At 38.9% G+C, this 72,089-nt stretch overlaps 5 gene segments (V, D, J or C); all 5 read right to left on the reverse strand.

Moving 5' to 3' along the window:
• Window positions 1-494: 494 nt before the first annotated feature.
• On the reverse strand, window positions 495-1,039 carry LOC119089076. The segment is given in 2 exon segments: window positions 495-874; window positions 952-1,039. Coding segments are annotated over 2 exon segments (426 nt in total).
• Window positions 1,040-15,803: 14,764 nt separating this feature from the next.
• LOC114685212 lies at window positions 15,804-16,345 on the reverse strand. The segment is given in 2 exon segments: window positions 15,804-16,183; window positions 16,262-16,345. Coding segments are annotated over 2 exon segments (426 nt in total).
• A 6,551-nt stretch (window positions 16,346-22,896) lies between these two features.
• Window positions 22,897-23,617, reverse strand: LOC114685213. The segment is given in 2 exon segments: window positions 22,897-23,402; window positions 23,512-23,617. Coding segments are annotated over 2 exon segments (552 nt in total).
• Window positions 23,618-42,797: 19,180 nt separating this feature from the next.
• On the reverse strand, window positions 42,798-43,350 carry LOC114685230. The segment is given in 2 exon segments: window positions 42,798-43,138; window positions 43,243-43,350. Coding segments are annotated over 2 exon segments (414 nt in total).
• A 17,940-nt stretch (window positions 43,351-61,290) lies between these two features.
• Window positions 61,291-61,797, reverse strand: LOC114685214. The segment is given in 2 exon segments: window positions 61,291-61,622; window positions 61,702-61,797. Coding segments are annotated over 2 exon segments (363 nt in total).
• Window positions 61,798-72,089: the final 10,292 nt, after the last annotated feature.

Consider the following 72,089-nt stretch of genomic DNA (forward strand, 5'->3'; position numbering starts at 1 on the left):
AAAGTATTTGGTATGGTGTTTGGTACATCAAACTGAATTTTAAAAGGGTTTTTTTTTTTGTTCTGATATTGCTGATTAGTATTTCCCAGCCAAATTTACATTATAATGTATTCTCAGCTACTCCAACAACAGTTCTAGTCTCTTAGATTTAAAGATTATATGTGTGTGTGTGTGTGTGTGTGTGTGTGTGTGTGTAGAGAGAGAGAGAGAGAGAGAGAGAGTGAGAGAGAGAGAGAGAGAGAGAGAGAGAGTATTGTTACAGCTTGTTATTTTTTTGTTTCATTAAAGAACAGCCATATCAATGGAGGTGGTCACTGATAAGCATCTGGTCAAGGTATGTTGTACTGTAGGGAGCATCCAGAATCAGCATCACTTCATTCTCTGATGTCCTTTTGAAACGTTGACAAAGACCCTATAGGGCTGTAAGGATGAGACTGACAATTGAACACTCAGAATGATTATTTATGAGCAAGGTTCCAGGCTAATCATCTCTGTCATGTCAGTCCGGGGGCAGTTTCCTGCTCCTCCGGGGTTTCTGACACACTCAGGATGTGGTTTGCAACACTGTGTCTTGCACAGTAATAGACTGCGGAGTCCTCAGCTGTCAGGCTGCTGAGCTCCATGTAGGCTGTGCTGGAGGATGTGTCTGCAGTCAGTGTGGCCTTGTCCTGGAACTTCTGAGCATACTTAGTTTCACCATCTTCAGGATCAATCCTTCCAATCCACTCCAGGCCCTGTCCAGGCTTCTGCTTCACCCAGTGCATATAGTAGTCAGTGAAGGTGTAGCCTGAAGCCTTGCAGGACATCTTCACTGAGGTCCCAGGCTTCCTCAGCTCAGCCCCAGACTGCTGCAGCTGGACCTGGGAGTAGACACCTGTGGAGACAGAGTGAATGTCACTGTCACCAGAGTACGTGGACCCTCCTCAAGTCGTGATCTTCGGTGCCCCTTACCTGTAGCTGCTGCCACCACCAAGAGGATGATGCAGCTCCACTCCATGGTGAGGACCTTGTGTGCTCAGTGACAGTGAAGAGGAAACTGAGCATATGTTGTTGTGGGGGGTGGGCATCCCTGTATTTACCACCATAGACTCACATGATTTGCATATTCATGGAGGCAGGGTACTGTTTATATAAGGACCTAGTCCAGCTGAAGAAGCTGGTAGAGGGTAACTGGGTCTGGCAGCAGGATGCTGAGGTCCAAACCCTAATCCTCTCTGAGGAAGTATCCTTCCCTGAGACATGTGCAGGCTCTGTGGATATAACACCAAGACCTAATGTCTCAATTTGAAAATAGAATCCCAACCTGAAACATTGGTCCTCTTAGTGACAGGTGATGGTAGTTATGAGGATAACTGTGAGCAGAAATTTCAAAAACTCCTAAATTTGGAGAATTTGCAATTATCTTTCATATATAAGCTGTTAAAATTTTCTTTTTCAACATGTTGCAGGTGTATTTCTTGTGCTTCTTTTTTCTTCTTTAAATTCATTTTTTTTGTCTATTTGCTTGCTTTCTATAGAGAGAAAGAAATGTTGTACAGTGGAGGTGTGGAGGTGGAGAGGGTTAGTCAGGGAAACTGTGATCACAATATAGTGTATGCAAAAATGTGCTTTCCAAAATCAAAAATAAATAAATAAATCTTAATAATATAAATGGTAAAATAAAAATCTGTGCAATATTTAGCAAAGAATTTTTACTATATTGGAAAATTGGAGACTTCACATGTTAACTGAGGCAGGTGTTATTCAGTTAATAGACTTTAAGAAGGTAGACTGCAGAGGCTGTGGAGTCCCCTCCAGCCCTCATTTCTGTCTTGTTGATTATTTGCTCCACTGTGCCCCCTGCTGGTCCTAAGCTCCCCTGAATGTTGGCATGCCATGGCTTAAACTCAAGATTCACTATCTCACTTGAGCAATAACAGGTTCATGCTACTTCAATGCTCACAGAGCTCAGCTACAGGGAAAAATTGCTCTTGTTTTTTCTGATAGTGAAAGGATGTGCCAGTGACTGATTTTAAATTATGCCTCTATTATTATTAATTTTTCTCTCAATGCCAGGGTCTTCTCTGGTTGCAGTTGGACCCATTGCCAGGACTACCCACTGATACTATGGAGTCGTTACAGAGAATTTCAGCTTGCTGAATCCTTGTGCCTAGGAAAAGAAAGCATCTTGTTTTTGCTAAACCCATTAAGTTTTGCAGAGAATCAAAGAATTGGTCTGGTCTAGCTTCCTTCAGAGGAATGCATCATAGCTTTTTCCGGTTAGAATCCAGGAGTCCTGGGACACTGTGTAGCTTTCAGTTCCTGAGAAACCAAGGCTCTTCACTTTCCTCAGGCATTGAAGCTATCAGGCCCATCTCTGTTTCTCTATGTTTCCTAGAAGTCTACAAAGCATATAGAAGCTTGACAAGACAATTGTCCCTGGACATTAATCTTTCATGCACTGTATAATTTACAAATGCACTGTCTTTTGGCAACTATCATTGTATTGATCCTGGCAACTGATGTTATATTTTTAAGAGTATAAAAAGTCTACTTGCTTGCAATAAATTTGTCACAGCATCAGTCTTGCTGTGGTCCCTGCATCCTGGCCTGGTTAAGATTCAGTTCCCACTGACCATAATCAGGCAATCATGGTTTGTTAGGTAAATGCTGGCACTTACATGGTTTGTATCAACTGGACTCATATCTTTATTAAAGACTTGTTTGCCTATAACCTAGCAGAACAAGTTTATTCCATATTTATTAAATATTGATCATACACTTATGTCTTTTCTTCAATATATTTGGGAGATACTGAGAAGTTAATGCACAGATTCTTGGTGTCCAGAGTATGCCCAACCTGTTGATTCACTGTGGTCATTATCAGTCACTGGCAGCATGTGGGCTGACCCTCAGACTGGAATTAGTTAACTAAGGTCCCTTGGTTTTCAACATCACACTATACTATTTGATAAATTGTGTTTGTCTTGATCTCACTAATATTATACTGTATATAGTCACTTAGTTCTCTAAAATATCTTCACACCTAGCTGAGGTCAGTATAGTAGTATCCAGAGAAGGCTTAGGCCTGGACCAGTAGATTCTTTTTTCCTTTTACAGATGCCTGAAATTGGTGATCACTAACATTGAACGAACATCAAACATTACTTCTCCCAATGATGCTTCTCTAACTCACAGGTAAAATATTCAAGCTTCTTATCTTCAACAGCAATAGAGAGTTCATTTGCAGTGAGCAGTGACCCAATTTAAAACAAGAAAATACCCACAAAAAGCAGAAAACAGTGATGAAGAAACTCTGATGCCAGTGGGAATGGAGTTAGAACAGAGAGTATAGATGACATCAACTGGACTCTCCAAGTTCTCCATGTACTGGGGGTATAAGAAACACCTTCAAAGGAATCATTACATGGGACATTGGGGCAGAAACTAATCTTTGCATGGATGCAAATATCCAACATATATTGTGTGAAAAATGATAACCATCTGTACCTGATTATAGACATTCACACATTGGAAGTCTGAAACTGTAGACAACATATTTTCCTAACATCTGTGGGAAACAGTATTAATTCATGAAAATCTGGCTTCATGTGAGAATATAAAGAGAATGGTTTTCAGATGGCTTAGAATTCCCTGAGATTTCCAATTGAACTAATAATTATCACCAACATTAGATTACAGACATTGTTTGAAAAGCATGGAAAAGTTTATTGCTGTTTATTACATTGGATAGAAAGTAGCAATTGGATATCTTAAATTCACCATAGTGAAATAATGGCATGATTATTAGATACTAAACAAATAGTAATTATAAAGGAATATGACATAGCAAAGTTCTCTAGTGGATTGCTTGAAAAGGAAGGGGATATATATATATATATATATATATATATATATATATTCATATATATATGTATACATATATGAAGTCTGAAACTTATTTTGTCTGACAACATATTTTCCTAACATCTGTGGGAAACAGTATTAATTCATGAAAATCTGGCTTCATGTGAGAATGTAAAGAGAATCTATCTATCTATCTATCTATCTATCTATCTATGATATAGATATAGATAGATAGGTATAGATATAGATATACATATAGATATCCCACATATTCTAACATCTTATTTTTCCAGAGCTGAGGACCGAACCCAGGGCCTTGTGCTTGCTAAGCAACCTCCTATGATCTAAGGAATGTCTACTTGTTCTGAGCAGCCTCAGGATTTCTTTATTAGCTCTGTTTGTCCTAATCTTCTGTGCAGGGAGGTTTGTATGTGAGTTGGAATTGACATCTCCTTCTCATGTCTCTGGCATAGTAAGACATGACAGGTAGTTTTGATGTTTAAAAAAATGGCTATTGGAGATATCCCTCTTAATACTGACTCAAGATTTGAGATTCCAATAAGAAGCTGTGTCTCCATCAATTAATACTATAACACCAGCATATTCTCATTATTTCTTGGATGCTTTTGAATCCAGTTGATATGATAATTGGTTAGAGAGAATCTAGAGACAGTACATTTGAGGGACAGGACCTGTGAGAATTTCACCAGGACAAACCAGACTTGTGTAGCTACACCTAGGACAGGAAACCTGAGAATAGTGAGTGAACATCATCATCAGTCACACAGACTATGACCAACATGCCCAGTTCCCTTTCCATAAATCCTGTGACTCTCACTTCATAGAACAGCATTCAGGCTTAGAAACAGTCCCAGGACATGCAAACTTTAATGGAGACTCGTATGAGAAGGAGGCTGAGACTCATCAGTCAGAGATGGGATTTCAACCTGGGACTCGGGACTCCTCTGAATGGTTGAGTCTTTACAGGATATAAGAGGGGAGCACAGTGCATATTAATTGTCCCCCATAGATGGGGTGATTTGCCTTGAGTTTCCTAGCCAAACTAGAGGCACAAACCTCAGAGATATTTCTTGATCTCTATCCTGTTTATCTACTCCTAGCAAATGAGAAATGACATGGATCATGCCATGCAGACATTGCTCTGTGAACAAGCAGTTGGCTTCCTCTCCTCTGTTCATCCCAGAGCTGTGACTTCCTCCCATTCCCACATTGCACTGTTGAATCTGAGGTATGGCTGCCATCAGATAATCTTTACAAAATTGTGACATTCTGTGGGTCTTGCCTGGCCTGCTTGGATGTCCATACACTTCTTTGTCACTGGAAATCTTATATTTGTTTCCTTATTTATTTATGTCTGATTTTTAGCCTATGGATGGCCATTGTGGAAACATGTCTTAACAATGGGGAGGCAGTTGTTCAGTGCCAGTTCTGAGGGACTACCACCAAATGCATGCTGAGTCACCTAGCTCGTGACACTATGAGAGTTTCAAGGAAAATTCCCAGCCATTATGTCTCAACTTGGGTTTGTCTCAAATTTTCCCAATGATCACAGAGAATTTCGCAAAACATCACAGAAATGAATGTCAGTCTGATTACACTGGATCAGAGGACCATGCCTTGAAAGCACTTACTCTCCTTATTTTTTTAACTATGTGGGTGAGGCACTGTGTTTTGGAATCTTTACATGGGTTAGATTTTCATTCCTATGACACTCTGTAGGAGTAGATGCAAAATATAGATCAAACTCTAGTGATGCAGGTCCAGGTGTATCTGCACACATGATTATCAGTTCTCTTTTAAGTCATGGTGGATTCTTATCTGATACATTTAAAAAAAATAATTATCAGTTCAAACACTTGAGTACTTATTTAATATAATGCTTTTAATTCTAATACCAAAGTGATATGTTTCCTTCGCAAAAATACAGCAACTTTGGGAAGCAGTAATCATCTCACAGCAGAGTCCTTATACCTCAGAGATACACACTTGACTCCAGGAAATCTCTTGTACTGCATGATGGGTAGGTAATTCAGCTACAGTGGTATGTGGAACTCATGTCACTCTATGTTTCATTCTCTAGGAATCACAGCAATTACTTTGTGTGAACAGGCTAGGATGTGATCCAACACACAGGTGTCTCTGAGGTAGAAAATCAAAAGGGGAAATTGTATTTTAATGTGACTACTACTGCCATACTGAGGTCAGGCGAGTTCCAAAAGGCCTTTTATATACATATTCCTAAAACTGGATAGATGGCTATACTTAGTAACTGACGGAAGCAGATTCAGAGATCCACAGCCAAGCACCAGGCTGAGCTCCTGGAGTCCACTTGAAGAGAGGAAGGAGGGATTGTATGGCAAGGTGGGTCAAGATCATGATGGGGAAATCTACAGAGACAACTGAACCAAGCTTGTGGGAACTCACATACTCTAGACTGACAACTATGGAGTCTGCATGGGACAGAATTAGGCCCTCGGCATGTGGGAGACAGTTGTTTAGCTTGGTCTGTTTGAGAGGCCCCTTGCAGTGGGACCAGAATCTATCCCTGGTGCATGAACTGGCTTTTTGGAGCTCATTCCCTATGGTGGGATGCCTTGCTCAACCTTGATGCAGGAGGGAGGGGCTTGGTACTGCCTCAACTTAATGTACCAGGCTTTGTTGACACCCCATGGGAGGATTTACCCTTGTGCAATGGGGGGATTGAGGGGGAAGTGGATGGAGGAGCTATATGGGGTGTGGGGGAGAACTGTGGTTGGTATGCAAAATGAATAAAAATAAATAAAGAAAAATTAATTAAATTAAATTTTTTCTCTATATCATCAAGGTCATGAGCCTCAACATTAACCGTGTCTCTAATCCAGTCTTCCAAGGGTGCAGATCTTGCCTTTAATGGCCTGATTATTCTCTTGCACACTGCATTTGCATTTTCAAAAGCCAAAGATTGATTATTATCTGACTGGCTTTTTAAATCGGGACCATTCTCTTACTGCTGAAGTCAATCTTTGTAAGAAATCTGTGAAAGATTCTTTTGGGACCTGTATTAGCTTTGTAAATGACTCAGTTTTTTCCTAGTTCCTCAACTCTGTCCCATGCATTCAAGGCTACTGTTTGACATAGAATTAGGGTTTGGACATTATATAAACATTGTGTTTGTACTGAAGCATATTGGCCTTCTCCAATAAGCTGATCCTGGCAGACTTGTGTTCCTTTATCCCTCCATTGTTTTTTATATATTTTTAGCCTCATCCTTAAACCACATTTGCCACTGGAGCCTTTGACTGGGTTCCAGAACAGTCTCTGCCAGCTCCCACCAGTCCTGTGGTATAATCCTATTATATGTTGACCAAGAGTTTAACATTTGCTTTACATATGGGGAATGCATGCCATAAGATACTATTGCCTCCTTAAACCTTCGTAAATCTAACATTTCAATTGGAGCCCAAATATTTTGTATAGTCATTTGTTTAGGCAACTGCTCTATGGTTACTGGATAAATTAAGGGTGACTGTGTGAAAACAGGCTTTCTTTCTGTAGCCTTATGTTCCAATCTTGTAACAACTTCATTGTTAACTTCTTCTGTCTGAATTTGAATTTCTCTATAATTCATTTTAACAGGTTTAACAGGCTTTTCTAAAACTTTTATCCCTGGCAATTAAATTGACTATCATTTTAAATATCAAAATGAGGATAAGAAAAGTAATAAAGTGCATAATTCGATCAACAGTAAACTTCTCATATACTTGTTCCATTGTCAGACTGACTAAAATTTCAAACAAAGCACAATTTTCTTCCAATGTACACATAAAACCCATTTTTTAATATGGATAAAAATTCTCTTTTAAATAGTTTCCTTTAAAATATTTGATACCTTAACTGACTTACCAAGTCTGCGTAGAACAGTGGAAATTTCAAAACATCTACCTAGTGTCCGAGGTGTGAATTGAGAGAGAGAGAAAGACAGACAGACAGACAGACAGAGTGAAAGAGGAAGAAAGCATAGCCACAAGTTCTCGCTAAATGCTTAAATCCAGGCACATGTTCCCGCTTGAGCCAAGTCAAACCTGGGTTCTGGCTTCCTTAAGCTCTGACTATGTGTGTTAGCTTTACAGGCATGGGCCCTATTAGGCAGGGCAGGCCTGAGTTGTTTGTAGCACCTGCTTTAAGCGTGTAGCAACAGCTGTGTGTAACCGCTTGGGGCTATGGTCATTTCGGCCTGAGAAAGAACTGATCTGGCCCCAAGCTAGGGAGCTGGGCTGCACAGATGTGAAACCAGACCTGCTGCCAAGCCAAGCCAAGTGGTTTTTAATGGATTCTTGTCATGTTGGGCGTCAAATGTAGATGTAACCAACCATCTTATTAAATAAGAAACACCGAACCAATACAAAGAAGAAAGCCAAGAGATCAGAGCTAAGAGCCTTACCCATATGCTGAAGCTAGCCTCTTCAGCCAAGAGACCTACTTCCTGTAGTTTTGTCTTTATATAGACTTTCTGTTCTGCCTTCTCATTGGTTGTAAACCCAACCACATGACTGCCTCATCACTGCCTGTCTGGACAGATCTCTAGGTCTTCTATGGTTGGTATTGAGATTAAAGGTGTGTGTCTCCAATGCTAGCTGTATCTTTGAACACACAGAAATCTCCCTAGCTCTGCCTACCAAGTTCTGGAATTAAAGGCATGCACCACCAATGCCCAGCTTCTTTGATGGCTTGCTAGTAGCTCTGACCCCTGGGCAACTTTATTTATTAACATACAAATCATATTTTAGTTCAAATAAAATATCACTATAATTATGAAACTCCCCAACTTGGAAAAAACCCAATATAGAAACATCAATCTCTAATAAAACAATGAAGCAAAATGAATTGCAGTAGAAAACTTTAAAACACGTTAAAAAAGTATAGTGACCCACATAACATTTCATCAGCATCAACAGCCACAGAAAACAATGGAATAGAATATAAACTAGAATTTCACCCACATAAGGGCAGCCCATTTGTCTTCAAAATATATTAACATTGCCAACTGGGTAAGTCTAAACTTTATAATTGTGGGGTTCAAAATTTCCTATCTTCATGTAGCTGAATTAAACTTTCTATTTCTCAAATATGAAGAAATCATCTTGAAAGGGTTTCATCACTGAAATATAATTATGAAACTTTTACAATAGGTCATTAGAAAAACATATCATTACATTAGGTCAAGTTTTATTAATCAAAACCTATAAAATAAGGACCCAGAGCAAAATTGACAGTATTATATCAAATCAAAAATTTCCTGCACAACAAATAAACTAACACATTACAGAGACATTCTAAAACTGGGAGGATATATTTAAAATGCACAGCATGATAATGACTTATAATTGATGATAGATACGTAGATAAATATTCAGTAACTAAAGAATAATCAGGCCATGAATGAAAAAGTAGATGTGTGTCAGAGGAAGACAGAAATACTCATTCAGGGGCATAAGAGGTATTTTTCATCACACATTATCAGAGATGTGATATAATCACTCTGAAATGTCCCCTCAAATTTTATATGGATGTCACCCAAAGCATTGATGGAAAGAAATGCTGGTGGAGATGTGGATAACATGGAAATCTCATGCTTTGTTGTAGGGATGTATACTAGTTCAGCCCACAATAGTGTCATAACAGGAGTTCTCAAAATGTGAACAGCAGACCGTTTCCAGATAAACAGCCCCCAACTCCAGTAGGCACTCCTAGAAAACCCACAGGCTACTCTGACCAGGGAAGTCATTGCCACACCTATCAGGACCCAAGAACAATTTCCTACCAAGAACACACAGCCATCACACTCTCCTAAAATCATGACAGGAAGCAGAAGACAAGGAATAAACACCCACCCAACAAAGACAAAACCAGATGTCAGCACCTAAAATTGCAGTCTTTGCAATCCTAGATGGCAGGAAACATTGTAAAACAACAATCAATAACAGCCAGGAGAGCATGTGTCCACAAGAGTCCTGCAGTTCCACCACAGCAGGTCCTGTGTGTGACAGCATAGCTGAAACACCAGAAAAGTACCTAAAAACAGCCTTTGTGAATAGGATACTGCTCCATAAAGAGGAATGAATGAATCCCTTAAAGAAATCCATGAAAACACAAACAACATTATAGGGAAATGAATTAAATCATTTACGACCTGGGAGTGGAATTAGAATCAATTAAGGAAACTCAAGTTGAAGAATTCTGGATGTGAAAAAAATTATGAACATGAACAGGAACCAGAGGCAAGCTTCACCAACAGAGGAATACAAGCGATAGAAGAGAGAATCTCAGGTACCGAAGGTAGGACAGAAGAAATAGACACTTCTGTCAAACAAAATGTTAAATATGAGAAAACAACTGAAACAACCACCCAGAAAATCTAAGACACATTGACTTAACACCTCATATCCACATATTAGCAAATGCATGCCATATTTATCTTCCTGAATCTGGGATACGTCACACAAGAAGATTTTTTCCTAGTTCCATCCATTTGCCTGCATATTTCATGATATCAGGGTTTTTTTTGTTTGTTTGTTTTTGTTTTTTGTTTTTCGAGACAAGGTTTCTCTGTGTAGCTTTGCACCTTTCCTGGGACTCACTTGGTAGCCCAGGCTGGCCTTGAACTCACAGAGATCCACCTGGCTTTGCCTCCTGAGTGCTGGGATTAAAGGCGTGAGCCACCACCACCCAGCCTGTGATATCAGTTTTTAAAGGCAGAGTAACATTCCCATTTATAAATATACACATGGTTGATATTTGTAGCTGAAGTTTCCTGGTCCTGCCTGGCTCCTGAGGCCTCACTGTCCTGTACCTGCTCAGACCAAAGTAAACACACAGAGGCTTATATTAGTTAAAACTGCTTGGCCATTAGCTCAGGCCTACCACTAAGTAGCTCTTACATTTAAACTCAGCCCATTTCTGTTCACCTATATGCCACCACATTATCTGTGGCTTTGTTTGTGTGCCATTACTTGATGTTCCCTGGACTGTGGGCTAGAGTCTCCCCGACTCAGCCTTCCTGCCTTCCCATAATTTTTCTTGTGTGCTTATCCCACCTATACTTCCTGCCTGGCTACTGGCCAATCAGCATTTTATTTATCAACCAATTAGAGCAACACATTCGCAGTATACAGAATGATATTTACAGCACATATTTTGTTGTAATTTGTACATATTTATCAATACCAACAAGGCAGATACTCAAGAGTGGATTACAGTAGTGTTTTAATAATTGATCATATATATTTATATTTACTTTGAAAAGTAATGTGGTTTTGTTCTCTATTGATTCTGAGGATATAAAGGGAAAGGAAGCATAGAGGCTTTGTGAGAACAGCATCTGGAGTGGAAACCTTTAGTCAGGCACCTGGGAGAGGCCTTTGTTACCCAAGATTCAGTTCCAAAAAAACAAGAATCTGGTAAAATAATGAGTAAGGTTCACATAGAGTTGGCCACTATGCCCTAGAGATCACAGCACAGCACAGTGTCTTATATGAATGTCTTCCCAAAGAGACACAGTGACAGATGGAGCAAAGACGATGATTCCTCAGTGTCTAGTATAACATGACTGTTATTCATATGTATAACCAGACTTTCATTCCTATTCCCAAATTAACCATGCCCACTTTCATTCACCAAAACAATCTATTCACAAAGGACAGCTTCAGAATTCTGGCAATGGGCAGTTTGTACATAACCAGGGCTTGTCCAGGACCTGATAAGAGACCTGGCCTGACCAACAGATGAGCTGCAAGCTAATGAACTCCAAGTGTAGACAAAAAGATTGAATTTGCATTTTCAAGTTGAATAAGAATGTGGAGATATGAAGATGAATTATTAAGTCTTAGTGATTCATATCTCAGCCATATATATAGTCTGTAGTGGGTAGCCATTCCAGCTTTTATCTGGAAATTGCAACCCCCATTGAGGCTTCAGCCACTGTTATGCCTACAAGGCAGGGCCAAGAGAGGCACTAGGATACCAGATATCTGGATGGCCAGCTCTCTCTCTGTTCCTGGACCATCGATGGTGGAGGTTGAGTGAGCAGAGTTCCAGAGAACACCGCTGGACTTTGATACACCTTCCCCAGACCCCACAACCTACCTTTCCCTTTTTTGTAAGTTACCCACTAAATAAATCTTCCTTTTAACTATGTTGAGTGGCCATAATAATTTCACCAATATCTTTCATCCAACATGGGGCACGAACCCATGACCCTGAGATTAAGAGTCCCATGCTCTACCGACTGAGCTAGCCAGGCCACAATGAGGCTCTGCCCCAAGTTTTCTAAGAAACACTCTGTCCAGGATCCCTGTATTTCTTCACATCTGATCCAAGTGACCATAAAAGGCACATTTCTGTCCTAATAAGTATGAATAGGTGATTTTCTGCTCTTTGATTTGTGGTCAATTGTTAAATTTAAAAAAAATCACAGCCAAACCAATACCTCCATCTTCATTGACAATGTAGATCTTACAGACTGAGAAATCTGAAGAGGATATCTGGGGAACCTCCAATTGGGAAGCCAGGCCCCACACCAGAGAGGGGAACTTGAGGATGTCTTCAACAGTTAACTGTGTTATCTCAAAGTCCTGAGTACATCCTGAAGATCCCACGCATAAATCAGATAGATTTGGTCTGGACTCACGCAGAAGTCTCCTCACCATGTGTCTTCTGGGACAGAAGGTGGTTATTTTTAAACATTCTAGGCTCTCTGAAAGTATGGGAATTCGACATTGCTTGTGGGTTAAGTTTAAAGATTAAGACAGTTGAAATATCTGCCCACACTTCTTCAAGTAAAGATTGTTGCTTCCAAATTTTTCAATTAAGGAATTCATTCCACTGAGAGCAAGTGTTTTCATGGTGACTAAAAGGTCTTGTAGAGTGGCATATCTATTTCTGTGGCAGTCTCAAGACAGTAACTCAACCTCAAGAAAATATATATTGTGATCTGTAATCACTTCTGCTTTAGGTCATTCAGGGAAAATATTACAACTCATTAGGGGATGGTCTTTTGATGGTTTTACTTGGTTAACTGAATGACATGTGGTTCAATGGGAGGAGGAAATCCTGTTTGAGTCAAGAAACTCCTTTGCTGGATCCTATCTGTTCCCCCTTTAAGCTTCTCACTGGATGTGCTGTGAACACCACATGCTGACCCACATTCCTCCTGTATAGTTAATACTCTTCTTTGGGGCCCTGCTTCTAATATACTACTCTAGAGTCTGGCTGCTGTATGACACTCATTCTAGTCAAGGCATAGACATTAAGCATCCTCTGTATGATCTCTCTTAAGCTCTCGATCATTGAATACAGGTGATGAGAACAGTAGAGTGATTTTGTCTTTATAGAAATTGCTGGAAGCAATTTGATAACATTGCATGTATGCTCATCAACTCACCATGTAATCATTCCCTCAGGTATGAACTAAATTGGTTTACTGAAAAAGGTACATGTATATTTGTAGTAGTTTCAATAATATTTCTTATAAATGAAGGTATTATGTCAATTTACTGATCTCAATGAGGCAGTTATATGTGGGAAAACTAAATTTTGACATTTTCCTGTAACTGAACCAAAAAGCAATGACTTTAAACAATCAAAAATTGCAGACTAACCAGGTCGATCCCGGTCCTCAGGGGAGACCTTGATCTGGAGGAGGTGGGAATGGGGGGTGGGATGGGGGGAGGGGGAGGGGGGCGAGAGTGGGAGAACAGGGGAATCTGTGGCTATTATGTTGAACTAAATGATGTTGTAAAATAAATTTACTTAAAATTAAAAAAAAAAAAAGAAAAAAAAAAGACATACAAGAAATAGATATAGATTCAGAGACCCACTTGTGCACACATTAAGGAATCGCATAAAAACACAAAACCAGAACCCATCATATATGCAAAACCCATACGTTAAAAAATAAAATAAACAAACTAAAAAATAAAAATAAAAAAAAAATTGCAGACTAATATTCACCATGATTCAGTTCAAGGTCATTGAGTAACAGGGGAACATTTAATTCCATGTATCTTGAACTTACATTAATCTTTCTATTCCCAAGATTCTTGCTGTGAAACACAAGGAAAGCATCCTAAAGGAAATATTAAGTTTCAAGAATACTGAGAACTGCGTGAACTTAAAATGTATAAGAGAAAACCTGCCTCTCAAATACTCACCGCCACCCTCCCCTAAAAACTCCTGTCATTAAAGGGCATAGCAAGATGGGCTATAATGTCACAGTTTGTGGAGTCTGATATGACACCACTCACTAGGAGCTAGGGCTTCTAGCTCTGTGGACAACCTGAATGCCCCTGGTCTAACCAGCCATCACTGTACACTAGTTGTTTTTGAAAAGGTCAAATATTTTCCCTGTTTTCCTTGGCACCTGGGAGGCAAAGGTACTGATGACAACTGCTATTTTCTAACAGATCTCTTTAGAGACAGGCTTTGTACTCACCTGCAGATATTGGATCTTTGACCAGATAATTGCCTTTGGAATCTTTCCATTAGTCTGCATACCTAACTAGACATATGACTATGAATTGATTTCTTCTGACAATCTGAAATGAACCCTGGAGTTCGTTGTCTGACCCCAGACTTGGTTTCTGGTCATTTAGATCCTACCGTACTAGTTTAGGCTATATAGGGCTTGTATGCTACATTCAAGAGTTGAAGCAACACATGTCTGTAACTAGAGTTTTCCCACCTTGCCCACAGTCAGGACAAATCTTTGTCACATGCCAGTCCAACAGCTGCTCAGACCTAACCAAGTAAACACTGAAACATATATTGCTTACAAACTGTATGGCCGTGGCAGGCTTCTTGCTAACTGTACTTACAGCTTAAATTAATCCATTTCCATAAATCTATCCATTGCCACATGGCTTGTGGCTTACTGGCATCTTCACACGCCTTCCTGTTCTCTCTTTTCTCCTCTCTGTTAGGCCCGCCTATACTTCCTGCCTAACCACTGGCCAATCAGTGTTTTATTTATTGACCAATCAGAGCAATTTGACATACAGACCATCCCATAGCACATGTACATCTTCTGAATTCCACAGTTGGATGAAAGCATGTAACCAATAGGATGTTGCGCATGATTATGTGTCAGTGTAGGTAGATATTCTCTGTTCTGGTTTCATTTATGTTGCTATGAAAAAAATACTGTGACAAAAAGAATGTTAGGAAAGACAGAGTTTGTTTTATGATTCCAGGAAACTGCACATGAACATGGGGAAGTAAAGGCAGCAACATGAAGAATCTCTTGACATGCTCAGTCAAGAGCCTTGATAGAATGAATGCCTACATACTTACTTATTCTCACCCTTCCTATACTTATGCAGTCCAAGACCACAAGCTCAGAAATGATGTTATCCAGTTTAGAATGTGTTTTCTAACATCAATTGACATGATCAAATAGGTATTCATAGGCAAACTTGATATACACAACACTCATTTTGATTCAGGTTAATTAGAACTATTTAATTCTGTAACTGGTTATTTTACTTCTAGGAGAAAATTAGAGTCCTAAAGTCTATGAATATAGGATCACAGCATAAAGGTGAATCCCTGAAAATATTCATCAATACTCAAAAAATGTAAATTAGAATCATGGTTCCAATTTTCATGATAATTCAATAGAAATCTTGGCCATTTCCTGGAAATTACACTTTGACTTAATATGAAATCAAAACTTCTGCACAATGACATTGTTCCAATTGCAGTAGAAACACATGTTTACATTAAAGCCAACATGAGGATGTTTGGATAAGCTATATTAACTAAGTATTCTTTACTCTGAATTTTACATACAGAGTGACAGGGAAAATTACCCATAAATTGAAAATTAATTCATAGCACATTAGTACCTTTTCTAAATGACTGAATTCTGCTTTCTCTGCAAATGTTTGGCCTAACTGTCCCTGTCATCTAAGATCAAGGGCAGCTTCCTGCTCTTTCTGGGTTTCTGACACTCTCAGGATGTGGTTTGCCACACTGTGCCTTGTACAGTAATAGATGGCTGAGTCCTCAGAGGTCAGACTTCTGAGCTCCATGTAGGCTGTGCTGGAGGATGTGTCACTAGTCATGGAGACCCGTCCTTGGAACTTCTGTGCATAGTCTGTGCTGCCACTTCTAGGGTTGAGCTGCCCCATCCACTCCAGTCCCTGTCCAGGTGTCTGCTTCACCCAGTGCATATAGTACTCAATGAGGTTGTAGCCAGAAGCCTTGCAGGATACCTTCACTGAGGACCCAGGTATTACCAGCTCAGCCCCAGACTGCTGCAGAAGTATCTGACAATGTACACCTGTGTAGAGAAGTAAAACTGGATGATAACTGTCACCTGAGTCTCTATCCTCAGGCCTGCAACTGGGGATCCCCTTACCTGTAGCTGCTGCTACCAGAAAGAAGAAGTTCCAGTTCCAGCCCATGGTGAGGATGTATGAACTCAGGGACTGTGGAGATGAGGGCAATCAGGCAGTGCTGAGGTTTATGAACATCCCAGTATTTACAGAATTCATTCATGTTGTTTGCATATTCATGAGAAAGAAAGCTATTCTTATCAAGACCTGATCTAGCTTGAAGAATGTAGAAAACTCTGAGACAGACAGCAGGGCACTAATTTCCAAGTTCTAATCCTTTATGAGTAAATGTATCCCATATCTTATCCCTTAGCTCTTTGCAGACAGACTTCTTCCCACTGAGAATAAAGTACCCATTGTTATACTACTCAGTAAGAGCGACCTTTAATGGACCATGAGCCAACTGACTCTACTCAGTGTAAAAAAATTGTGATTCATAGAAAGTTAATTGTGCATTGAATCCATTCTGGCTCACTAGTTATTAGCAGAGAATATTGGAGACTGTTACCCAATCCATGTTAGCTACCAGCAGTACTCATGGGACACCTCTAATATTAGTTAGTCACACCTTAGACATTTTGCTCATATGTATTACGAATTTTAGCCTATTGAGTTGAACTACAATTGTTATCAGTGTACACCTAGTAAGGGATCTATGCTCATGTGTCTTAGACAGGGCCAAGAGGAGCCAAAATAGGCTCTTGACAAACTCAGAATTTACCAAGAACTTAGCTAAAAGTTTGTTTCCAAGATGTTGGATTCCATATAAAACATGATTCTTCAATATCACAGACTTACAGATTTATACACCATTCCTCATCCATACCTATAGATAATGAATCCATAAACCTCCCAAATTCTGAGCCACCATCATTCAGCCTCAGTCAGTACCTACCAAAGTTAGCATTATCAAGATGAAGGCTGAATATCTCAATGGTAAGACAAAGATCTCTATCAGCTTTCTGACTACATGAGTTCTGAATAAATTCATGTCTTCCCACATCTTATGTTTAAGAATTCAGATGCAATAGAAATTATATAATCTTGCTCCCCATGGATTATAATGTTAGGTGAAGATTTGTAGCAATAATGGCTAAGGCTGACTGTCAACTTGATGCAAATGGGAACACAGAAACTCATTTGAAAAATTGCCTCCATTGGATTGGCCTGCAGCCATTCTGCAAGGCATTTTCTTTATGGTAACTGTATAAGGTGGTCTATCCTATTTGGGGGGATACCAGAGATAGGATGGCTGGATCATATCATAATGCTGATTTTGGTTTTTTAGAAATCTTTTTACGACACCCATGCTAATTTTCCTGTGAAGTGATTAAAAGAAATGTCTATTCACCTCTCATAAGAAACCAATATCAGAATAATGAAATGATACCATTCTACTCTGAGTTTTTGAACCAATGAGTTTATTCAACATTTTTCCAAAAATAGAAGAAACTCAGAAACAGCTGCATCACTAGAAAGACCCTCCCTATATAGAGTACAACTTCATGAAAGCTGCACTGGTGATGTTTCCTCAGTTACTTATTCTTTTCCTTCATGCTCCAGCACTTCCTAGGATGGTGACAGCCAGAAAGGATGAACTGCAGGTGGCAGTAATAAAAAAGGGAGTCCTCATGACCCACCTACATCCTTTTGTGTGGACTAGTGCCAGGCCAGATCTTGTGAGGGTTTTATGCAATAATCACAGCTGCTCTGATTTTAAGCTGGTAACATCTGTCTAAACCCTGAAGGAGGATGGTTAACCACTCTATTTACCAGAAAATTTCCATGCAAGCTCCTGACAGAACAAAAACTGGATGTTTCCCAGTGTGGTTACTCGCAGTTCTTCACTTTCCTGGTTTTGGTAATGGCCAGATGCATCATTAATGCTTATTGTGGCTATAACATCCATTTCTCCAGTGAAGCAAAGCTCAACATTGTGTATATCTGTCTCCTTGTCATTTGGATGCCTTCTTTGAGAACTGTCTACTCAAGTATTCAGCTCATGTTAAAAGATTTTTGTTTTTAACACATATGTACATGACATGCATGTATATATTCATACAGTTGTGTGTGTGTGTGTGTGTGTGTGTGTGTGTGTGTGTGTGTACCTTCAATGTTCAAAAGAGGGCATAGGGTCCCCTTGACATGGAGTTACAGAAGGCTATGGGTCATGTGATATAGATGCTGTGGATAAAGCTGGTCCATCATTACAGCTTTGTTAGCTCAATTTTACAGCATTATCTATTTGCTTGCTATTGAACACATGGGCACCTCATGTTTGTGCGGTTATTCATTATCTGATATTTGAGTTATTAATATTGATATTTGCTCACTTTGTCAGACACTGATTTACTTTCTAAAGGCCTTGTCTTGATTAAGTTCAATACATCTTATTGGTTTCCCATATTTTGAGGTAGGATTCAGGAAATCCACACCCATGTTGCTTTCTCACAAACTTTCTCTGTTATCTTATTATAGTTTTATATTTTAATGTCATTTACATTGCTAGATACATATACTGCTTGAGACAAGCATCAACTTCATTTATTTGTCTATTTTCATGTGTTATATACTTTTTCAATATTACACTATTATATATTAATTCAATCTTTAAATCTCAAAATTATATTCATTTAAACAAAAACCAAACTCTCTCTCTCTCTCTCTCTCTCTCTCTCTCTCTCTCTATATATATATATATATATATATATATGCTCAAAACTTGTCATGACTGACACAAAACAGGTAAAATTGTAAAACTTCTGGAAGTAAATTTGGAGCACAATCTCATAGGTTTCTTGGGGGGGGGGAGCAATTTTATTTACAGAGACCAAAAGTTTAAGAACAAGCGTCAGAAGACACAACTGAGATTGTTTTAGCTAGCAAGTTCCTATAAGGCAGAAAGATCATTAATAAAGTGAAATAAGGAAGAAAGACATTTGGATATACACTTTAATTAACAATTTTAATATAATTACATAATTTTCCTGCCTCCAATCTCCCATCCCTCCCTCCCAAACTTCTGATCTCCTCTTCCATATTTGCTACTGTCATATACATATGGATATACACATGCAAACACATATATGCATAGATATATACATAAAATTCTGCTTAGTCTGTTTAGTGCTGCATGTACATGATTTCAGGGATGAGCACTTGTATATTTCAAAATATTTATATAGAATAAATATAATTATGAGCCTACATACAAAAAAACCAGGCAACTCAACTCAGTCACAATTAAGGAAAAAGCAAATAAATAGACATACAGACATTTTTTAAAACAAAACTTGTGTATGTCCAAATATGTTTAAGGAAAATTCTAATTTTTTAAATCACCATTATAATGCAAATTAAATACAAAAGGGCATGTCCATCACACATCTTAGGATAACTTGTCAGAAACAGAAGATGACAAGTACTAATATCAATATACAGATGAGGACATTTTGTTGGTTGAGTATAGATAAGAATGGTCACACTGGTGTGCACATGCTTCAACAAACAAAAATTAGCATCATTATAGCTTCTCCCAGTCAACTATTGGGCTGTGTATTGGAAACAGGAACATGTGTCTGTAGCTAGAGTTTTCCTGCCTTGCCCACAGTCAGGACAAATCTTTGTCACCCTCCAGGCCCACAGCCGCTCAGACCCAACCAAGTAAACACAGAGACTTATATTGCATACAAACTGTATGGCTGTGGCAGGCTTCTTGCTAACTGTTCTTATAGCTTAAATTAATCCATTTCCATAAATCTATACCTTGCCATGTGGCTGGTGGCTTACCGGTGTCTTTACATGCTGCTGGTCATGGCGGCGGAAGGCGGTGTCTCTCTGTCTCAGCCTTCTGCTTCCCAGAATTCTCCTCTCTCCTTGTCCCACCTACTTCCTGCCTGACCACTGGCCAATCAGTGTTTTATTTATTGACCAATCAGAGCAATTTGACATATAGACCGTCCCACAGCATGTGTCAATGAGATGTCTATATCACCAGCAAATATTGCAGAATTATTCACAGGAGCACAGTTAAGAAATCCATGTCATTATGAAGTTCGAAGGGGTTTGTGTGGTGTGGAAATCAAGGAGATAGGGAGAGGAATGGCAAGCAAATCTGATGAAAACACATGGAATACACATATAGAATGATCAAAGGTACAATATAAATGATTAAGCATAAATTGATCACAGTGTTTGTGGAAGAAGTAATGGATAAATGAAATGAGAATTTATCAAAAATTCTGTTATGTGCTCTGTAGAGTAAAAATGCATATTCCTATGAGCAAAACTCTCTGGATTTAAGTTACACTAAATAAGATAATGCCAGTGTATGGAGGCAAAATCTGACTCAAGATACATGAAGTATGAAAAGGTGGAAGTCTGTAACAGGAGAATATCGTTCTGATTCCCAGGGGCTCAGGTGATAAGAGGAAGCAAAAGTGGAAAAACACAAAGTCCCAGTTTTACAGTTTATAACATACAGGTGGAATTTATATTTCTAAATCTTTAATGATGTACATTAAATATTTGAACCAGAAAAATGACAAAAGACAGCATAATAATGGTTGTTCTTCTGTTTCCACAGTGTATGTATAAGTTATATATGTGATAAAACATTAATATATGAAATAGTTATCTGCTAATGAATGGTTAAAAACAAACTTCAAACAGTGGTGGAATACAGTAGTTGAAGTCTACTGTAACTTCTCATGATTGTACTTCAATATGATACAAGAATATAATAAAGAATTTATTTTATAGGTGTCCTGCATACATGAGCATGTTGCTTTCTTATTTTTTAATTTAGTTTACATTTTAAGATTTGGTTTTCTTCCCCTAGCTCCTCATAGATTTTTTAAACACCCCCCTAGCCATCCACATTCAACTTTCCTGTCACTTAGAAAGAAAAACAGAAACAGGAAAAAAAAACAAATTTAAAAATACCCAAAGAAGTCCATTTGTGTTGTCAAACTATTCATTATCATGGGGCCTTCACTGAAGTGTGGCTGACATAACCAGTGTCATTCCACTGTAGGGAACTGACTTTCTCACAGTGCTATCAATTGTGAATGACTTCATTGCTTAGAGTGGGATGTAGTGTCCATTTCCACTACTTCATGCTTGGATATTGTCTGGCTTTAGCTTCTATAGGTATTGTTCATGCTGTCACAGTCTTTGTGAGTTCATATGTGTATCGGCCATGTTGTGTATGGAAAACACTGTTTCCTTGAAGTTTTCCACAACTTCTGCTTCTTACAATGATTATACTCACACTTCTGTATAGATCCCTGAGCACTAAGGGGAGAGGCATGACAAAGACATCCTATTTAGGAATGAACATGCCAAAGAGTCTCCCTCTCTAAAGTTTGTTCAGTTGTGGGTACCATGTTGCTCTTCTGAAGCATAGCAAGGATATTGAAGCAGATCTTTTGGACAACTGGCTAAACTCTACTGCAAACTTCAGATTCCTCCATGTCCCTGTGATATGACTTGATGATGAAATAGCAGCTTCTAGTTTCCATAAGTTGATTCTTATGGAATTTGCTTCTTTACACACTACTGAACATCGTATCTGATAAAAAACCACTTTCATAGACAGACCCTAGTACACCTGCTCCAAAAGTTCAATTAGCAGAGTCACTCATACCTTATGAAGTGCCCAAAATGCAGTGCCTCAGGGATTGAACTCTAGTGTTCCCTCATAGGTTCATATGTTTGAGTTCTTGGTTCTCATTGGTGGAACTGTTTGGGAAAAATTAGGAGGTGTGGCCTTATTGGAGAATGTATGTCATTAGGGGAATGCTCTGAGGATTCTAAAGACTCATTGCTATTTTAGAGACCCCTGCTTCCTGCCTGTGGATCAAGCTGTGAGCACTCAGGTGCTGTTCTAGCCAATAAGCCTTTGCTCAACCATCATGTCCTCTAAGCCTCTGCAGCTGTAAGCCTAAATAAATGCTTTCTTTTTAAGTTGCCTTGGTCATGGTCATGATGTTTTATCACAGCAATAGAAAAGTAACTAAGACAGATACCATTAGTACTTTGTACAGTGAAGAGAACTTGGCAGAGACTGAAGTTGGAATTTCTGAGTCTCTTAGAGATCTCAGCTATCTCTGTAAGTGATAATATATAATCTATGTGATCTATGATGGCAAACTGTGTATGGGTATGTGTACACAATTTCCTAGGTAAATAGATCTTGATAAATCTCATTTCTTATGCAGTTATCATGATGGGATCAGTTTATACAATTTTCCATGATGAACAGAGATGAAAGTCATGGAACAATAAGCTAAATTAACTAAAAACAGAGCTGGGCAGATCTGGACCCAATGTGCACAGTCCTCAGAGAGGAGGCGAGGTTCCAGACCTGTGAGAGTTTATGGTCTAGTGACCTTGGCCCCACCTTCCCCTTGGTTTTCTCTTAAACATAGATGCTATTCTTATCAAGAAATCTGACCAAGGCTCTGCCTAGAACATGAATAGCCTCAGGAATGTCCATGAACTTCCTTATCATGTGGTTCCAGTGACCGAGGCAGGATTTTCAGATCCTCATAGTTGTCAGTTTGCATTTTATTCATGGGAGACTGTGCCTCATTTAAAATAGTGCAAGGAGAATATGTAGTGTTTTGAGGATATGGGATCCCTTCAGAATATATATTTAGAGAGAATTTCCAGGAAACTGTAAGAAAATAAATGCAGCCCAGATATCTGAGAGGAGTGTGACTAATCTGATCCTGTCTGCAGATATTCCTATGATGAATTTATATTCTTTCTGTGTGCTGTGTGCCCCCTGGTGGCCCTGAGTGGTCTCACAGTGAGGTTTATGTCTGGGTTCACACTGAAGTCCCCTCACTGTGTCTTTAGCACAGTAATAAGTGGCAGTGTCCTCAGATCTCACACTGTTCATTTGCAGGTACAGAGTGTTCTTGGCATTGTCTCTGGAGATGGTGAATCGGTCCTTCAGGGATGGTGCATAGTTTGTGGTACCACCACCTGGATTAATATTTCCAATCCACTCCAGCCCCTTCCCTGGAGCCTGGCGGATCCAGTACATCCAGTAGTTACTGAAAGTGAATCCAGAGGCTGCACAGGAGAGTTTCAGGGACTCTCCAGGCTGCACCAAGCCTCCCCCAGACTCCACAAGCTGCACCTCACACTGGATACCTGCAAACACAGAGAATCCTGTCAGTAAATTGCCACACAAGCTCTATGTTATATCTCTCCTCACCATGTCCACCAAGAAACCCACTATCTCTTCACTTAAATAAATTACCATTTAAAAAAGCAACAAGGAAAACCCAAATCAGCCCCACATCCATGGTGTGGTCTGTGTTAAGTGCTGAACACAGAATGGGAAGATCTGAAAACCAGGACTGATCTCCTTTGCCTGAGTTTTAGGGTCAGTGCCGGCCTGGTTTTTATGAGAAGAGAGGGACCTCATTTGCATATCTTCTTGCTATATGACAAGCTTTGTAGTTGGAGCTGAGAAATGGCATGTCCTTATTTGTTTGTAAATGTGCTGGGGAAGTCTGGCAATAAAGATAATGGTAGGAACTTTTTGTACCACACAAAGTTTTATTCTCCTTGGTACATACTATGTATCATCCATTTCATTTAATACTTGCAAATGAAAGATTCATTTTAGGGTTAACTTCAGTCTGATTCTTCCTGTCCTGGATTATAGAGGGCAGTGAGCATTGCTTTGTTACATGCTCTGGAGACTATTTCTTCTACCTTGTTAGCTTTCAGCCCTGACGGGCATAACACTCCCCAAGTGCAGCTGCCCCCTGAGGTTGGGAACTCCCTTCCTGTGCTGAGAGCATGTGACCTAACTGAATTCTAGTGTTCAGCTAGGAATCTGAAGATGCCTTGTCCAGATTTGTATGTAGCTAGAAGTTTTCCTGTGTCCCACTCAGTCCTACAACTGCTCAGACCCAAGTAAACACAAAGAGGCTTATGTCAATCATAAACTTAATGGCCTATATTGCTCAAGCTTCTTGTTAGCTTGCTCATATCTTAAATTAACCCATTTCTATTAATATATGAGTTGCCACTTGGCTGTGGCTTACCTGTGTTTTCACATCTTGCTTCTCCTGCTGGTGGCTCACAGTGTCTCCTACCTCTTCTTTCTCCTCCTACTATCTCTCTTGGTTTTTCCTGCCTGGCTCCATCCTGCCATGCCATGGGCCAATACAGCTTTATTTATCAACCAATCAGAGCAACATGTATTTACAGAGTACAGAAAGACATCTCACAGTGTTTGTGTGTACTCAGGAGTGTGTAATTCTTCTTTTATTACCTATTTCAGTTCTCCCATCCCTGCACATTTTCCTATTTATTCACTAAAAATAGGGGGCAACTGAGAAGCTGAACCTCAGTGTATAGCTCAGCATTTGACTGTAACCTGTGCTCCGTGATTACCTGCTCAGGACTCCCAGAAGCATGGCCCACTCCTTACACCCCTCCCCTTGGCCTTCTTTCTTACTCACTCTCTTTCATGCCCGATCCCAGGCAGTTACTTCTCCTGATTCTACCTGGAATCCCTAAGTTTGGTTCTCACTTTCTAGAGGCCATGGAAATAGACACACAGGATAGGTTTCTGTTTGACATCTCACTCAAAACAATTCATCATGAATGACACCAGGTGGTTTTGTATTCAGCCTTCAGTGCTTCTCTGGTGACTGACATGAACAGGACAATTGAACAAAAGATTTTTATCTGTTTGTTCACTGATTCAAACTGAGTGGGCTCCATTTTCCAGCATTGTAAATAAACCAGCTGAGCTTTGAGATGTCATAGGAGAACAGAACTGGTTTCACTCTTTAGCAACACAAGCAAAGTAGACTAGAATGTGGGTCAGCTCATAGATCCCTGCACAGGACAGAAATGGAAGAGGGATGGTGATTTCAGGAAGCTTAGATATAGAAAGTTTAGATACACAAGATCATGGTAGAAACTGTATAGCAGGGAGTGACTGAATTCTGTGGAAGCAAAATCTGCTGGAAGAAAGAGTCAAAGAGAAAAATCAAGAAGATTTCATCTACAGAGGGCACCACTGATCACCATTAGCCCAAGGTCATCTGTGATGCAAACTCAAGGTTGTTCAATAGGTAATTCCACAAAAAAGAAAAAGAAAGAGAAAAAGAAAGAGTAGATATGTGAGGGCAGAGAGGGAATGCTGGATATCAAAGCTGCTGCATTTGAAACCCAATATATAAATAAAAAAAGGTGTATATGAAAATTTCACACATAAATTTCTGAAAAGGAATCAACTTAATAATAAGCATGAGGCTCTAACTTAGAAATATAAGAAGGTCTTAGATCAACTGGGTCACACACACACACACACACACTAATAAACAAAATATTGAAACTGTTACTAACATAGAAAAGAGAAAACATTAACAATAACTGTATCTTATTTTGTATAAGATATAAAGTAATTAGATAATTTTAGGAGGAAGTAATGTTAATTCTGTAGTATTCACAGAATCTTAGGAGGGGTGGATGGAGCTAAAGTAGAATCAGACAACTTAATATCACATTGCAAACATGAAGACAGATGGTGAAATTCATAAATAAGGAATCATTAATTAATTCATCAAAAGACACATGTTATTACTATCTAAATCACAACAAATTTTGGTAGAAAGAAGAAGAAATGAAAAAAAAAGCAGTTAGATGCTTTATTTAAATTCAAGGTTACCACAGTTAAAGTTTCTGGATATGCCAGTAAACAACAGGTAGAAAGAGTTTGTAAAATTAATTGGATGAAAAATAGAAAAAGTCAAGTATGTAATTTTCAAAATAAAATTTACTTTAAATATAAATTATAAGAATAAAATATTACAAAAAATAAATTGTACAGTGAAAATATAGACCCAAAAGAGAGTTTAGTATCTAAACTGATTTCAGTTAATGATGATATTATCATGGAAAACCATTATCAACCTACATGGATTATTATATGTTATACAAAATCTACTATGCAAAAGAGTAAAGTGTCTTACAATGGTTCCTACATAGGAAACAATGCAACCACCCTAAGATCTACTGGCATCTGCAGTTGCACAGTTAACAGTCAGGCAGAGATCATTCAGGAGCCTGCCAATAAAAATATGGCCATAAATATTGATATGTGTAGGACTCTCATTTGATGCAATAGATCATTGGGGCTGTAAGTCCACTGTCTATCGAGAGATCTATGCTGTGTCTTGGCTAGGAGACAGAATGTGCAGGGAACTGGTAAAACTAAATAAAGCCTGGAGTATATTAAATTATATATAATATACAGTGTCCCAAATATACATAGTATATTCCATGTACATTTATTGAGATAGGACCACAAGGATAATCTTAGAGATTTGTGTGACCACATGTTTCAATTATACTTCTTCAAAAATAAAATTATTCAAAATAAATATATTGTAGAAGACTAGATCAACAATAAAATGAGAAGATATCATGAAACTAACTTCTGGAAAAGATATCAGAAACAAAGTTAGCAACATTTAAATTAGGAGATATTATTAAATAACTCTCTGACTTAAAGCCCTCTCAGTAAGGAGGAAATCATACTTGGTACTGGAAACCTAGGCAATACCCAGTGTTTTTCAAGTCATAGGTGTTGGAGGAAAACATATACCTGCCATTTACCAAATAGCATAATCTTGAACTACATTATATTTTTCATCACACTAACAGATAAGTGTAGTTATTTCCACTCATCAAACAAACTTCTCTCTGAAACACCTGGAGACCATTACAGAAAACCATAACAGAGAAAAATGTAGAGTTGTGAAAACAGCAGAGATAAACAATGACATCATGAGGATTGCAGGCAAATGGATGGATCTAGAAAAAATCATCCTGAGTGAGGTAACACAGACTCAGAAAGACAAATATGGCATGTACTCACTCATAGGAGGATGCTAGATGTGGAACAAGGATGACTGGACTGCTACTCACATCACCAGTGAGGCTACCTGGAAAATAGGACCCCAAGAAAGACACGGAGAAATGGATGAGATCTACATGAATAGCCTGGACATGAGTGGGAGCAATGAAGGGCGAGGGTCGAGGGAAAGAGAGTGGGAGATCCTAGCTGGATCAAGAAAAGAGAGGGAGAACAAGGAATAGGAGACCATGGTAAATGAAGACCACATGAGAAAAGGAAGAAACAAAGAGCTAAAGAGGCCCACAGAAATAAACAAAGATACCCCCACAAAAGACTGCTGGCAATGGTCGTGAAACCAAGCCCAAAATGATTGATCATAACCCCTATAGTTAAGGCTCAGAGATCATGGGAAAAGAGGGAGAAAAGAGTGTATGATTCAGCAGAACAAGCATTTTGCTGTGGAGTTCTGTCTCCCAGAAATATTAGAGGAGATACACCCATTAAATCTAACCAACATGGCTACTGAAATGTGACCTAAACAATGATGATAGCAGACATAGTAACACAGAAGGAGGGAAATTTACTCGCTTTCAACCCTAGTCAAAGGCTTACAGACAACTAAGGACCTGTGTGTGAAAGAAATAGTCTTCTAGAGGAAGAGTACACCAACAGGTTTTTCAATACAAAAAAGCCTTAAAACATATTTAAAGAGACATTATATGGATTTAGAACCTCAAATTTTTATATTTAGGAATCTGTATTTGTATACATATAACATATATGTATACTTGTTTATAAATGTATACACACATATGTATAATATATATACATATGGAGGATTAAATTTGAAAGAGAGCAGGAGCAGAATAGCATATATGGAAGAGAACAGAGTAATAATCACTTATGGGAAGCAAACTTGTGTTTGAAAAACACACTTTAATATTACAAACTGAAGAAGTTTAAATTTCCATTTCTCAATATGAGACACTTGAGTATGTGAACTCACAAGCAAAATCAGAACCCTTTATGTAACAGTGACTATATAGGTCTTACAGAATGAAACTATGAAAAGGATTTCTGGGGAATCTCCAATGGAGAAGGCGGCAGCCACACTAGAGGTGTCACTCAATTTTGACTGTACATTCTCTTGTGCAAATTTCATGTTCTGGGAGCACTGAACACACCCTGCATATTCTGTGCACACAGCAGGGATGTTTTTGTCAGGCTGTAGACAGAAGTTGTGTCTGGTCGGTCTGCAGCCATTCAGTCCCACTTAAATACACAGAGACTTATATTAATTATAAAATATTTGGCCTATTACTTAAGTGCATAACAAACTGGCTCTTACACTTAAATTAACATAGTTTTTCTCTATGGTTATTCATGTGACTTATTTCTTTTTCTCAGTACAGCATTCTCATCTTATTTCCCCTGCATATGGCTGGTGACTTGTCTCTCCTTTCCTCTTTCCAGAATTTGTCCAATCTGGTCACCCCATCTGTATTTCCTACCTGGCTATTGGCCAATCAGTGTTTTATAAAGCCAACAGGAGTCACAAAGATTTACAGTGTATAAAGGAATTATCTCACAGAATTTTCCCATCTTTTTCTTTTCAAAACAAAAACCTTGAATCTAATCTCCTTTATTTAACTTTTTTAACCAAAATTGTAAACAAAGACAAACATTCATAATCCATTTTTTGGCAAATGTGAACATAGATTACTAGACTACTTTCTGCTGATTGGGGACACTGGTGACCTTTGGTGATACTGATAAAATTTGGAATTATAGTTAAATCTTGGCTATAGTAGTCTGTGAGGCTGTATCATCCCAGCCAGTTGCTTTGAAGCTATTCTTGATATTGGATCATCTAGGACATGGCTGTCATTAGAGGCCTTTCAGTGAGTCTTGGTTGATGAAAGTATATTAGCTTGGAAGCAACCCAAAGGTTCTCATCTTCTGTGTAAACAAAAGCATAACCTCTTTTCCAAAGTAACTTATCCTTAGACCCAAATTTGGAAGTCAAGATACTTTTAAATATATATGCTGGCTTAACTTAGCAGCACCCCCCCAATCAAATGTCTCTCTGTAGTTTAAAAAAAATCCCAAACACAACACAATAACATACAGTATCCAGACTCTCTGTGTATTTTCCATCTTTATGTGTTTTTTTTAAACTCTTTCTTTTTTTAAGGACTTTCTCTTCTCTTTTTCTTTTCTCTCTCAAGCCTATGTATATTTTTAGATATATTGTAACCTGATTAGAAGTTTTTTCCATCTAAATTTGTCTTTATTGTGTATACACAATCCTTTTAATAACAGGAGAGATTTTAAAGCTGTTAAGATGCTTCAGCTGTGTGGCTAGGATTAAAGCAGAGTTTTGGCTGCTGGTTCCACCCCACTTGGGCTTTCCAACATGGTACCAAAGAGTCACGCTTACCTTTCCAATATTGGGAAGCAGTATTAAATAGGATGAAGCTGTGTTTTTAAGCTCACAGCTGTGCTCTCAAGCCCACAGGCTGTAGCCGGGGCTGGGAGAAGCCTCTCTATACCTAAGCTTTTGAGAGAGACTGCAGGAGCCCTTCATGATGCTTAGCTCATGGCTGCTGGCATCCACCTCCTTCTCACAGACACCTGTCAGGAGGTGAGTCTCTGTGCTGATGCTAGCATGAGAATTGAACACCAGGAAGCCCACTGTGGCTCCATTTCTGTGCACTAATAATCCTTTTCAAGCTTTTCCGGTCTATGTGGATCAATGCCCTACAGTGAACCCCAATTGTAGAAGGAAGTCTCTGTCCCACCTGGTCCTCCAGTTGTTCAGTCCCAATTAAACACACAGAGACTTATAATAATTATAAACTGTTTGGCCTATTGCTCAGCTTATAGCAAACTGGCTCTTAAACATAAATTAACTCATAATCCATGTTTATGTTGAGCCACATGGCTTGGTAGCTTTTCTCAGTCCTCTGTATCTGTCTGGCAAGCTATCTCTCCTTTCCTCTTTCAATAATTCTCCTAGTCTGATCGTCCTACCCATAATTTTTGCCCCATTATTGGCCAATAAGCATTGTATTAAACCAAGAGGAATAACAAGCCTTTATAGTGTATACCAGCATTATCCCACAGAAACAGGTTCACACTAAAGTTTCTTCACTGTGTGTCATGCAGAGTAGTGGGTAGCAGTGTCCATAGTCCTCACATTTCTCACTTGCAGATACACAGTGTTCTTAGAATCATCTCTGCAGATGGGGACTCAGCTCTCTATAAGATCTATTAGTGCTCACTATTGACATTAATAATCCCATTAATTAGCCCTCCCTTGAGACTGGTTGATGCAGTGTCTGTCCAACATGCCTGAAGCCGATCCTGACTGCACACAAGAATCTCATGGATCCTGAAGAGATTACTAACACTCCCCCTACCAAGAATCCACCAGCTGCACCTCACACTGGACACCTGCAAACGCAAGGATTTCTAGTCAGGAAACTGTCACACATGTCCAGCTTCCTTTCACTCATGTCCCTTCCCACTCTTAGCATCTGCTTCTTTATAAAAAGCAACAATGAATTCCCAGGTGAGTCCCAATTCTATGGTGAGTAGGAAACCAGGTCTCGGCTTTTCTGCCAGAGCTACAGGATCAGGGCTGGTTTGGTTTTCATGAACTGAGTAAAAACTTTATTTTCTTGTGTTTCTGATAATGAGGAGTTCTGGATTGGAAGTTCCAAAGGGACTTTGGATCAGTTACTACTCCAGATGATAGGCATGAATGGATAAAATATCATAAGAATTATTTCTGTTTTGGATCCAAGCATCTAGGCTTGCCTTAAATCCTTCTAAGAAAATAATAAAATGTTTATAGTTTTTGGAGGAGTAACATAAAACTAAATGAATATCTAATGCATATATAAATAAATTTGCTTTAGGTTATAGCCAAGTATACTTGAGCTATATAGCTAACTATAACTAGTTATACTACATATAGCTTACTAGAGCCATGGAATTAAACCTGAGTAATGTAAAAATAAATTTTATGAATGCATTTTAGTAATAATAAAAATCATATAGAAATCTCTCTCTCTCTCTCTCTCTCTCTCTCTCTGTGTGTGTGTGTGTGTGTGTGTGTGTGTGTGTGTGTGTGTGTGTGTATTAGGATGTCCTTTTGTGGGATGTGTTTGACTAAACAACCTTAGGAGTCAAGTCACTATTTAATGTCCTCCAAGCAAGTAAAGGAGGTTATATATTTGATTACAGCAGTTTGGTGAGGAGTCTTCAGATGAATCTAAGGCCTCATTAGAATGTTCCCCCATTCCCCAGTCTACCTGAGGATGTGAGAGTTCCACAGAGGTTGTGGGTTGAGTTTTAATATTAAGACAGTGAAAATGTCTGCCCACATCTTCTTAAGAGAAGATTGTTGCTTCCTAATTTTTCAACTGAGGAATTTATTCCACTGTGACAGCAATTTTGTTTGTAATGACAAAATGGTTCTGTGGATTGTGGCATTATGTTTCTTTTAACATTCCCAGGAGAGTGACATAGAATCAAGATTTTAATGATAGTGATCTGACTTGGGTATTTCGGGAAAACATTGTAATTCATTAAGGACTGGTCTCTAGAGGATTTCATTTGGTTAACTGGTTTGTATGTGGTTCAGTGAGAGGAGGAAATCCTGGTGAAGTACAGAAATTCACTTGCCAGAACCTCTCTGCACCTGCTCCTCTCTGTCTGGTGTGTGCTGAGAGCACCACCTGCTGACCCACATCCTCCTGCAGGTTATTATTGTCTGGGGCTCTGCTTCTAATATTCAACTCTAGAGTTTGGCTGTTGAATAGTGCTCATCCATCTCAAGGACATAGACTTTGAGCTTCCTCTGTGTGGCTGCCCTTGAACTTTAGACCACTGAAGACATGGTGATGGAGTCAGCAGAGTGCCCTTCTCTTCATAGAAAGCAACATAGAAGGACATTTAATACAAACTTGCATGTACTCTGATCGTCTCACCCGGTAATGATTTATTGGTGAAATTATTAAGGCCACTCCACATAGTTAAAAGGATATTTATTTAATGGCGTAACTTACAAATTAAGGGATAAGTAGGTCTCGGGGTCTAGGGAAGGTGTATCACAATCCAACAGTGTTCTCTGGAGCTCTGCTCGGTCCATCTCCACTGTTCAGGGTCGCGGAACAGAGAGCGCGCTGACCCATCCAGATCTTGGGTCTCCAGGCACCAACCATGGCCCTGCCTTTTAGGCATGACAGTTGCGGAAGACTCAGTGGAGTATGGAACTTCCAGATCAAAGCTGGAATGGCTACCCACTACAATGATTCACTCAGCTATGTATGAGACTGGGCTGAGAATATATTTGCTGAAAACTGTATGTGGATTTTTATGTTTTTTTTTTTTTTTTACCTTTATTCCTAAGAAATGAGATACTCTGAAAATATTGTACCAATTTGGTGACCTCTAGGAGAAAGTAATTTGTTGGAGGTACTAACTTCATCACACCATTCTGTAACTGAACCAAAAAGTGACAAGATCAAACAATCAAAAACTTATAGAATGAATATTCACCTCAATTCAGTTCAACTCACTGAGAAAAATGGAGACATTAAACCAGGTCTCTGCAACTCCAACCACTCATTCATTTACAAGTCTCTTGCTGTGAAACAAACAATGAAAGCAGCCCATAGGAAATATTCAGATTAAGTTACAAGAATAATGAGAACAAAGTGAACTCATGATATAGAGAACTGTGGTGTGGTGATATTTTATTTTTTCTGAAGTGTGATTTTATTTGTATGTTAATAAATAAAGTTGCCAGGAGATCAGAGGTCAAAGCAAGCCATAAACAGAAGTCAGGCAGTGGGAGCACACACCCTTAATCCTATAACATGGCAGGCAGAGTCTCTGTGTGGTCAAGGACACGGCCAAGTGAGGTGACACACGACTTTAATCCCAGTACCAACCCTAGAGACCTGGAGGTCTGTATAGATAGGCAGTCATGAGGAAGTCATGTGGCTGGGCTTAGAGCCAATGAGAAAGCAGAACAGAAAGGCAATAAAAACAAAAGTTATAGGGGAAGAAGCTCTCTGTGGAAGCTGCTGCTGGTGGTAAGCTAAAGCTAGTCATGCCTCTTGCTCTGATTTCTTTGGCTATTAACTCTGTATTTGACTCTGTATTTCTTATTTAACAAGACTGTTTAGAAATTCATCTACAGAGAACCTTCCTCTTGAATACACAATGCCATCTCTTGAGGAATCTGCCTCTTGGATACATGCTGCCAACTCTTCCTGAAAATTCCTGACATTAAATGGTACAGCAAGACGAGTATGAAATCATTAGCCATGGAGTATAATTAATGAAGGCTTGTTGTTTGCTAGCAGTGTTCCTAGCTTTGAAGACAGCACAATCTAGCCAGCCGTCACTGCTACCTAGCACTTTTTTACAAATGACAAGTATTTTTCACCTGCTGCTTATCAGAGCACCTTAGAGGCAATGCTACTGTTGAAAACTGAGTTTTTCAGATAGATAACATGAGATACATGCTCTCTCTCACTAACACAGGCTGTCAGATCTGGAAGTTTGCCTTTTAGTTCACTGTGATGCTTTAACACTGTGGTTTAGGAAATGGATACCAAATCAGATAAAAACAATCCCACAAGACCTACCAGGGTTTTGTGTGAGTCTTTCTGAATACAAACAAGACATGGGCTAGGGAGCAAGTTTCAATGAACCTCATGGCTCATTTGCAGCTTTGAGCCCTGGTTTCTGGTCACTTGTATTTATTTGATTGCTCTAGAACATCTATTGTATAGGTACTACTTCCATGGCTGAAACGAGAGATATTCCTCTTCTGAATTCCAAAGTGGGATGCAAGCATGTAACCCATGGACTGTGGGACACCATTATGTGTCAGTGCAGGTAGAGATTCTGTGTTCTGGTTTCATTCTTGTTGCTGTGACAAAATACGCTGACCAAAAGAAACTGAGTAGATTTGTCCTATGATTCCTGATTGGGGGAATTTGGGGTAATAAAATGAAGTACCTAATCACATCCTCAGTCAATAGCAGAGAAAGAGAGAGAATAAATACATACATGTTTACATGTGATCAGCCACTCTTTACACAAGTCCAGAACCCAAAGCTCAGTAAATGGTGCTGCTCAGTTTGGGAGGGGTCTGTCTACATCAATTAAGGTAATCAATATATGCCCACAGGCTAGCCTGATGTAGAGTATTCCTCATTATTATTCCATTTAATAATTGGGAATATTATATATGGTTAACAGGCTGTTGACTCTGTGTAGGTTAGGATGATCTATACAATAAAGCAATCTATGTAAACCAGCAAGCAGTGTTTCTTTATGGTCTCTGCTTCACATTCCTCTCTTTGTTTCTCTCAACGATGGAGTATAACCTGTGAAATGAAATAAACCTTTTCTTCACCTAGTTGCTTTTGGTTATGATGATTATTACAATTAGGACCAAACTGGTGTAATAACCAAATGTAAGTTTTATCTTACATCAGGAGCTCTACTTGATTTCCACATAGACTACAGGAAGGAAGAAAGATGATTCAGAAACCGAGAAGGGCCCCTGTGCTGGCTAATGCTCTGTCAGATTCATGACACAATCTATTGTCATCTGAGAGGAAAAAAGCTCAACTGAGAAAATTCCTTCATAAGATCTGTGTGTAGGCAAGATCATTGTGCATTTTATTGCTTAATGATTGAGCTGGGGAAGCCTATCCCATTGTGGATAGAGCTTCCTACCATATACTGTTCAGGGGTTTCTAAGAAATCAGGCTGAACCAGCCCTGGGAAACAAGCTAGTAGGCAACATTCCTGCATTGCTTCTGCTTCAGTTCCCACCTTGAGTTCCTGCCCTGACTTCACTCAGTTAGAGTACAGCATGAGAGTGTGAAGTTGAAATAAGTCTTTTTCATCCCAAGTTTGTTTCAGTCATGGCATTTTCTCATAGCAATTAAAATGTAGGAGCGTGCCTCCAGTTCAGCATCTGCATCTGGTAATCAGGTTTCAGTTGTGCTACGTGAGTCTGATATCTCTGCAGTCCGTCCTGTTCATCAGAGATGTTCTTCTCTGGGCTCACAGTGTATTTAATCACAACTGTCCACCCCTTGGAGGAAGTGATTGTGCCCTGGCCTTGGACAGCAGAGTCATCAAGATCAGGAGCTTCTGAGAGAAACCTTTTCTTGGACAGTAACTTGCTTGGAATAACCTGAAGTATAATGCAGACATTCACCCAACAATGGCAGAGGAAACTTCAGGGATCACAACCCTGACACCTGTCAGTGGTGGTAAAACAGCCTGGCCTCAAGATGAATCCATAAGCTCTGGCAGCTTGGCCAGTGACTCTTTTGATCACTTGGACAATGGACACAGCAGGGAACACATGCTGGGACAGGAATGCATGGCTCCATTTTAATGCACAATAACCCTTAACATAACACACACACACACACACACACACACACACACACACACACGTGCACACGTGCACACATGCATGCACACACACACGGGGGGGGGAGACAGAGAGAGAGACAGACAGACAGAGACAGAGAGAGGAGAGAGAGAAACAGAGACAGGAACAGAGAGGCAGAAAGATACAGATAGAAACAGAAAGCTAAATCTCAGTTACAGGAATGGATCTGCCCTATCATCTTTTTGGGTTGCACTTGGTATCGTAACCACTGGACATCAGCCTGTATTTTAATTTAATTTCTTATAAGAATTACAGAAAAAAAACTGTATAAAGCAGGACACGAGAAATAACTCAAAAAGAGAGTCATTGATCTCCCATCCCCTGAAAGCCCTGTAGCTGCTCAATAGGGCCCTGGTGACACTATGGCATATCAGTTTCTTATGTTTCTTGCTGCATCCATGCACTCAACATTGCACCACAGTGTATTTGGAGTGTCACACTAGTACTACTTGTCAGCCAGCCTACATCATTGGGTTTCAGAGATGGAATAAGTATGAAGACCCAGAGACTTTCCAGTAAAATCAGTGCATTGGAGAATGGGAACCAGGTTAACACCACAGTCCAGGAATGTATTTGTGTGGGGAGTCAGCTCAGGGCCTATTTATGGATGTATCTTCATCTTTGAATTTTTCTGCCCCTTGTCTGTGAAGTGTGCTCAAACTGTTGTTTGTTATTCTCAGTGTCTACAATATTGAAAATTCTGGGGGGCTGGAGAGATGGCTCAGCCGTTAAAGGCTAGGCTCACAACCAAAAATATAAGAAAATTCTGGGATAGGGTCAAGAACTTGGATCTAGTTTCTCAGCAAGTCAGCTGACCATTGTGTAGAGCTTAAGAAGGGCACATGATACTCCTAGACAAACATGAGCTTATTGTGGCCTTAGGGACTTCAGCAAATGTAGTAAGTCAGAAATCCTTTCCACAGAGACAAACACTTACAATACATGTTCCTAGCATCACCTATATTGACTGTGTCTACTTTTGTCCTACATCTATGCTGAGATGTAAACCTGCTGTGATTAGAAGACCAAAAAGTAAGTCTCTAGACTTTTGATCCCAAAAACGGATTTCAGTGTGTAAATTCTCAATACAATACTTACAAATTTAATCCAAGATTAAGCAAAAAAGACCATCTACTATGATGATGTAGGCCTCATTCCAGAGATGTAAGGGTGTTTCTATGTATATAAATTTATGAATGCAATCCACAAATACAAAATCTCTGTGATCATATCATTAGATTTAAAACATGATTTTAACAAAATCCAACACCCATTCTTGATAAATGTTCTGGAGACTCTAGGGATATAAGGAATATTCTTCAACATAATAAATGTAATATACACAATTCTCAGCAAACATCAATTGAAATGTGGAGAAATTGTCAGCATTCCCACTAAAATAAGAAACTAGAGAAGCTTATATACTCTCTATATACTTTTTCAAAATAGAACTTGAAATCTTATCTAGAACTTCAAGACAACTAAGGAGGTCAAGTGGATAAAGTTAGGAAGTGAAGAAGTCAAGGCATCTTTATTTGTAGATGATATGATTGAATATACAAGTGACCCTGAAAATGCCATCTGAAAACTCCAACAGCTAATAAACACTTTCAGGAATGTAGCAGGATACAAAATAAATACATAAAGATTGGTGACCTTACTATATTGAAATTATAAGCAGGTTTAGAAAGACCCTGGGAGGGGAAACAATACCATTCACAAGAGTCCCAAAAATATATTGAGGTAACTTTTACCCAGCAAGTAAAAATCTATATGATAAAAACTTCAAGATAATGAAGAAAGAAATTGAAAAGGCTAACAATACATGAAAAGATCTCTCATGCTCATGAATTGGTAGGACTAAAACAGTTAAAATGGCCATTCTATGAAGAGCAATTACAGATTCAATACAATCCAAAAAAAAAATTTCAACACAATTGGTCATAACAATGTAAAGGACAATTATCAGCTTCATACGGAAACAACAACAACAAAAAACTCAGCCTAGCTAAAGCAATTTGTAATTAATATAAGAACTATTGGAGGTATCACCATTCATGACATTTGTAAGAATAATTGCTAAATGATCTTATAATAAAGAAACCAGAGCTAGATATTGGGGTGAAAACTGAGAGATCATTAGGATAGAACAAGCCACAGCCACAAGTTCTTACTGCTAGAAAATCCTCACCCCAATAGAGAGCTACTTCCGGTATACTCACACCTATATGCCTTTCTGTGCACTGCCATCTTACTTCCTCTCTCTGCCCAGCTACATCATTTCCTCTTTCCTCTCAGCTCTATGACTTCCTGTCTATCAGTGCAGGCCTCCAGACCTCTATGGTTAGAAAGTGCTGGGATGAAAGTCTTGTGCCACCATGTCTGACTCTGTTCCCAGTGTGACCTTGAACTCCCAGAGATCCAGATGAATCTCTCCCTCCCAAATGCTAGGATTAAAGGTGTGTGCTACCACTGTCTGACCTCTATATTTAATATAGTGGGTGGCTTTTTCCTCTGATCTCCAGGTAAGCTTTACTTGTTAGAACACAAATAAAATATCACCACACATATCAAATTGTACTATAGAGCTACAGTAATGAAAACAGTATGGTATCAGCATAAAAACAGAAATGTTGATCAATGGAATAAAATGGAAGACCCTTACATAAATCCAAACACATAAGGACACTTGATTTTTTTAAGAAATAAGCCAAAAGTACAACTTGAAAAAAAAGGGCAACATCTTCAACAAATGATGCTGGTCATATTGGTTGGATGTATGCAGGAGAATGCAAATGGATCCATACTTATGACTCTGCCCAAAACTCAAGTAAAAATGGATTAAACATATAAACATAAAGTGATATACACTGAATTTGATTGAAGAGAAATTGGGGAATATTCTTGAACTCATTGCAAAGGAAAAGAATTTCTGTAAAGAACATTGATATCACAGGCAATAAAATAACAATGAAATTTTAAAGTTTTTGTTTGGCAAAGTACATCATCATTAGGTCAAAGCAGCAGGCTTCAAAATACAAAAAGATTTTTACCAATTGCTCATCCCATCCTGGAGTAATATCTAAAATATCTAAAGAACCTCCCCCAAAAGGATATCAAGATAACATATAACCCAATTAAAACTGGGGGTATATTTTCCAACAGAATTATCAAGAGAGTAAAGTGGCTGAAAAGCACTTAAAAATTTCAACATCCACTTCCATGAGGAAAATGCATGTCAAAACTACTTTGAGATTTCAACTTACACTACTCAGAATGTCCAAGATCAATAAAATAAATGAAAGCTGATTATGGCATGGATATAGAGTAATGGGAACACCTGTTTATTGCACATGAGAATGCAAACTTGTGTAGCCATTATGGAAATGAGTGTAGAGGTGACTCAGGAAGCTGCAAATAGATCTACCTCAAGATTCATTTTTGTCATATACCTAAAAAATTTTATATCCTAAGATGGAGACACTTGCTAAAATATACTCACTGCTGCCTAGATGTCACTCAGTAGTTGAATGTATAAAGAAAATATGGTGATTCACACAAAGGAACATTGCTCAGATGTTAAACATTTGAAATCATGAAATTTGAATGTAGATGCATCAATCCAGAGGGAAAATAATCCTGAGTGAGGTAACTCAGACCCAAAACAACAAGTATGGTATATTTTACATTATTTGAATATGTTTACTATTAAGGTTTAGGTAAGCATATTATATTCTACATAGCCACAGATACTGGGTGTAGAGTAAGAGAGTAGAAGGTCAGGATGTATCTATCTAGAAAGAAGCAACAGAATACAGAGTTATGAATGGGAGGTGTGCAATGGAAAAGGAGGATAAAATGGGGAATGAGTTAGAAGAGAAGACAAGGAGGGTTAAAAGAGAGGAGGAAAAGGTAAAATAAGGGCCAATTGAGGGTTCACATAGAAACCTAATGAAGTAGAGGCCGCTTAAATTACATAAATATATGAAGGCAATCTAAATAGAATTTTATTTATTAGAGTAAATGGAGCCCTAGCTGGACACCTCTCATAACCATGTGAAGCCTCTAGATCTGGCAGTAGGTTACAAGTAATCAAGTCATGAGCCAAAGAAGTCTCATGCAACCCCCAAACAATGCAGTCTGCTCCTAAGGGTATTACTTGTTGTCCTCAAACTGACACTAAGGCCCTATTATTAAAGGCAATAACTCATTGGATTCATGGGTAAGTTGAGCTGGTGCCTACCTAGAGCTTTCACCTCTATTGACTAGTGTTTACACAACTAGAAGGTATTATGCATGCTACCGGAGTAGAAAGGCAAATGCCAGCCCAGCCATAACTCTATGATATGCTTGCCTGGAAGATGCACTAGTGCAATACTAGTATAAAGCTTGTGGGAATAACCAACCAATGTCTGACTGCCTTTACGGATCACTCCACAGGACAGAATACATCTATGACACTGCTTTTATGACCAAGAACTTGGGAATAGTACTCCATGGAACTAGGGAGAAGCCAAATACTACTGTTCTTCTAAAGGAACATAGAAAAAGAACTTCTCCTAATGACATTCTGCTATACTCGTAGATCGTGGTTAGCACAGCTCTTATCAGAGAAGCTCTCTCCTTCATTAGATGGGCATAAATATAGAAACCCATAACTGCACAATGTGCAGAGGTTGAGACACCATGGAATAGTCAGTCCTAAATGGGAACTCTAGAATAGGAGGCAGAAAGAGTGTCAGAGTGAGAAGATTTGGCTGACAACAGGGGAAAAGGCTTTCTAAGAAAACAAAGGAAAGAATCAATTGAGCAAAGAGACAGAATACAGTATGAGAGGAGAATGTTAACAGCTAGACTTCAGACAAGGGCCAAGATCCAGAATTTCCAAAGAATTACAGAAAGTTAAATTCAAAAAAATACAAGTGACAATCAACACATAAAACGTTAATGTGAATAGACACCTTTGGGAAATAAAGGAAATATAGATAGTCAATAAATATTTTTAGAAGTGTTCAATATTACTGGACATCACGTTAATTCAGATTAAAACCATGTTGAGATACCAGCTCACCCAAGTAAAAATGTCTTCCATCAACTAATCTGACAAATGTTGGGGGTGGTTTTGAGAGAACGCCGCCCTTATTCGCAGTTGGTGGTTTTGAAAATTAGTCCAACTGTTACAGAAATCAGATTGGAGATTTCTCAGAAAACTAAAACTAGAACTCACATATGACACTCCTATGTCTCTCCTGGAAATATCCCCAGAGGACCCCATTCCTTATGTACAGGTATTTACTTGCCCATGTTTCTTGCTCTTTTGTTTACTTCAGCAAAAAATTGAAACCAAACTAGTTGTTCATCAACAGACTGAAAAATAATGTGTATGAGTTATATATATGTATACACACATATACATACACATATACATATATATACATATATATACATATATATATATATATATTAGGAGAATATTGTTTATCTCCAAAGAAAAATGAAATTATAAAGTCCATAGGAAATGGATGGATATAGGATCTAAAATATAAACTGAGGTCACACAAACACTGAAAGGATTAAAAACACAATTCCACATCATACTATGAATCTAGACACACACACATAAACACACACACATGTCTCTGTGTAAGACAAATGTACATGTGGTGTAGTGTATTTTATGTCAAAGTAAACAAGAACAGCTAAATACTGAGGGATAAGGAAGGACTTAATGCAGAAAAAGAACATGAATTATGAAAGAAAATATAGACAAACATTTATCTAGCTCTCACTCTATCACTCTATCTCACTTGATTTTTTTGGTTTTAGGACAGTGCATAAAATATATTTGATAGAGAAATTATTATATCCAACAAGAAACTCCAGAAGTTTGATTTCAAATTGCCACTCTAACAGAGAATCATTAAGACAATTTTAATGAAGAAATAAGTGTGTTATATTCCAAATAATTTAATTATGTTCTGTAAGCTTCATAGCTTCAGTTTTGAAAAAAATCCATGATTTAAACACAAGAAATTACAGAAAATTATGTTACATTTTTACCATTCTATACAGTAACATATATCATGAGGTTTTAATTCTTTGTTAGTAGTGCACATGACTTTATCTTTTGGTTGGCTTTATTTATAATATAGTTTTGCTAAGAATGTTATATAATGATATAACATTTGTTTATTATTATCTGTTGAGAACCATTCTGGACAAAGATATAATGGACTGATCAGGTCTTCAGAGCACAAATAACACATTTTTCTTTAACAGCCAAAGAAAAACCTTTTTCAAAACATAAAACTATCCTTGGTCTTCATTGTCTCATACTATAAACGTTTCTCATCGATCACTAAAGTTTATTCTCCTTTAGGAAAAATACAAATTAGAAAGGTAAATTCATAGGAAGAATTAATTAGATGATGTTAGCAACATAAAAACCGTTAACTCATGCCGTGATTTAAAACTAATAAAGTACCAAGAATTCTTTTTAAATTATTATTAAGTTTTTAAATTATGTTAAAAATGTGACAAAGCTCTATGTTTTGTCAATGTTTCTGTAAGGAAGCCTATCATAAAATTGAACTATAAAATTTTTTAATGTAATATGTATAACACAAAATTGATTTTTATCAAAAGTTAGGAAATTTCATTCATGAATGACCAAACTTTACAAATACAATTCCATCTTGCATTTTGCTTAAGCTTTATATCATACAAATAAATTTCATGTACAAGACGGATATTACTGTAATAATCTTTTTTACAAGTCCCAAATTATTGGTTTCGATTAAAACTGTATTTTTTCAAAAGTAACACATAAGTGCAATCTATAGTAGAAGTTCAACATATTGAAATATTTGTCAACAATTTGCAAAGAAATATTTCTAAATTCAACATACACTTGAAAAGGAAACATCTGCGTTTTTGTTATTTTCTATCTTGTCTCCTTGATTTCCCTCTTGCCAAATAGAAATTTACCCACATTACAATTTCTCATAGTTCAGCAAGGGCTTCTGTGGTAGATACAGCATTACGAGTTCCAGAGAACTTTCCAGATGATAGGTAGTATATGTAGAAGCAATGCCATTTTTCTCTGTCCCTGAGCGCCCCCTGCTGCTGGTGATCGCATCTGCATGGAGGTTTATGTCTGGGCTCACACTGAAGTCCTCTCACTGTGTTTGACTCTTGCACAGTAGTAAGTGGCAGTGTCCTCAGCCTTCAGGCTGTTCATTTGCAGGTAGAGGGTGTTTTTGGAATCATCTCTGGAGATGGCAAACCGGCCATTCACAGACACACTGTACTCTGCTGAGTAACCATTATCTTTGTTTCTACTCACTGCAATCCATTCCAGTTCCTTCCCTGAAGGTTGACGAACCCAGATCATGTAGAAATCACTCAAGGTGAATCCAGAGGCTGCACAGGAGAGTTTCAGGGACCCCTCAGACTGTACTAAGCCTCCTCCAGACTCTAACAACTGTACCTCACACTGGATACCTGGCAATAGCATAGAATTCTGGTCAGGAAACTGTCATACATATCCACCATCACTATTGCTCATTCCCGCCTTCCAGTCAACATCTTTTGTTTCCATGAATTACCTTCTAAAAGAGTTACAAGGAAAACACAGTTCAGCCACAACTTCATGGTGAGAGGTCTGTTTTCAGTGCTCATCCCTGAAAGGAAAGACCAGGGAAATCAGGACTGTCCTCCTCTGCTAGAGCTACAAGGTCAGGTTAGGGCTGTTTTTCATGAGCAGAGGGAGGACCAATTTGCATTTCTTCCTGCTACATCATCTGCACTAGGATTAGAGCAATAGAGGGGGCAGTTATTAGTACAGAATGCAGATGTTAAATGGATGAGTTAGGTAGCACTGACAGTGATTATAACATAATATTGTTTGCTATGTGTATGTGATAACACTTTAATGTTTGTTTGTTTGTTTGTTTATTTATTTATTTATCTATTTAGGTTTTTTGAGACAGGGTTTCTCTATGTAGCTTTTTGCCTTTCCTGGAACTCTCTCTGTAGACCAGGCTGGTCTCAAACTCACAGAGATCTGCCTGACTCTGCCTCCCAAGTACTGGGATTAAAGTCGTGCACCACCACCACTGCCCAGCTCAATGTTCTATTGTGATTTAGCCATGTCTACAACTCTGTCTGCTTCATAAATACAATAAAATATTATTTTCAAAATGTAAGATGCTGAATTAATGTTAAATAGAAATATTAAACTCTAAAACCTCCTTTGAAGACTTAGCTAAGTAGTGTAACATCCTCAATTTCCTAGACTTGAATACCTTTTCTAATGAATATACATTGAAAAAAATAAGATTACCCCCCTCATTAGCCTCTGTTAAGTGACAAAGCTTATTCAGATCTCGATTTTTCACATTTTTTGGAACAAGTCAATATTTTGTAGGGGTGTGTTTATCATCTTTAAGCATCAACTCACCTTTAATTTTAATATCCTTAAAGGAATTGAAGGGACTACCAAGGAGTCTCCTGCCTAGAGTCTAGGCCATTCTCAGGGCTCCTTCCATCTGTCTGTACCCATTGAAGATGTAGCGCTTCCATACGGTTTGGGCAATAAGTCACAGAGTCAGGAATCTTGAAATAATGACATTCTACATGAAAAGAAAATACTGAATTATAATTTTTCTCTTGATGAATTCATTGTCAATGAAAGAAACCATCTTCATGGTGGTTTTAGGATCCTGTGGATTGTGGCACTACTGCTTCTGTATTTTTCCCAGGAAAGTAACTAAGTTTCAAAGAAATATCTAGAGATCTGCATCTGTTTTGCTTTGGAATCTTCTGGGAAAATGACAAAACTCCTCTGTGTCTCTTGAAGGTTTCCTTTATTTAAAAGGATAACATGTTAAGTGAGAGGAAGGATGCTTTAGGAAGTGAAATAATTCCCCTGCTGGCTGCTCTCTGAACCTGCTCCTCGAATTCCTGCCATAAGTCATAGCTGGTGACTTGCGCAGGCCCTCAGAGGGGCTGCCCAGGAGTGGCATAATTGAGTACATTCAAATTTTATTTCTTAATCTTAGGCATTTATATACTGATTTCTGGAATTATTGTATCAGTTCACCTATCTACCACCAACATGTGAGGGTTCTTTATTTTTGTATCTTCACCAGATTGACATTGATTTTCTTGATGCCCAACATCCTGACTGGAGTGAAATGAATTAGAAACACTGCATTTTCTACTTCCTGATCCCTAAATGCATTGAACATTGGCTCACATATGTATTGGTCATTCATATTTCTTCATCTAAGAACAATTTGAGGTTAATTTTACTACCTGTTGATTCTATTATTTGGGTTTTGAGGGTTAATATTTTTCTATAATGTATATTCTAGCTACTAATGTCCATCAAACAAATACTGGGACAAAATTTTCTCCTGTTTTATAGGAAATATTTAAAAATATTCAATACCATTAGTCATAAAGTAAGGGCAAATTCTAATTTGAGATTTCATCTGAATGCAGTAAGGATGGATAATATTTAGAAAATAAATGACATCAAATTTTACAAATGTGTTAAAGGAAAAATCTCTAACCACTGTTTGTGGAAGGGATAATTAATGCAAGTACTATGGAAATCAGTGGATAACTTCGAAAAGAACTAAAATTTAAAATAATATAAAATGTAATAGTTATTCAAAGTTATTATGGAATAGAATCTGCCTAGATGTCCATGAACTAATAAATGGATAATAGAAATGTGATAAATATACACAAAGCAATTGCATTTGTCAGTTGAAAAAAAATGAAATAAATTTTCAGAAAAATTTGTGGAGCAGGGAAATATTATTTTTTGAGTATAGTAATCATGACTCAGAAAGACAAATGTCACATCTTACTCATATGAGGATATTAGTTTCAATTTTTTTAGAACCCTGGTTATAAATTAGCATGTTTACATATACTTTTTATTGAAAATCACTTATAACAGGTATGACCATCATATATTTTGAATAGTTTTGAAATTTTCATACCTATATGTAATATATTTGATGAAATCCAACTCATTCAACAGGTTCCATCCACCTCACCAAACCTCCAATATCTATCTCTCCTGAGTTCATGTCCTCTTTTCAATTGACTAATAACCCAGCATAGATTCCAGCTAATGCCATATATATTATATAATAATAATGCCACATTATATATATGAACAGGGCATGGACAGCATATCAGATTCCATACTCACAAAGTAGAGTGATTTACCCTCCACAGAAACCACCTAGGAATAAGTCCTCAGCCATGGGTAGGGCCTCCAGCACATTTCTGCCATCCATGCTGCAATTAAGCCTAACTTGATTTTGTGTAGGTTGTGGGAAAGAAGCCACATTCCTTTGAAATCAAGGGTCTCATAACTCCATTATGTCAAGAAGTCAGCATTTTACAGCATTCCTTCCCAACTCATCGCTCTTAAAGTCTTTCCATTCCCTCTTCCATGATATTCCTAAAGCCTCTGGTAGGAATATTAATATCAATGACCTATGTACTGCTGTTATAGCATTAATATGCATTCCCAGTGAGAAAACACTCCTCATGTTTAGAGGTTGATTAAGAAAAACTCTTTAATATTAGTACAAGACTAACGCACAAAAGAGATCCAGCCTCTCAGAAAGGAACAAAACTTCCCCGACCAAGGTTGACAGCATCACAAACCTAAGTGTGGAAATGTAGATGTACAGAAGTCACATTTATAATCTGACTATTTGACAAAATCACAACAGTAGCTTCTCCATCCTTAGGGCATATCTCCTCCCTGGACATGGGCTTTCAGAGGGCTATAATATCAGGCATGAAAGTCCTCCTTTGGGACTAGCCTGAATACAACCAAAAAGTCATTCATTATTCCTATATCCATTATGCCACTACTGACCCAGTGGGCTCATCTTGCTAACAAATTGATACTGTAACACTATAGTGCTTGAAATCCTACAGAGATCAATAAGAAGACAGAAATGGTTATCTCTGTTCTTGTTGTTTTGTTGTAGTTCCAGAGCTCTAAAAACAACACAGGCTTCTTCCATTGTCCTGGGTTTGTCATCATGTCTAGGTGTAAGACCTAGATGTAAGATTGTCTGCTTGAGAAGTCATACACTCAGGATACAAGTCGCAGGGACATCAAGCTGGAACTGACTTGGCAACGTCTTTACTGATTGATGTTAATATTTCCAAAAGAACTGATGTAGGCTACAGAGTGAAAAATCATCAATATTATGTCAGTCAAATCCATTGGTAAAGACTGCTTCCTACTTTCTCTTCTATCATATTCAGAGTAACTGGATTTATTTTGCGGTCTTTGATCCACTTGGACTTAAGTTTTGTGCACAGTGATAGATATGGATCTCTTTGCAGCCTTCTACACGTTGACATCCAGTTATGTCAGCACCATTTGTTGAAGATGCTTTCTTTTTTCCATTGTACAGTTTTGGCTTCTTTGTCAAAAATTATATGTTCATAAGTGTGCGGATTAATGTCAGGGTCTTCAATTCGATTCCATTGGTCCACATGTCAGTTTTTATACCAATACCAAGCTGTTTTTATTACTGTAGCTCTATAGTAGAGCTTGAGGTCAGGGATCGTGATGCCTCCAGAGGCTGACTGTTATGTTCCCACATCAACAGTGTCTCTCACCAGTGTGTTCTTCTGGCTACAGTTCTTCCTGGCCAAGACAGAAGTGTTCAATAGCTCACTAGTGACAATAATATTTTAGGAGAAAGCAACCACTTTTTTCAAACTTGAAATTTGAGACATGAGACTGTGAAACAGAAGGGAATGCATGCCTGGTACTCTACTTATTTAAAATAAAATTGTTCAGTTGGAACTCCCAGCTCTTGTCTGCATGATCCAGAAAGCCCCATTTCTGTCTCTCCAAACCCAACCCACTCAGAGAGTGTCCAAACAAAGGGAAGGAACCAGAAAGCCCATCAGGTTTCACCTACAAACTACATAATTTCCCTCCTTTAGTTCTGATGTGATGCTTCTCAGGCCTCGAACTCTGGGACTGAGGAACCTGCCTGGGAGTTGCTTTGCTCAAGTAAAGCTGTTCTTACACTTTCTCAATTTGTATTGATCTGGCTTACTGTGCTTGTGGGAAAAAACACAGGAGACAGAAAACCTATTATCTTGGTGCTGAAACCCAAGAGGAGTTGAAATCTTCCACCCAGGGGACCAAGTCCTTTGGCCATGTCAGGGGTGGGGTTCCTCTCACTTTACAGTTCTCTCTGTTGTACATGATTATCTTTCAACTCTGGGTCACTGGTTTCCAAGCCAACATCTAAAGAGATACCAGGTACCTCTTTCAGGGTCCAGGACCTTCAGGATCCACTGCCAAGCCAAGGAGATCCTGCCAAGCCAAGGCCATGCTAGAGCAAGCTGATCCATTTCTGGAGTAGTTGTAGTCTCTGTTCCAGGGTACCTCTGTGTTTGGAGACTTCCTTCCCAAAGGTTATGTGAGTGTTACAGCTCTGGAGGGAAAGGTATCTTGATTTGTTGGGTAGTCACCCTACAGCTGAAGCTGTGAAGGGACAGCTCTGGAGGGAAAGTTATCCTGACTTGTGGGGAAGTCAGATTATAACTGAAGCTGGGGTGCAGTGGGGATGGTCTCCCCACAGGATCTAGCATTCCTGCTTCTCTCTAAGAGAGAGCCTCTAGAGCTGAGCTCTACTCCACTCCCCCTTTAAGAGGGCTTCCCAGCATAGATACCTGTTCCTTCTGCTCTGCTTCCTAAGGGAACATCACAGCAGAGGTATCAGTTTCTTCTTTTCTCCAGCTGAAGACATTGCTTTTTCTGCTTCACTCTGCTAAAGGGGACACCCCTGCAATAATGTAGCAATCTCCCCTGGCCTAGTGACAAGCTGTTACTTTTCCTGCTCAACCCCCCTGAGTCTCAGCAAAGATTATGACCACAGCTATGGAAGAAGATCTTCACCCAAAACTCTTTCAAGAAAGAGATTTCTTTGGGAAGGGGGAGTCCAAGAGACTGGCTGCCTCTGTCAGGATTGAAAAGAACAGCAGACAACTGAACAGGCAGAGGGACTTACATAGGGTTTCTTAGGGGCAGAGTTTTTCCAGGGAGACGATTTTCTGTCCAGGGATTGTTTACTGTTCCTGCTCAGGAACTGGTTGGTTTCACTGGTCAGGGACGGAGTTGGCTCTGGATTCAGGGCCAAACTGTGTTTCTTTCACTGGCCCTTTTCAGCCTTTTGGATCTAGTTTTAGGACCAGGGTGTATTTCTTTCACTGGCTCCGTTTCTAGGGCCAAAGTGTGTTTTTTGACTCTGGGTTCAGGGCCAGGGTAGGTGTTTTTGGCTGGCCCTTTTACCCTGCAGGCTATCCCACTCCCACTGCTCTACCCCAGGCTATCGTGAGGGATGCCTCGCCCTGGGCTTTGGTCTCCAGCACAGGCTTGGAAATGGGCAGTGCCAGATCGAAAGTTGATCCTCAGTCACCCCTGGAATGTCTGCTGTGGAATTTATCCAAATTGGGGCTATCTCATACCATACACCCAAAACAAATGGCTTGAGCTCCCTTATATCCAGGGGTTTTTAGCTCTGCACTCTTGCCTCTCCCCACCGTAGCCAGTGCTCAGCAGCCCAGGTTTTGTTGGCCAGGGTTGTAGCTCCAGACAACTTTTCATCCAAGGACGGACCCTGAGCCCTCCACCCCAACCGAGCTGCCCAAGTCACTGCACTGCCACCTCTCTCCTTCCCCTTGGCTCTTCTCTGTCCTGTCTGTATGTCTGCCTCTCTGATGTCCCCACTCTGAGATGGACTTTCACTCTCTCCCCCTCCCCCTCCCTCAGTCAACCTCTTCCACTAACTCTGTTGTGCCTGGTATTTTCTCTAAGTGACATATTTGGCTGAAAATTACCTACTTTGCCTTATTTGTAATGTTTTCATTGGTGCCAAAGACTCAATAGGCTCTCCCCACTTATGGTCAGGTGATGCTGGGATCCTACCTACCCACTCCTGTAACAGATCTGCTTTCTTTGTTTATTTTTGACTGCTCTCCCATCCTAAACTGCCTAAAAATCCCATCCATATTTTTCTTACAACATGGGAGTCAAAGCAGGAGAATCCAGCTGCTATATGCCCAACACACACACCTATTCTCCTTTATAGCATCTACTAAATTAACATTCAATAAGGTATTTATGGATCATTTGTCTATAAATTTGATTCCAAATTTCTCCCTTCTCTTCTTCCTCCTGATTTTCTCTTGCCTTGGCATGAGCCTGACCACCCCTACACTGTTCTTCTTTGGTACCCTCTCTCTCTTCCTCCACAGACTCAAGTTTTATTTTACCAGCTTGATCTCAATACAAAACAATGGCCAAAATTGGAAAATTTTATTTCCAAATTCTCACAAAGTGATAACTGCTATTGCTGCAAACAAGTGATCCCCAAATGCCTTATACCTAAGCTTGCTGTACTACACTTCCAAAGTCCCTTACCCCTGAGGCTCCACTTCCTCAGTCCTAAAAATCTTTTATTTCTATGATTTCTTTACATACCGCTCTATATCTTAATATTATACTGCAAGCTTTTGTCTCAGGATTTGTAAATTGCTTATCTGGCATGGTTTAATATCTATATAATTTGTAACAAAGTCTGTTTTCTATGAAAAGTTTGTCTTGTTGTTAGAGAAGTTTTGTCCGGTCTGTATGGATGGATGGGTCTGTATCACTAAGTCTTCTTGCAGACATGAAGCCACACACAATTGTGTCAGGCTCAATTAATTCTATAAATGTACGGGTTCACTGCATGTTTTTTTTTTTTTTTTTTTTTTTTTTTTTTCTGACTGGTCGTGGATGCATGAGTTTGCTGTGTTCCATGTGTCTTGATGATAGCTCAGCTGTTACTATTACAAGTAGTTCCTGGGCTCAGAATGTGCCTCTTGGATTTCTGGCTACTCAATCTAATATAAGAAGGGAAACTCATATGTGTTTGGGTGTAAATAATACGTAAGTTGTTGTACTTTATTAAAAAAAAAAACAGCTATGGGAATTGAGTACGGTTAAAAATCTGTAACAACAAAGTTAACTTAAAACTTTTAACTCCAAACTGGAGCTGTTCTGGGAATCAAAACATGGTTTCCAAACAACTTATTGAACTACAACCATATGGGTAGTCACCATTTTGATTAGGGTAAATAATACGTAAGTTGTTGTACTTTATTAAAAAAAAAAACAGCTATGGGAATTGAGTATGGTTAAAAATCTGTAACAACAAAGTTAACTGAAAACTTTTAACTCCAAACTGGAGCTGTTCTGGGAATCAAAACATGGTTTGCAAACAACTTATTGAACTACAACCGTATGGGTTGTCACCATTTTGATTAGGGTTGGAGAAGAGGGATGTAATATGACTTCATGACCTTATTGATTAAAAGTGACCACATGGAGTAGGCCTACTTAGAAGATGACAGGTCTCCAGGATATTTTGGATTAGCATAGGTTTAGAATGATAATTTAGAATGATTAGTAGGATAATTCCTGTCCTGAAAGCAAAGTTTATGAAAGATAGGATTTAAAATAATGCTAGTTGTATGAGGTATTAAAATTGCATCCCCATGCATTCATGTACAGGGGTGTATCTTGCTGGTAGCCAGATTTTGTAACATAAGAGTAATCCTCTTGATATCGACTTTAGATACACTGAATTGTTTAAATTGTTGGAATTTGGTTTTGCATTCTAAATATTATGATTTTTTCTCTATGTGTTCCTTCTTGAAATAAGAACTTAAGACCCCAGGTAAACACTGGAGACTAAAGTATTCTATCTTATGGTGCAGCAAGATGGTGACCTAAGCAGTCTGGTAAAGGGTCTCTACTTACCTAAGGTCAATTCAGGCTAATAGAGAATGATTTACGAATGTATACCTAACCTCCTGCTTTTGCTTAATAGATTTTCTGTCCCCCAATAATAGGTTTCTCCACCAATAAAGTAAGCCAGGTCAATCAAATTGAAAAGGTGTAAGAAAGTTTTACTCCAGCAACGCAACTATGAGCCGGCTTCTCCAGTACCAGAGATCAAGGCCAGAGAAGCTGCTCACCCAAACTGAAGCAGGGATATTATATAGGTTGTAGTTGAGGTATAATGATATGCCCACCTCAAGCAGGGCTTGTGCCTGAATATGGTCAAAAGCTGAGTGTTTATGTAGAGACTTGGGTGACTGGCAACTTCAGGGGAAGAAGCTGCTATAGCCACCAAGAATGAGGAACTAGGCTTTTTGGTTCCCTCCCTTTGTTCAGAGATTCTGTGTGTATATGGAGGGAGGGTATTTGGAGTGATAGGAATGGAGTTTTCTGGATCATGCAGGGAAGAACTGGAGGTTCCCATTGATCATCTTGACATTTTTAGATATATAGGCCTGGCTTCAAATCTAGCTATTTTTTGTGGGGATGGGACAGTGTGGGGAGGGGGAGTCGAAGGTTGATTGGCTCATGCTCAGAGGGAAGTATGGATGAAGAAACATTCAGTAAGCCATCACCCTGAAGAACTCATGAATCTGTTTTGGGAGGAGACAGAGAAAGCAAGGTGTTAGGAGAAAAAAAAATAAACTGAATATTACCACTGGCCCTACAAACAGAGATAGCCATGAAAAGAGTGAAGACAGCCTGAAAGAATGGAATGGAAATGTGACCTGCTTGTATCAGTGAAGTTCTTCAGATATTTTGTGAAGTGAGTCCATATTAGTTTCTACCAGGCCAGCTTCGTTGATACAGTAGCAGAACTCTTTCCTCAGGAATATGCAGGTGTATGTAAAACAGCTGGAACAGAGTTATAACTTGATGTCATAGTAAAGGCTATGGCTTTGTGTTAAAAGGTATGAATATTTTTCCTGTCTAGAGAGCCTGGTTTTAGCCTAATGAAATACACCTTTAAGTCTATACCTCGAAGACAACCAAAGAAAATTAAAAATTTTGAGTTTGTGATTGAAAAATAAGTAGTCAGTGCTCTGTCAGTTTATCAGAACTTCCATTTATCAATGAAAAAAAAACATCCAAATCTTTGAAATTCTAGTTTAACAATAGCATATAAAGAGAACAGAATTCTGAAAGATCTTTAGAAAGTTGTTGTGTTCTCTAATATAAAAGACTCAGGAAAGTTCCCAGTCTCTTTGTGGACTGTGTTTGTAAGTTAAGAGTTTTTAACTTGATATTAAAAGAGCTTCAAGTCAGAAATTATTATTTTTGAGGCTTAACAGGGATAAAGCTATAAAATCGTAATCTTAAAAGACATAAGAGTTAATAGACAAACAAGCAACATTTGTCTGGTTTAGACATACTTAACAGATAATGGCCCTCAAATGCTTCAGAGATCTGATAATACGGCATTTAAAGTGATCAATAAAAAAGCTTTTTTATGATAGAAAGGCATGCCAGCTCCTGGCAGCATCTCTATCTCCTCCAAGGAAGATGGATATGTACAGAAGAACCTCCACCTGGAGCTTGCTTCAAATGTGACAAAGCCAGCCATGGGGTGGAAAAAAGCTGCCTTTCACCTCAACTGCTGGCAAGACCCTCTCCAGATGTTGGACAGGCGGGGCACTGAGGAGTCAATTACCCTGCTTTGCCTAGATGAGGTAGGCTGGTCCCTATAAAGTTTCTAGTCCAAAAGAAAGTGTGTCAGATCTTCTAGGTCTGGCAGCCAAAGACTGGTGATGCCCTGGGACCTTTGACACCAATGACCACAGAGGAACAATGGTTAGCTATCTAGGTTACCAATAACTATGTATCATTATTAATAAATTCAGAACCCTCTTGGTCTGTACTTCTGTTTACTCAGGTGAAATTTATCCCTCTCAAATCTGATGGTGTTTGACGACTAGGCTACTGATAGCTGTGCCTCTTTAACAGCCTTCCCAAGGTTACAACCACCTTGATAGTTCATTAGTTAAATTTCTTATTAAAAATACAGACAGATTTACATTGTTCACAGGCTCCGTAGTAAAGGATAAATAGGTTTCAGGTATAATTTTCAACTAAAGGAACACAGAAAATTATTTAAGCTATATAAATGCAAGTTGTAAAGCTGTAAATAAATCACTTAAGGAAAAATATTGGGGGGGATGTTGAGACAGGGTTTCTCTGTATAACAGTCCTGGCTATCCTGGAACTCACTCTGTGGACCAGACTGGCTTGGAAACTGCAGAGATCTGCCTGCATCTACCTCTGGAGTACTGGAATTAAAGGTGGGCAACACCACTGCCTGGCTTAAGGAAAAATTTTATACAGTGAATTCTAAACATTCTAATAACATTTCTCTTCTTCTCCCCTCCCGGTTCCTCCCACTTCCAAACTCATCCAGCTTTATGCCTCATTCCTCTCTCTCTTTAAAAAATAAACAAACCAAACATACTAGAAGAGGAGAAAAAGAGAATCACATGTACATGCACACACACACACACACACACACACACACACACACACACCAAACAAAATATTAAAACACAGAATCAGAAAGCATAATAAATGATCAAAAGACATTTGATGTTTATTAAAAGCCCTAGCAAAGCATTCTGAGACAAAAACATCTCCAAAATATAATTCAGTGTTTTTGTTTGTTTGTTTGTTAACCATTTACTGGTGGACATAGATCCTACCCTTAAGCATGGTTTGTATACCCAGTTACAAGCCACTGGAGGGAATTAATTTTACCTTTGCAAGTAGTTGTTAATTAGAGTTAGCTCTGTGTTAGGGATGTGTTAGGTCCTGTACATGCTGACATAGTCTCCGTGAGTTCTTCTCTGCTGTGTTTATCAGTCCTGTTGTTTCTGGCAAACACTGATTCTTAGGTGTCTCCAATCCCCACTGTTATCACCATCTTCCTGCCTTCTTTTCTGCATAGTTCCCTGAGCCCGGAGAGGAGAGATTTGATGGAGACACCCCATTTAGGACTGAATGTGCCAAGGTCTCTCACTCTCTGCCTATTTTCCAGTTGTGAGTCTTTGTATTTATTCCCATCAGCTGCAGAGGGAAGCTTCTCTAATGATGATCTGTGAGTGGAGAAGAATGTCATTAATAGTGATTTTATTGTTATGTTCCTTTAGTAGAACCAATGAATTTGGTTTTCCCATAGATTCATGGCATCTCTCAGATCTGGGGCCATTAACATAGTATCGCACATGGGTCTGATCTCGTGAGCTGTGCCCTATCTCCAGATGGTTACTCCCCCTTCTTTTGTGCCATTATTGCACTAGCATATGGTGAAGACAGGTCACCACTGTAGACTGAAGAGTTTGTACTGGGTGGTTGTGAGCCTTTCTCATCTGGTAGTGTGCAGAGAATCTTCCATTATCAACAGAAATCAGTAGGGGTGGAAGTTCTAGTTAGGCACTGTTGAGTTTCAGATCTGGGACAAAAGGCTGAAGTGCCTGCTGTGGGATAATGCTCTTCTACACTGTCAAGATTTGTCACTCATATTGGTTTAATAAAACATTGACTGGTCAGTAGCCAGGCAGGAAATATAGGCAGAGTGACCAGACTAGGAGAATTCTGGTAAAAAGCAAAGCAGAGACAGAGTCGCCAGCCAGGCGCAGAAGAAGCAAGATGAGAATGAGACTGAAAAAAGGTACCAAGCCATGTGGCTTAACACAGACAAGAATTACGGGCTAATTATAGCATAAAAGCTAGTTAGTTTTAAGCCTGAGGAATAGGGCAAACACCTTGTAAATAATATAAGCCTCTTTGTGTTTATTAGGGACTGGAAGGTGTGGAACCTGGCTGGACAGAAACTTCCACCACAAGTGCCCATTTAGCATAACAAAGCAGACCTGATTCTCCTGGCATCACTCAGTCCTTATGGCTACAGTGTGCACATGCCTTACTTACCTCACCCCTTATCCTGAACTAGCCAGTATAGGGAGCTCCACTGTTCTTCCCTGTATAATCCAACCATTTTGTTTACCTCACCTTTTTTGTACCTTTGCACTCTTGCCTGACTGCTGTGCCTGGCTCCCCTCTCTACCCTTTCTCTCCCCTCTCTCCTTTCATGGCCCAGGGTCATGATCATTCTGGACTGTTCAGTTTCTTCTTGCCTGTGGCTATGTTCTCCCTTTTATCCACAATAAACTTTCCCTTCCATCATACTTAGGAGCAGTCATATTCCTGTCCTTTTTAATTCTTTTTTTCTTCAGGAACCAGTTTGACTTTTCTGTTTTCAATGAGATATATTATCTTCATCAATAATGCTATACTATCTATTTGTGGGAGCAACCACTAGCCTTAAGTATCTGGCACTATTAACCTTGTCCAAAGTCTATAGCTAGAAATAATAGGCCCTAGGTTAAAAGGTACTGCTTAGATTCTGCTAAATGGACACGTAGCTGTAAATGGACCCCATTATAAGCATTTACGTTTATATTAACAGTCCTGCTATATTTTAGGTCAGAGGAGCATCTTTTTTTCTTTCCAGAGGGTGATGCTGAATGCAGGGACTCAAAATTGGTCAAAGTGTTGAGAACAGGCAACAGTGGAGTGCTAATTACTAGTTGAAACATTGATAGCACCTTTACAACTATTAAGGACCATCATGGGTGATGAGTTAGACTGTTAGAGCCATAATATAGAGAGAAGTGCTATAAAATGCTGTCTTTGTATGTGACAAGGCCAACACAGCCATGAACACTCAGAGGCTGTGACTCTCTCCACATGAGAAAAACATGAGAATAGGAAGGGAAATGGGTGAGAATGAGAAGGGGGTCAGCAGGAGTAGATGAGAAGGTGGTCAGCAGGAGTGGATGAGAACGGTCAGCAGGAGTGGGTGATGGAGAAAATAGTCCAGAAGGTGGATATAGTCGCAATTTTTTCTGCACACACATAGAATTGTTAAAAATATATTAAGAGATTTTTCTCTCATTGTGTTCTGTTTTTTATTTCTGCTGAATATTTCCTGTCCTGCATACACATGAGCTCCTTGGCACGCTATCTATATATGCAACCATTTGAGAAGCTCTTACCTGTTATCACCTCAGAAATTATATGTATTTTTAATATGTATGTTTTGTGTAAATAGAACTTGCATTCATCTTTTTATATATCTATAAATAATAAAACTAGCACAAGTCTCTTAAGGAGTAAGGATGCTGCCTGTTATTCAGTAACCCCTCTTGATTCAACAAGCCATTAAACACAGTGTGGCTTTGCAATCCATGTGAAGAAAAAGTTGATGTGAAGGAAACTTCAGGAAGAGCAGAGATTCACACATCTATTCTTTTCCAACTGTAAGTGAGGACACTTCTCTCTTTTCTTGTTCATAAGAATCATGCATGAGAGAAAGTATATTTTGATCACATATTTTCTGAGCTATAGCTTTTCTCACACAAATAATTGTTCAATGGAAATGATTTTTCCATTGACAATGAGATGCTAAAGGGAAAGCAGAAAATTACATTTTCTTTGCTGAGAGGGTAGGGTTAGTGTGTTGAGTGGCTCTTGAATAGACTACCATCTTGGGCAGGACTTTCATGAAGCAAGTTTTTCATGTTATAATTCAGTTGTAGGCAGGTATCTATTGGGTAGAAGGAAAACATGGCTCACTGAGTCCTCAGTACTGAGCCATGCACAGTGCATAATAGAAGACTCATATGCCAGTCTCCTCAGCATGGTACAAGATGGTGGAACAGAAAATGTTAAGTCTTCCACAGAACGCTTTGATTTAGCAGAGTAATTCCAAGATTAACCATGTCATATTACAGTTTGTAAGACTCCATGAAAAGAGAAAGGAGAAGGAGTTGGGTAAATTGAGACTGAAAATTTCACAAAAACCTTCCCCAATTCTCCACAGAATCTAAAGCCTGGGCCTCAGCTGAGTTTAAGGTAAATGGCTCACACCAGTGTTTAGAACAATGCTCAGAAGTTTTTCTAGATGAACAAAATGTAATGGGAGTTATGATGGTGAAATTTATAAATAGCTGAATCAGGTAGATATACAAATGGCTCAGATCTGTACCTGATATGCACAATTCTCAGGTAAAGCAGAAAGAATGTAGACCTTTTAGGGCATTTGGGTCACTAAGTGTGACCTTAACTCCCTCTTGCTTCCCTCATCTAAAACACTGTCCTAATCAGAATACCACTGAGGCTTTGACCTGTAGATTATGATGAAGAAGGCTCACCACCAAATACTGATAAACATTTGACCATGGTGAACTGTGTAGAGTCATTTCTGCAATCAGAGTTGCTTTTCTTTACTCAGTTCAAATTAAACTGTGGTATGTATGTTTATAAATCAAAACAAAACAGAACTCTTCTTTCCACACATGTCAGAGTCATCTACAGACCACAAGTGCAGAAAACAGTCTGGGAAATCATTAGATAGAGAAACAGCTAAGATCGCAGAAACAAAAGCTCATTTATTTCTGTACCTATCCTCCAAGTGCTTACTCTGTCTTTTGCTGGTTCTGAGCACTCCTGCAGGGAGGTTTGTGTCAGGGTTCACACTGAAGGTCCATCACTCTGTCTCTAGTACAGTAACAAATGGCGGTGTCTTTGACTCTTAAGCTGTTCATTTGCAGGTAGACGCTGCTCTTGAGAAGGCAAGCCTGCCTTTACTGACTCTACACAGTATGTTGTATAATTATGAGCTTTGTTTCTAATTTCATCAACCCGCTCCAGCCACTTCCTGAACTCTGGAGGACCCAGTTCATCCAGTAGTCACTGAAAGAGAACCAAAGTTTGTACAGGAGAGTATTAGGAAAATTCCAGGCTCCATCAAGCCTCTCCCTGACTCTACAAGCTGCACTTCACAATGGACACCTGCAAACAGAGATAATTCTGCCAGTAAACTCCCACTAATCTCTGATGTCCTTCTGACTCATGTCAGCATAAAATTCTCAGTATCTCTCCCTATCAATTACATTTTAAAAGAAGTAATTAGTTGGAACTCCATGTTGGACATAGTGTGTTCAGCGTTGGTCACTGAATGGAAAGATCTGTGTTTCTAGAGCTTGGTGTCTCTGACAGAGTTATAGGTTGGGATTGGGTTTCATGAGCAGAGGGGAATATTATTCGATGTTTTACTGCTGTATTTTTGGCTCAGTGATGGGAACACTGGAATAAAATAGATAATAGTACAGGTGTCTCTGATGAAATAAGGTCTGAAGTGATATTTACAGCATCTAAGAATCGCTTATTATTGTTCTGGGGAGGTAGGTCGATTGGTAGGTATCTTTTATGCATGCCTGAAATACATGCGTCATCCCCAACTCTGCAGGAATAGGCAAGTAGTGGGAGCAGGAGATACATATACTTGAGTTATGATTGAATAATGAATGTGTACATTAAATTGAAGTATCAATGTGGCTGAGGTCATACCTCAATGGTATAGTATTGCATGCATAAAACTCAAAGACTGATCCTGAATAATTAAGGAACTTCGTTACATGAATACAAATAGTATCTCAGATTATTGTATGCTCAAAATAAAAGCACATTGAAGATCTCTGTTCAACACTTCCAAGTCATCTACTCACCACACAGGGTAGTTCATTGTCATTCAAAAGGCACTCCCATCTCTTCTGTGACTTCCCTAAGGCACCAGGTGAGATAATTCCTTTCTGTGCCACATTCTTCTGCTCTCCAGATTGGCAAGGAGTTCCCTTTCTCTGCCCAGCAGCTAGGTATGCTCTTTCTTACAAAGAAAAAAAAAAACACATGACCCTTTAGAGACTTCCCTTCCTTGAACTACTAGGTAGTGCAGCCCCTTCATTTCCCATGGCCTACTCTTTTGTTGTGACCTCCCTCCTCTTCCCATCATGTTGTCTTTGCTTCTTTCCACATTTTAGGCAGTCTTCTTCATGTTCTTGCTTCTCTGAACATCTGGGAACACATTGCTGTTGCATAAAATAGACCTCCCACTCCTCCAGGTTCCTGCCATCCAGTGCTACCAGACTCCCTGGCTTTTCCAGAACCATTCATCCCTATGCTTCCAACTGCACTTGCAATTTACTGAACATCAAGATGCCTGCAAGGTTCTCACAGTCCCTGTGCCTCCTGTAATTATAAGCCTCATGACTATGCACCCAGCAGAGCTCACTCAAATTAGGGAAATTCAAACTTGGAGAGATACACAAGAAATCAAAGCAAGAGAGGACAATTACGTGGTATTCTGACACATGGTTAGTTCTGTTCAGGTAAACAGGAATACTGGATAACAGTTTCACAAAAGAAATTAATGTCTCAACATTACCATGACTTAATCTTCTGCTGAATGTTGTACAAGCCTGTAATGAAAAAATAAAGATGATTTTAACTAAAAGAAAGACTCACCAAACAATTTCAAATGTATGAGACTCAGAACAAAGGACATGATGATAACATAGGAGCATCTTTCAGGCAAAATGATCTATGGTAAAGGAAACAACCCATGTTTGGTAAAGGTAACATAATCATTGTCAGCACAGATGTTCTCTTTTGAAAAATATGATTCCTCAGATAATTGACATGATATCTCACATAGTGAGGAAAATATATCTATCACAACATTTCTATAAATTACAATGTAGACACATGGGGTATTGAGAATGGAATGTCATGTTTCTATTTCAACATTTCAGAAATTTTCTATAACAAATCAACGCAATAGAGAAAAGATCGAAAGAGAAAAAGAATTTGAGTCTGAATTTTATAAATTATCACATCAGGATCAGGCTTCTCTGGAGGAATATAACAAACTTGTAACTTGGACAATTGAAGCAAAAATAAAATCACAATTTACAACACATAAAGATGGGATTTTGCAATGTAATGAAGTCAATGATCATGAAAGCTAGAAAGAAAGAAATAATTATTGATTGCCACTAGAAATGTTGAGTGAAGTTGAAATAACCCTGCACTTACATCTGAGAACTTGGATCACAACAACCATGTCTAACCTACATCTGAAAATTCAGATTCAAGACTCAAATTTCACCTTTACTACCAGAACGTTTTCTTCCTAGATTTTCCTCTTACACTTAAAGTTGCCTTCTTATCATTTTTTCAGTGATAATATCTGAAAATATTCACGTGTGTGTGTGTGTGTGTGTGTGTGTGTGTGTGTTACATTTTACTGTATCATACCTTTGAAGACATGTTAGTATCCATTTCTTAGGCTATGTGTGTGTCTTACCTGCAAATAATCACATTCATTTGTGAGGCACCCAAGCAGACCTAAGGCAGGCACAGGTGTCTGTGGGTGATTGATGTCTACAGTGGCTGCTCTGCAGGGCAGCACTTCCCAGCACAGTTGTCTTCTCCATCTCTCCATTCTCATGTTCTAAGCCTGTAGACCACCACATTGTTCATCTTCTCTGACAACATGAAAGAGGCTGATGTTACTGTTTCTAATACATGATTTCAACATGTGGAAAGTTTGCTACATTTATATTGGGATGTGTTATAATAACTGTAGGTTTTATACCAAGTTAGTGGTGCTATACAATGCCCCCTCTCCTTTTTATGTGACTTCTCTCTCAACACAGCACTGAGAGTACTCCATCAAAGAACAGAAATCAATTTTCTGTGTGTCTAAAACCACTAACCTCATAATCCTACTGAAAGACCAAGGGCAGGATATTTTCTCTGTTGCTCTCTGGGCACAGCAGAACCACCTTCCCTCAGGGTTTCTGACACCCTCAGGATGTGGTTTTCATACTGTGTGTCTTGCACAGTAATACATGGCCGTGTCTTCGTTCTTGAGGCTACTGATCTGCAGGTACGCAGTGCTGACCGAAGTGTCCAAAGAGAAGACAAACCGACCTTTGAAGTCCTCAGCATATGTTGGATTCCCAGTGTTGGTGTTGATCCAGCCCATCCACTTCAGGCCCTGTCCTGGTGCCTGCTTCACCCAGTTCATTCCATAGCTTGTGAAGGTGTACCCTGAAGCCTTGCAGGAGATCTTCACTGACTGTCCAGGCTGTTTCAGCTCAGGTCCTGACTGCACCAGCTGAACCTGTGCTTGGACACCTGTGAAGAGAACATGGGAAAGTGAGGGGTCATGGAAATGTCTCAGTTTCCTCTGCAGCTCCAGGTTCTCGTGCCTTACTTTGGGCAGCTGCCAGCAGGAAAAGGAGCCTCCACACCCACTCCATGAGATATGAGTTTGGGGTACAGTAGTTTCCAGAGATTAATCAGTACTCCCTTGCTGGTGAGGGAGGAGAACCTCAGATTTCTACTCTAAAGGCTTTGCATAGGGCAGATTTGCATATGACCAGGCATTGAACAAAACCAGATATACAATCTAATATACAAGGATCCATATCCCTTTCAGTGTCTGGTGTTCATGTTTTCAGGTGGGTTGTGTTGTCCCCCTAGGCCTTAGCTTGAGCTGGGTTTATGCCATGATGTCCTCACTCATGTACAATCTTGCTGTTTGATCTTGTCTAACAGGGAAACAGTGGCCCAAACCTCCCATTCATCCTGTGCCTGTCCTATTCTGTGCTCAGACTCAGTGACTTTATCCTTTCCAGTGGAGACTGCTCTCTGCACACTGAGACCTCTGCAGCAGTCCTTCTTTGCCTATTGCTTCTAACTGGGTTCTTGAACCCTTAGGGTCCTCTGCACTCCCATATCAGTGTCTAACTGTTCTTGATGAGGCAGGTAGACATAAAGTGCATTTATATTTAAAATAATGAAGTATGTGTTCTTTACACAAGTCAATTAATAAAAGTTACAGATTTGAAAAATTATAAGGGGCATGTGGGGAAGTTTGGAGAAAATGATGTACTTATATTAATATAAAATTAAAACAGTATAATAAAAATAGTGAAGCAGACTTTATAATATAGAATAGTTGAAAGATCTGGTGAGGTGGATCAGTAGTTATGCACATGTACTTCTTTCCCAAAGACTTGATTTGATTTCTAGCACCCACATAGGGTAGCTAACAACCACTTATAATACTGGGTCCAGGGGGAGGCAAATCTTTCAGTCTCCTTGGGCACCTACACTCATGATCTATACCCACAAAAAGACATGGACACATCATTAGAATAATAAGACTTGAAAACAAAAAATAGTTTCATAATAATTTAACTTATGTGAAAAGTCTTAAATGAAAATATAAAATCTAGTTTTATTTTTGGTAGTATTGTAAGTGACAATAAATCTGTGTTCAAATATGAAGAAATTCCAGCACAGACCATCCATTCTGCATAATTTGAAACCTCATAAAAAACTTTTATTCATTTTAATCTCATTTCTCATCTTTTACAATCCAAAATTAACTGCACATCATTACGGGAATCTGAGTCTGCCTACTTTCATATTTGATGCTGGTAATGAGGTACAAAGAGCAATAATATATTGAGTGATTGAAACATACATAGCCTGGAGTTATCAGAAGCAGAGTTATGAACAGCTTTGGGGGTTGATTCTAGGGATGTCTTGCATCTGACCTAAAGTGAAGCAGTGTTGTTTGAATGTGGATGTTAGTATGTGCTGATAGTGTGGAGTAAGGACAGGCAATTATAACAGGATGAAAAGCAAAACAGTGGAGTGAGACAGGAAATGAAAGAAATGAGCAACAGTGTGCTGTGCACACAGACCTGACTTTGTGCTACACCATCCATGTTCTTGTAGCACAAATGCTATTTGTCTGAGGAAGTCAACAGTTATCAGCTTCAAAGTCCTGCAGTTTGTTCTGCACACTGGGCAGGGAGAGGAAGTCAAGGCTGACTGGACATCCTTTCTGGCCTTCTGTGCACCTGGCCCAAGGATACAACTGAAACTATAGAGATTTGGCGCCCCCTGAAGTATCACTGGCTCCCTGTAGTTTGCTGGTCTCACTCTGATGGTCAGAGCATCATGTTACTCCCTTATGTAAAACACTTTGTCAGGGATAAAATCCTGTCTCAAAGTCACTCCATGATTTAGACTAGAGGAAGATGAGATTGCAGAATTAAATAATTTTCTGATAATTTCAGATTATGACTTAAAATCATGTCTTTCTTTACTTCTGCTCTTGACATGTGGATAAGCATAGGTGACTTCTTGTGGCGAGTGAAACAGTTGGTTAACCAGGAACATTGAGATGTAGCCCTTGCCAGATACTGATGCGGTAGGGCAGGCAATGGCTCTGTGTGAGACAAAACTTCTCTTATAATAAATTAAGTAATTCCTTTTGTGATGTTAATTGATTTTTGGTCTGAGTGGACACAGCTGTGTCACAATTAGTGACTTAGCTTAGAGTGTTAGTCCTAGATGTGTCTATACATGTCTCACACAGGAGAAGAGATAGACATTTTAGTTTCTGGTGTCCTCTGCTTTTATCTATCTCACTGTGGCATCATCTCAGAGCCTCATTGAGAATCACATGAATGTTTTCCTCATGGAAGTATGCAGATATATTCAAGGTACCATTCTCAGGTTTATTAATTTCCATTCAAATCACTGTTTGTCATTTAAATCTATATGTTCATCATGCTCAAGCTTTGTGGAAAATTCACATGGGTAAACATTTCAATGATCAGAAACCTTTAAAGTTAAACCTTTTGCAAAGCTGGGGATGCCCTATCTCTCTACTTCCTAACATTACATCAGACTCAAAGAAAACTATGATCCCTTATTCACACCCCATGTTCCCAGGCCCTCCTCCTCATTTGCCTGCCTGTCTCTACAAATTTCTCTGGACTTGAGTCTCATGGAGACAGAAATATGGTGTATAAAATAATAGTCTATGAATCTTTTCACTTTTAATCTCCTCCAAGTTCATTCACACAGTAGGATAGAAATCATTGCATGCATGCTAAATGTTGGGAATACTACATGATATTTTATGGAAATATCACATATGTTCAGTCATTCAAGAGTTGATTTCTGCAGTAGAGTGTCATAGCTTATAAGGCAATTACTATCTATATATCAATTCTGATAGAATTTCCATACTTTGGTATTTTATTGTACATCACAATAAGGCAAACTGTTGGATCAAATGTTAACTCTTTGTTTTGAGTTTTGATCCTCTTTCTACAAGCTTATTTAGTGTTTCCTTTAATTGTGTGTGTGTATGCGCGCGCGTGCGCGTGCCTGCATGCTTGTGTGTGTGTGTGTGTGTGTGTGTGTGTGTCTAAGTGTTGTGGATGTGTACAGTTGTGGAGACAGGTTAGTGTGCTTGCGTGTATAAACACATATAAAGGCTGGAGGGAGATTTTGAGTGTCTTTCCACTACTAACTGATTAGCCATTCTTAAAATAGAGTTGGTGGCGCACGCCTTTAATCCCAGCACTCGGGAGGCAGAGCCAGGCGGATCGCTGTGAGTTCGAGGCCAGCCTGGGCTACCAAGTGAGTTCCAGGAAAGGCGCAAAGCTACACAGAGAAACCCTGTCTCGAAAAACCAAAAAAAAAAAAAAAAAAAAAAAAAAATAGAGTTTCTAACTGAACATGAAGTTCATCCATTAAATCTAAATAAATTGTCTATAAACTCCAATGATCCACTTGTCTGTCACCCAGTGTTGGAACTAGAGATACCCACTGCCAACTCCACCATTCTACTTGGATACTAGGGATCCATATTTGAGTCTCTTGCTTATACAACTACTTTGCCAACTGAGCTGTCTTCCCAACCCCCACTTTTCTTTCTTTTAGGGCATTTTTGATTGAATCCAGGGCCTAAAATATACTACGTAAGCACTGTGTTGCTGAGGTATATCAGCTGCCCTCACTTGTCACTCGTATTGATCATGAGATCATTTCTGCAGTACCTTTCCTATGACCGTGTGGAAATGACATTAGGAATAGATGAAGAATAGTTCAAAATACTAAATTTAATACAACAAGCATATAGGAATTACTACAAAGTGTAGATAGTTTTCTTTCATATGATAATTTAATTTCTTTGGATAAACTGCAAGGAATAATATTGATAGGTTGCATAGCAATTCCACACTAAATTATTAGCACCTTCCTTAATAATCATTTGTCAGTTTCTCTGAAAAGTCAAGAACAAAGGTCCATGAAAATCAGATAGGATGTCAATATCAGAGCAAAGAAACAATTACATTCAAGTCCTATTTGTCAAATCAAGGATTTGTGCAGATTGATTCATCTGAATTAATTTCAGTTAACCCTTTAACAAATACGTACAATATTGCCTCCTAAGACAACATGGAGGAGAAAATATGTAATTGTAATGTAGAGGAATGTTTAACGGCCTTCAGTCTACCTCAACATCAGTTAAATTTGTTTTAACCAGGATTGCATGGTGATATGATTAAGAACATTTCTTACCTCAGAGATGATGTTTAATGTTTATTCCTGTGATACTATTTCATATTCTAAAAATAAGAAAAACCATCTCTCAGCAATTGCTTCTAGGGCAGGAAAAGACTGTTCCAAGAATTTAATGTGATATTGATCCATCAAGCCAAAGTTAATGTGGAATTTTGAAAGGATGGAAGACTTGGCTGAAGAACCCTATCCTATCAATCCTGGAAATCAACACTATGGAATTTGGATGGACCCAGATCCCTCCAAATAACTATAACCAAGAGTCATTGCTCTACTGGATTTCCCTAGGAATGATTTCCACAAATTCACAGTTAAAGTAGGTTTGCCATGGGAGACTGCAGGCAATGGCCAGTTATAAATCATGTCCCATTTTCATCAAACTCAAGTTATTCTACTACCAGTAATGCCCACTAGCCTTTCCTGAAGCACTCCAATATGTCAGGTTAGGGGGAAATGGGAGGAAATATTCATGTAAGTAATAATGAGGCTATAAGAGGAGTATGAACCAGAGTGGACATATGAGGGATACCACAGATATATTGCAACATCCTGAGAAAGGACAAATTGTTAAAATTAGAGTGATATATATGTAATTCATGTGGTAAAAGTGTGTGTGGAGTGAAGGTCTTAGTCACAGATGATGCAAAGTCAGTGATCCAATATCAATGGAAAATTTTATCAAAGAAGATGAAAAATAGCCTCACTATATGTCAATATTTTGTGTGTAAAGCTCTTAAACAAGTGTTGATTAAATTTCCTGAAGTATTAGTCATTCATTATATGTATGACATTCTCCTCTCCTACTTGTTTAATCAATAATTAAATAAGTGGTTAACATTCTTGTTAAGCAAAGGTTTATTAAATAAACAAAGATTCAGATGTTGCCAGAGTGCTCAAAAGAAAAAATAAAATGATTAAGAAATATCTTTAAAGTATTCAACCTTTTAAGGAATCATAAGTATGCAAATTCAAACTATTTTGAGAATTCTTATCATAGTCAGAATGGCTAAAATAAAGGAAAAAAATCTGGCAAATACATCAGGGAGGGTGTGGGAGAAGGGAATCTTCATTCACCATTGGTTGCATAGCCAATTGGTGCATCCACCATAGAAATCAGTGTGGTTAACATTCAAAATGCCAAAAGTTGTTCTATCACATGAACCAGTCATACTCCTTCTTGGCATATGTGCAAAGGACTGGACATCCTACTCCACAGACCTTTTCTGTTCAATGCTGATTGCTGGTCAATTCATAACAGTTAGGAGATGGTGACTCTTCTCAACAGAGTAATCATGTCTACTTTAATAACCCCTTACAATCTAAGGGGGCAGCTAAATGATCCTGGGCAACAAGAAGTGAGAACACCACAAACCAGGCTTTCCTGATGCCTTGAAGGAGCCAAATGCTGAGCAAAGGCTGAGCTCCTGGGGAACTGCCCAGCTCTTTAGACACATGGGGTCAGATTTATGTCTGGTTGAGCACAGCAAAACAGCAGAAGTGACTATGGGACATACAGAGTATAAATGTGAAATCCACAAAAGTACAGAGGAGTCAGATATGAACCTGATGCACACATTCCTCAGTGGGAAGAGAAGAGATTTGATAAGATTTGATGATGCCATATATTTCTGTGCATATTTGTGCTTTAATTTTGAAGCATTACCCAAGAGGACAGTCTACACTCTACAGAGCTCTTCCATTGTGAGAACTCCAGCTGGCTGCTTTAAATAGGCTAACCTTGTTGGTTTCTCCTTAGTTATCTGAGAAACCTACTTTGTGATCTCTCTGTGTCTCAATTATCTTTGTCTTTCTCTCAAAATTCATTATTTAGCAAGCACACTCATTCAAAAGAGGAAAGATGTTTATCAGCAATAACTAGCCCAACCAAACAAAAGACTCTCCTGGCTGATTACAATTCCATCTAAGTTTACCACACAGTTGAGTCATTTCATGTTTCCCTCTCAAATTGACAATAAACACTTTAGTTTCATCTTTTAATATTTTATACATATTCTTCTAAGGATCTGGCATCTTGTAATTCGAAATGCTCTTAGTCTATCATTTAGAATCCCCCCAGTTTTGATATTTATATTCATATGTGTGTCTGTGCATTTCTTTGTGCTTGTGCATATGAGTTCAGGTGGCTGTGGAAGACAGAGGTGGGTGACAGATCACGTAGACCAATAATGCCATATAGTAATGAGTTGAGGATTTTGGGTGCTGGGAAACATCTCAGGTCCTCTGCAAGAGAAGAACATGCTTTTTTTAATTTTTATTTTTATTTTATTTTTTTCCTTTTATTTTATTTTACAGTACCATTGAGTTCTACATATCAGCCACGGATTCCCTTGTTCTCCCCGCTCCCACCCTCTCCCCTTCCCCCCCTGCCTACTCCCCATTCCCATCTACTCCAGGGCAAAGCCTCCCCCAAGGACTGAGATCAACCTGGTTGACTCAGTCCAGGCAGGTCCAGTCCCCTCCTCCCAGACTGAGCCTAGCGTCCCTGCAAAAGGCCCAGGTTTCAAACAGCCAACTCATGCAATGAGCACAGGACCCCATACCACTGCCTGGATGCCTCCCAAGCAGATCAAGCCAATCGACTGTCTCACTTATTCACAGGGCATGATCACAGGGCCCCTCAGCCTTTGGTTCATAGTTCATGTGTTTCCATTCGTTTGGCTATTTGTCCCTGTGCTTTATCCAACCTTGGTTTCAACAATTCTTGCTCATATAAACCCTCCTCTTTCTCACTAATTAGACTCCTGTAGCTCCACCAGGGCGTAGCTGTGGATCTCTGCATCCAGATCCTTCAGTTGTTGGATGGGATTTCTAGCACGACTATCCGGGTGTTTGGCCATCCCATCACCACAGTAGGTCAGTTCCGGCTGTCTCTTGACCATTGCCAGCTCTCTATTGTGGGGGTATATTTGTGGATTTTTGTGGGCCTCTCTAGCACTTTTCTTCCTTTTCTCATGTGGTCTTCCTTTACCATGGTCTCCTATTCCTTGTTCTCCCTCTCTGTTCTTGATCCAGCTGGGATCTCCCGCTCCCACAGGCTCTCTTTCCCTCGACATTCGCTCTTCATTACTCCCACTTATGTCCAGGTTGTTCATGTAGATCTTAGCTATTTCTCTGTCATTGGGTGATCCCCGTGTCTTTCTTGGGGTCTTTTCCAGGTAGCCTCCCTGGTGATGTGAGTAGCATTCCAGTCATCCTTGTTCCACATCTAGTATCCTCCTATGAGTGAGTACATACCATATTTGTCTTTCTGAGTCTGGGTTACCTCACTCAGGATGATTTTTTTTAGATCCATCCATTTGCCTGCAAACCTCATGATGTCATTGTTTTTCTCTGCTGAGTAGTATTCCATTGTGTATATGTGCCACAATGTATTTATCCATTCTTCAGTTGAAGGGCATCTAGGCTGTTTCCAGGTTTTGGCTATTACAAACAATGCTGATATGAACATAGCTGAGCAAGTTCTCTTGTGATATGATTGAGCATTTCTTGGATATATGCCCAAGAGTGGTATAGCTGGTTCTTGGGGGAGATTGATTCCCAATTTTCTAAGAAAGCACCATATTGATTCCCAATTTTCTAAGAAAGATTCCAAAGTGATTGTACAAGCTTGCATTCCCACCAGCAGTGGAGGAGAGTTCCCTAGTTCCACATCCTCTTCAGTTAATATTCTTTCTTTATTCTGCACATTTAGTTGTTTAATTATTATGATGTGACCCGTCCAGCAGGCCAGGTTATTCGAGGGTCTCGAGGAGGGACCACCTAGGAATCAATGGGGGGCGAGAGGGAAAGGAGACCAAGAGCGTGAAGAAAGACAGAGTCAGTCTGAGTTGTGTCAAGGTCTCACTTTATTGACTGGGGTTAGAGCTTATAAACAGGGCTTCATGTAGGGAGGGGGAGCAGGAGTGAGGAGAGGACAAAGAAAATTCCTAAGGAGAGTCAGCAGGAGGTCGCTTTGGTCCCAGGCCCCTGCAGCTAGCTGATTTAAAGAGGTTTATTTAATCCTACATTCCTAGGTTAGACTAAAAGCCTCTTATTTTCACGAGGCTTGATAAATCATGGCAGGTAACACAAGGTTCAAGACACAGCTGTCCAGAGTCGGTCTCCAACAATGATGTGAGGGGTCTTTTGTGGAGGTCTAGTCTGTTTGGTGTTCTATAGGCTTCTTGTATCATCATAGGCATTTCCTTTTTTAAGTTGGGAAAGTTTTCTTCTATGACCTTGTTGAATATATTTTCTGTGCCTTTGAGTTGGTATTCTTCTCCTTCTTCTCTCCCTATTATTCATAAGTTTGGTCTTTTCATGGTGTCCCAAATTTCTTGGATATTTTGGTTCATGACTTTGTTGGCTTTAGTGTTTTCTTTGACTGATGAATCTATTTCTTCTACTGCATCTTCAATACCAGAGATTCTCTCTTCCATCTCTTGCATTTTGTTGGTTATACTTCCATCTGAAGTTCCTGATTGTTTACTCAGATTTTCTATTTCCAGCATTCCCTCTGTTTGTGTCTTCTTCATTTTTTCTATTTACCTTTTCTGTCTTGGACTGTTTCCATCATTTGTTTCATTGCTTTTTCATGATTTTCTTTCAGTACTGTATTGTTTTCTTCCAGGACTTTATTGTTTTCTTCTAATTTGTTTGCCCTTTCCTCTAGTTGTTTATTGCGTTCTCCCCATTTTTTGTCTTTTCCTCTACACAAGTCTCTACCTTCTTCATAATGTTATTCATAAGGCTATTTTCTTCTGCTTCTTCCAATTTTTGATATTCAGGTCTAGATGTTGGAGGCAGGCTAGCTTCTGGTGATGCTGTATTGCTTTTCATTTTTTTTTTTTGTATGTACTTCTGCCTTGATGTCTGCCCATCTCCTTGTGGTTCATTCTTGGTCTTATCAGTGCACTTGGTTCAAACAGAGCAGAGAGATTCAGGAGGTCTCTCTCTCTTGTCCAGATGGGAGCTCTCTCGTCCAAATGGGAACTCTGGTGCAGAATGGAAGTCCGGGGCAAGATGGGAGCTCTTGTCCAGACAGGAAGTCCCAGGCAGAATGGGTGCGCTTGTCCTGAAGGGAAGTCCAGGGCAGGATGGGAGCTCCAGAAAGTGCTTTTAACCCCTTATTGTAGTCTCTAGTCTCAAGAATACTTCTAATCTTTACTGTGTTAATATTATTGTAAGTCTCAAAGTCTAAAAGCTAAGAGTAATCAGTGGATTGGAATGCCAGTTAAATAAGAAAAGCATATTTCTATCTATCATCTATCTATCATCTATCTATCTATCATATGTGTGTGTGTGTGTGTGTGTGTGTGTGTGTATCTTCCTATATACATTGTCACAGAGTAAACATTCCCTTCATATGGTCCAATGGAATGTACAGCAGGGAACAAATGGTCTGTAGCCACAACTGTGTGTCTCAGGTCATCATCATGTGACATGAAAACTCTAATAACATTCTCTTATCATTTTTATTCTTTTTCTCCCATCTGCATAGATCAGGAAGTAGACAGACTAATTAACTGGGGATATTATTCTAATCAGTGCTGACCTGCAGACCATAAAGATGTCATCTGTGTAAACTGTGAGTTTTTGCTCTTTCGTTATACCTCTGTGGAAACACCCTGCATCCTGTGAGTAAGACTGTTATGTGATTTCAAATGAAGTCAAGTTAACAAGGAATAGCAACAATCACAAGTTCACCCCTGTGATGTTAACATCTAATATATTCATATTTAATCAAATGCAACGAGCAACTGATTTTGTAAAAAACCCACTGAAAAGCATTAAAATGAACAAAAAGTTTATTATCAGTAGGAATAATTGTGAATCTGATTATCCATAGGAAAAAAAAAACGTATACAATAATATCACATTAACAATGAACACAAACTCAGTGTTTGTGAATAAGTGAGACATAACAAATGAAATAGTAATATATCTAGAAATAGACAGATGGCAGTCTCATGGTTATTGTTTGAGGAAATTATTTTATTGAAAGACAAGTGTAAAGAGCAAAAGTGAGAATCCACAACTGAGTTTATTCCAGCAAGCAAGTTTCTGTCTAGCAGAAATTTCATGAACAAAGTGAAAAAACATACAGCCTTGAAAAAATATTTTAATTACTATTTTTATTAAAATATAATTTTATACTTTTTCTTCCTCCAGAAAACCCAAATCTTCTGTCATCTTGCATTTAAAAAC

Source organism: Peromyscus leucopus, chromosome 14 (assembly GCF_004664715.2).
Source record: "Peromyscus leucopus breed LL Stock chromosome 14, UCI_PerLeu_2.1, whole genome shotgun sequence".
Classification (NCBI taxonomy): Eukaryota; Metazoa; Chordata; class Mammalia; order Rodentia; family Cricetidae; genus Peromyscus; species Peromyscus leucopus.